Source organism: Malus sylvestris, chromosome 15, assembly GCF_916048215.2.
Source record: "Malus sylvestris chromosome 15, drMalSylv7.2, whole genome shotgun sequence".
NCBI lineage: Eukaryota > Viridiplantae > Streptophyta > Magnoliopsida > Rosales > Rosaceae > Malus > Malus sylvestris.
The window spans coordinates 16958354-17030442 of record NC_062274.1 but is presented as its reverse complement, the minus strand read 5'-3'; the positions used below and the strand labels follow the sequence as shown (position 1 = coordinate 17030442).

General features: G+C 38.6%; 5 protein-coding genes and 1 pseudogene across 9 annotated transcripts; 3 read left to right on the top strand and 3 right to left on the bottom strand.

The window, feature by feature from the left end:
• The first annotated feature begins 21168 nt into the window (after positions 1 to 21168).
• LOC126602162 (protein ELF4-LIKE 3-like) lies at positions 21169 to 25694 on the top strand. Of its 2 annotated transcripts, XM_050268991.1 has the most exons (3): positions 21169 to 21425; positions 23522 to 24039; positions 25022 to 25694. In XM_050268991.1, exon 3 carries the CDS (start codon positions 25092 to 25094, stop codon positions 25440 to 25442), a length of 351 nt encoding a protein of 116 aa, XP_050124948.1. In that variant the 5' UTR covers positions 21169 to 21425; positions 23522 to 24039; positions 25022 to 25091; the 3' UTR covers positions 25443 to 25694. The 2 variants fall into 2 exon arrangements, with proteins under 2 accessions (XP_050124948.1, XP_050124949.1); XM_050268992.1 differs by lacking the exon at positions 23522 to 24039.
• Positions 25695 to 31003: 5309 nt separating this feature from the next.
• On the top strand, positions 31004 to 33506 carry LOC126602158 (40S ribosomal protein S3-2-like). Its single transcript, XM_050268989.1, has 6 exons — positions 31004 to 31161; positions 31257 to 31404; positions 31512 to 31683; positions 32713 to 32767; positions 32863 to 32994; positions 33109 to 33506. Exons 1-6 carry the CDS (start codon positions 31126 to 31128, stop codon positions 33307 to 33309), a joined length of 744 nt encoding a protein of 247 aa, XP_050124946.1. The 5' UTR covers positions 31004 to 31125; the 3' UTR covers positions 33310 to 33506.
• Positions 33507 to 34520: 1014 nt separating this feature from the next.
• Positions 34521 to 37521, top strand: LOC126602155 (replication protein A 70 kDa DNA-binding subunit A-like). The gene is made up of 2 exons (XM_050268988.1): positions 34521 to 35057; positions 35712 to 37521. Exons 1-2 carry the CDS (start codon positions 34801 to 34803, stop codon positions 37393 to 37395), a joined length of 1941 nt encoding a protein of 646 aa, XP_050124945.1. The 5' UTR covers positions 34521 to 34800; the 3' UTR covers positions 37396 to 37521.
• Positions 37522 to 37718: 197 nt separating this feature from the next.
• LOC126602161 (uncharacterized) lies at positions 37719 to 38323 on the bottom strand. Its single transcript, XM_050268990.1, has one exon. The coding sequence runs from the start codon at positions 38218 to 38220 to the stop codon at positions 37843 to 37845; it is 378 nt and encodes a 125-aa protein (XP_050124947.1). The 5' UTR covers positions 38221 to 38323; the 3' UTR covers positions 37719 to 37842.
• A 1210-nt stretch (positions 38324 to 39533) lies between these two features.
• LOC126602154 (mechanosensitive ion channel protein 10-like) lies at positions 39534 to 54602 on the bottom strand. Of its 4 annotated transcripts, XM_050268987.1 has the most exons (6): positions 54198 to 54601; positions 53007 to 54113; positions 52785 to 52908; positions 52172 to 52465; positions 51889 to 52091; positions 50084 to 51739 (listed from the first exon to the last, which is right to left on the bottom strand). In XM_050268987.1, the coding sequence occupies exons 1-6, from the start codon at positions 54350 to 54352 to the stop codon at positions 51466 to 51468; spliced, it is 2157 nt and encodes a 718-aa protein (XP_050124944.1). In that variant the 5' UTR covers positions 54353 to 54601; the 3' UTR covers positions 50084 to 51465. The 4 variants fall into 4 exon arrangements, 2 of the variants coding, with proteins under 2 accessions (XP_050124944.1, XP_050124943.1); XR_007615999.1 differs by lacking the exon at positions 50084 to 51739 and adding an exon at positions 39534 to 39561 and having other exon boundaries at positions 51816 to 52091; positions 53007 to 54602; XM_050268986.1 differs by having other exon boundaries at positions 53007 to 54601.
• Positions 40207 to 42158, bottom strand: LOC126602734 (mechanosensitive ion channel protein 10-like; annotated as a pseudogene).
• Positions 54603 to 72089: the final 17487 nt, after the last annotated feature.

The window sequence follows — 72089 nt, the reverse complement described above, 5'->3', positions numbered from 1 at the left end:
GGAGGTGAAGGAATATTCCGTCAAGTATGACGGAATATTCTCACGCTGTCAGTTAAGATTGATGGTTACCGTTAGGATTTAACGGAATATTCCTGACGCCGTTGTAGGATCCGTCAGGATCCCCTGCGCGTGGTGGCACGTATTGCTGTGCTTTGGCGGGCGCGTACGGGGTGGGAAAATTATTTTGAAAATTTAGGGATGATCCTGAGGTTGTGTAGGTCACTATGGTATATTCATATACCCATTTTGAGCAATGTATGAGAAGTTATTAGCTAGTTTTGTCTATGTGCTTTAAAATAACATTTTTATAGTTAATTCGCATATAGGTGATACTTATCCCGAGGACGAGCGTATCCACGGGCGACTCGGGGGTTACGACCCGTCGACATACCAGTGAGTGGGCTTTTGTTTTCAATATATATTTATATACTTGGTATATTTCCCAGAAATGCATTTTTTTAAGGAAAGTATGCTTTGAAATAATATGCCAAATGCTTTTATATACTGATATGTATTTCATGGTTGCATATATATATATATATATAAATGTGGTGTTGTGGAGGCACAAGTAAGTTCAGGTATGTTATGTTTGGCTATGTAAATCATCGATGATGTGATATGTGATTGATTGATGTTGAGCTCATAAAACTGCACCTAGGGTGATTGTGATTTAGCCAGAGATATGAAGTACATGCCTGTTTATTTATGTTACCTCCCGCACTATATGCTCATATTGGATCCAAATTAAGTGCACAGTCTTGTCGTACAGACCGTAATTATGGTTCTGACTCATAGGTGACTAGCGATTTATCGCCCGGCTATTATGAGAGAGTAAAATTGAGCATAACTATATTACACCCAATCTTGTCGTACTGACCTTTTTAGTGGTTCCGACTTATGTGCAGTATATTGCCGTACAGGTCATTGTAATGACTTCGGCTAGATTGACTTTGAGCTATGAATTCAGCCGTACAGACTACCACAGAGGTTCCGGCTAACATATCATATTTCTATGAAATCATTCTTACCTGGATTGTTTACTTTGTTATATTTTGGCATGGCATACACATGAATATGATTATGTGAAGCATGAATTGAATTGTTATGATTTCGGATATATATATATATATGTATATATGTACTTATATCTTGATTCTGGGAAAATTATACGTGTTTTACAGAGAGGGGTTAGTATGTTGATAAAGAAAATGATTTTGTAAAACATTTGTTTTTGCCCACTCACGTTTTCTGTTTTCCGCCCCTCCAGGTTTTAAGTAAGCTTGCTATTGGAGGCTTGAGGACGTCGGCGGTTCTGACTTATCTAATTAATAGTCAGACATTCCTGGTATTGTATAACTAGTACTTGTTCTACTGGACTGCACCTAGACTTTTATGCTCTGGATAGGAGTCTTTACTGTTGTAACTAACTCTTGTCACTCTCAGTTTAGAAGTGCACTCTAGTAATTTGGTTTTTTTTTTTTTGTTATTTATTCATATAATTCTTATCCTTATTGTTTCCGCATTGTGCACATGGCTACGTCACTCTCACGTGACGGCTAGCATGCCTTGATCTCGGTCGGGGTGTGTCAGTTTGGTATCAGAGCCTAGGTTTAGCAGTCATGTATAATTCTTGAATGTTCTAATCCTTATGATGTCATATGTCAGAACTATGCCATCTCGTAGAGAGCCCCGTCAATCAGCTGAATCGAGTTTCCCTGATATTCCTCAATTAGGGGAAGCTATAGTTTCTACCATTCAGACAGCATTTCGTACTCCCTAGAGGACACCTCTTAAGACAGCTCATAATCTGAAGTTGACTCACTTCATTGGAAATGAAGGTCATGAGGCGGCAGAAAAATGGCTGAATCATGTTGAAAAGACCTTTCAGGTGATGCAAAGTCAAGGGAGTCTTTCTTCTGATAAGTAGGTCGAGACGACTACTTGGTTTTTGGGAGAACAACCTGCATCTTGGTGGAGACAGGAGTCTTACCAGTTGACCCCAGCAAAGATTGTGGACTGGAGGATGTTTAAGAAGCTGTTTCAGAAAAGGTTAATTCCTCCTGCGTATATCGATAGTAAGAAACATGAGTTTACTCATCTGAGGGAAGGAAAGATGTCCGCTAATGAGTATTATAGGATGTTTACTGATCTGTCGAGATATGATCCGAAGGTTGCTGCTAATCCGATAGAGATGTTTCGCCATTTCAGTTTGAGTACTAAGAAGAAATGGCGTTCCATAGTGACATCGACGCACTGTGCCTCTTACCAGGAGTTTTATGAGATCCTACTGAGGATTGAGGCCTCAGAGAACATGCCTAGTGAAAGTGAGGACGATGAAGGAAATAATGGAGGCCAGAGACAAGATGACAAAGGAAAAGGGCAATCATTTCAGGGACCCCGTAAAACCCAGAACTTTAAGAGGAGTAGTGGCAGTTCCAGCTCTTCTAGCAGAGAATTGAGTACTAATATGCAGAGGAGAGGTGGTAGATTCACTGGAGGCCCTAGGTTCCAAAGGTAGAGAGATTTTGGTCGTTCAGGTGAATCTGGTACTCTTTTATGACGCAGGTGTAATAATCGGCATTTTGGGGAGTGTAGGATAGGCAGCAATGGATGTTTTACTTACGGTCAGATAGGTCATAGGGTTGCCCAATGCTCTTATAGTCAGCAGAGACCCCAATAGCCTTGCTTTTCACCACCTGCACCTACCCAGCACGCTTCAGGATCCGGTGGCTACACTCAGACTGGACGAGGAAGTGCTTGCCACTATCAGGGCGACGCCGCTCCCTACACCTTAGGATAGCAGCAGTACTCTCAGGATCCTCAGTATCAGAGTGGGTACCCTTAGTATCAGGGAGGATCTATGTCTTATCAGCCACATTCAGCCGGAGGATCTCAGTGGTACCAAGGAGGACGACACCAGCAGGGAGAGATTGATGCTAGTAATGCAGGATCTTCAAGGCAGTCGGGTCAGCAGAGGCAGAGACGTGGTGTTCATGCCAACAGAAGTCGCGGTGGACGATAGCAGAACCAGGCACGTATCCACAACATGTCACTGCAAGATACCCAAAATAATCCAGATTTAATCGTGGGTACGTTAAATATTCTTGGTCATTTTGCTAGAGTATTGATTGATTGTGGTGCTACACATTCTGTTATTTCTCATACATTTGCTTAAATGACACAACTTCATCCTACACCTTTAAGATATAATTTAGAATTTTCTATGCCTAGAGGGGATAGATGTTTTGTGGATCGGGTATATCCAGGATGTCCAGTGATAGTAGAGGATATTATTATGCCGGCTAACCTTATGCCGTTGGATATTATGGATTTTGATGTGATTTTGGGCACTGATTGGTTGCACTATAATCGTGCCAAGATAGATTGTTATGGGAAGACAGTCACGTTTCATTGTCCTGGATTACCTGAAGTTACATTTATAGGAGAGCTTAGTGGAGTGAGGCATGGTATTATTTCAGCCATGAAAGCAAAGAGAATGTTGTCGAAAGGTTGTCAGGGATATTTGGCTCATGTGGTGTTGAATGATGATGCTCCTAGTAGTGTGGAGGATGTTCGTGTGGTCAGATATTTTTCGGATGTATTCCCTGAGGATTTGCCTGTATTTCCACCAGATAGAGAGGTGGAGTTTGTTATTGATCTGCTTCCAGGTACGAATCCCATATCCCTAACTCCTTATAGAATGGTCCTGCTGAACTAAAGGAATTGAAAGTGCAGTTACAAGAGTTAGTGGATAAAGGTTTTATTCAGCTGAGTACCTCACCTTGGGGAGCTCTGGTTTTATTTGTGAGGAAGAAAGATGGAACTTTGAGGCTGTGCATTGATTACAGGCAATTGAATCGGGTAACCATTAAAAACCGTTATCTATTGCCTCGTATAGATGATTTATTTGATCAACTCAGAAGTGCTTGCATATTTTCTAAGATTGACTTGAGGTCGGGATACTACCAGTTGAAGATTAAAAATGAAGATGTCCCTAAAACCGCATTCAAGACTCGATATGGTCATTATGAGTTTCTTGTGATGCCATTCGGGTTAACTAATGCACCAGCAGCTTTTATGGATTTGATTAATCGAGTATTCCAGCCATATTTGGACAGGTTTGTTATTGTCTTCATTGACGATATTCTAGTATACTCTAAGTCTAAGGCTGAGCATGCTAGACATCTGAAGTTGGTGTTGTACAGTTTGAGGGAACACCAACTATATGCTAAGTTTAGCAAATGTGAATTTTGGTTAAATCAAGTGGGATTTTTGGGACATGTCATTTTTGCTCAAGGCATTCAAGTGGATTCTCAAAAAGTGGCAGTTGTGGAGAATTGGGAGCAACCTCGAACCGTCACCGAGGTACGGAGTTTTCTTGGCTTAGCAGGCTATTATAGACGGTTCGTTAAGGATTTTTTAGTGATTGCTTTGCCATTGACAAGGTTGACTCGAAATGATGTTAAGTTTGAAAGGGATAATAAATGTGAGCAAAGTTTCCAGCAATTGAAGTATTATCTCACCCATGCTCATGTTCTAGCGCTTCCAGATGATAGTGGTAATTATGAGGTTTATAGTGATGCTTCTCTGAATGGTTTGGGTTGTGTATTAATGTAACATGGTAGGGTGATTGCTTATGCTTCGAGACAGTTAAAACCTCATGAGAAGAATTATCCTACACATGATTTGGAATTAACAGCTATCATCTTTGCTTTGAAGATTTGGAGACATTATATTTATGGTAAGAGTCTTCAGTATTTGTTTACTCAAAGAGATCTTAATCTTCATCAACGGAGATGGATTGAGTTACTTAGTGACTATGATTGCACAATTGAGTATCATCATGGTCGTGCAAATGCAGTGGCGAATGCATTTAGTAGAAAGATTCCAACCAGACTCAATGCCATCTATGATTGTCATGTTTCTTTTCTAGCAGATTTGAGGTCCACTGGAGTGGAGCTAGGAGTGGAAGATCGAGAAGAAGCCTTGCTTGCTAATTTTCAGGTTAGGCCAATTTTAGTTGACCGTGTACTTGAGGCTCAGATGATTGACAAAGAGACCCAGGAAATAATTCAAGCAAGAAATCAAGGCAGAAAGAAAGATTTCGGGATTCGAGAATCTGATGGTATGCTTATGCAGGAAAGCAGAATGTATGTGCCGAATAATGCAGAATTAAAGAAAAAAATTTTGGATGAAGCACATATTTCGGCATATGCGATGCATTCAGGAGGTACTAAGATGTATCATTCCATTAGGCCATTTTATTATTGGCCGGGTATGAAAAGGGAAATTGCCGAATATGTGAGTAGGTGTGCCATTTGCTAACAAGTTAAAGCTGAAAGAAAGAAGCCGTTTGGGTTGATGCAGCCACTTCCCGTTCCACAGTGGAAATGAGAAAATATTACCATGGATTTTGTGTACAAGCTCCCTCGTACATAGAATGGTTATGACGGCATTTGGGTCGTAGTTGATCGGCTTATGAAGTCAGCACATTTTATTCCAGTGAGGGAGAAGTATTCGTTAAGCCGATTAGCCAAGTTATTTATATCGCAGATTGTGAAGTATCATGGTGTGCCAGTTAATATTATCTCGAATTGGGATCCCAGATTTACTTCCAAGTTCTGGATAGCATTCCAGGAAGCTCTTGGTACGAGATTGCTTTATAGTACGGCATATTATCCTCGGACAGATGGACAATCTGAGATAACCATTCAGACATTAGAGGATATGTTGAGATTTTCCGTGCTGCAGTTTGGAGATAGTTGGCATGATTGTTTGGATTTGATGGAGTTTGCCTACAACAACAGTTATCATTCGAGTATTGGTATGGCACCATTTAAGGCACTTTATGGGAAATCTTGTTGTATGCCTCTATGTTGGTCAGAGGTTGGTGAAAGAGTTTTAGTGGGCCCTGAGATTGTGGATGTGACTACTCAAAATGTTCAGGTAATTAAGTCTAACCTGAAAGCGGCCCAAGATTGACAAAAGAGCTTAGCAGATAAGCATGCCACTGATCGGAAGTATGATGTAGGTGATTGGGTATTTCTGAAGCTATCACCTTGGAAAGGTGTTGTACGATTTGGAAAGAAAGGAAAGTTGAGTCCTAGGTTCATTGGACCATATATGATCACCAAGCGAGTCAGTGAGGTTGCTTACAGGCTTGAGTTGCCTCCAGAGTTGTCCAAGGTGCACGATGTATTTCATGTTTCAATGCTTCGACATTATGTTTCGGATCCTTCACATGTGATTCCTCCTCAACCCTTGGAAATCAATTCAGACTTGACTTATAATGAGAAACCAGTGACTCTTTTGGATTGAAAGGATAAAGAGCTGAGGAACAAGACAGTTCGTTTGGTAAAAGTGTTATGGAGAAATCATTCAGTGGAATACTTAGAAGACAGAGGATCGGATGAGAGAGATGTATCCACGCTTGTTTTATGATTATTAATGGATGTATTTGTTATGTAAAATTTCGAGGACGAAATTTTATAAAGTTGGGAGATTGTCACAGCCTGTCCCGAGAAATATTCATTGTTAATATGAAAAGACTAGTTTTCCCTTGGACGTTAAAATGTGTGGTGTGTGAATTGTTTTGAATTGGATTAATTAAGTTTTCCTAAGTTTTTGGAACCACGTAGGAACTAAGAAACTTTGGTTGTGTTTAGGTTATTGTCTAGTTTTGGACCACACACATTACTCATCCATTCTCTCTCTTATCTCCCGTACCCTTTCTCTCTCGGTTTCACTCACCCTCTCCTTGCTATACGTACAGACAAGGGCAAGAACACCCCAAACCTTGCAGATCGAGGGTGCAATTGTCACCATTGTATTCCTTGTGATACTACGAATTGTTTGACACCAATTTCAAGTAAGGAATCCTTCGAAAACTCGTGAACCCGTAACCCTATTTCATGCATTGTTCATACTTATGTAAAACCTTATGTTTTAGGGAAATCTAAGCTCATAGGAAGCTTAATAAGGTCTTCACGAGTCTCGGGGTAGTTCGTTTAAGGAATTTGGACGTCAGGATCACGAGAAACGTCGAGTTGCAGTTTTGGTCAGAATTTCGAAGCTTCCCCGTCATGATTTCGTGAGATTGGAAGCTTCAAATAGGTATAACACCATTCTTCTCACTCTAAGCTTTCATATGGTTCAAATTTCATGAAAAATGGTTGAAAAACGAGTGAGAATAGTGAGTTTAAAGTTTTGCCCAGTTTCCGGCGCCGGTGACGGTCGCCGAAGCTGGAGGTAGGAGGTGAAGAAATATTTCGTCAAGTATGACGGAATATTCTCACGCCGTCAGTTAAGATTGACGGTCACCGTTAAGATTTAACGGAAAATTCCTGACGTCGTTGTAGGATCCGTCAGGATCCCCTGGGCGTGGCCGTGGTATTGCCGTGCCTTAGCCGGCGCGTGGCGGCGCGTGCGGGGTCAGAAAATTATTTTGAAAATTTAGGGATGATCCTGAGGTTGTGTAGGTCACTATGGTATATTCATATACCCATTTTGAGCAATGTATGAGAAGTTATTAGCTAGTTTTGTCTATGTGTTTTAAAATAACGTTTTTATAGTTAATTCGCATATAGGTGAGACTTATCCCGAGGACGAGCATATCCACGGGCGACTCGGGGGTTACAACCCGTCGACATACCAGTGAGTGGGCTTTTGTTTTCAGTATATATTTATATACTTGGTATATTTCCCAGAAATGCATTTTTTTAAGGAAAGTATGCTTTGAAATAATATGCCAAATGCTTTTATATACTGATATGTATTTCATGGTTGCATATATATATATATATATATATATATATATATATATATATATATATGTGTTGATGCACAAAACCGGGGCGGTCTTGGAACAACGTAAATCCGACCGTGAATCTGCACAAACGCTCAAGAACACGAAGAACACAAAGAACACAAGGATTTTATCGTGGTTCACCCCAATGTTTGGGCTACGTCCACACTGTAGTTAATTCTGTTTCTCTGTAATTGTATAGATACAAGTGTTTGAGGGGAAGTCCCCCAGAGAGAGAAGAGAAGGGAGAGGACAGCCTCGGTGGTGTGATGACTCTCTCTCAAGGCTTCTAGCCTTTGTTTTCAGCTCTAGCCCTTAGAAATGAGGACTTAAGACCTGGTTTAGAATGAGGGGGAGTCCCCTTTTATAGAATAAGGGGCTCCTCCTCTTTTACATTTGTCGTGGGCTTAATGTGTGAGGCCCAAATATGAGGCCCAAGGCCCAAATACGAGGCCCAAAATATATGGTACCAACAGTGTAGTCCCCCAAGTCTTTAGTCAAGAGAGTCTTTTGGCTGGAGACTTCAAATCCAATCCATGTACGGGCCGAAGTGGCTAGATGTCTTGAACCAGTACTCAACCTAAGGCAATGCTCAACATAAAGCAATACTCGGCTAAAGGTATCACAAAATTACGAGACTACTCGGCTGGAGGCGATGCTCGTTGCGAGGCTGCTCGGCTAGAGGCTATGCTCGTGGCAAGGCATTTGCTCGGCTGGAGGCGATGCTCATTGCGAGGCGGCTCGGCTAGAGGCTATGCTCGCTGCGAGGCGGCTCGGCTCGTGGTATTCCTTATTGCAAGTATCTACTTTATGTCGACATGCACTTAGTATGAGTTGATTCTCGACATGACTAGGGTCTGTAAGTTGGGTTTGATTTTGTAAGTGCCCAACATGAATGGTGTTTCAGCCCGTGGGTGTCCAAGCAAGTGGATGTCTGGTCAGGCAAGAGATCAATGTTGATCAGTAGAGCTGGTTGCTCGATAATTCCTGACAATAAATGACAGCATAAGTATGACTGTATAATGAATAAATCACATTTGTCATAGTTTGTCAAGGCAAAATATTGTATGATGTGCCGACTACAAATAAATGATTTATTCAGTTGTGTGGTAAATCACCTGTTGTATAAATTAATAGCGTGGTATTAATCATGTGATATCAGAAATAATAATTATATTATTTAATCATGAGTCATCATGATATAAAAATAATATAATCATTATTTTATAATAATTATTTTATAATAATTATGCCATATAATAAAATAATAAAATATTTAAAGGAAAAGAATCTTATCCCTTTTATGCTTTCGGTGGAGGCATAGTGATGATAGCGAGACCATCCCACTAAATTTCTTTGTCTACAGAACCCCACCTCAATGACCATTTGCTATCGTGGTCAAAGCATGTTCAGATTCACGTGTTCTGTTACTGGGCACTTCAGGTTTAAACTCCATGGGAAAACTCAAGTACTGGGCAAATTTCAGGTTTCCATTGATAATGATTTCTTATCTGAACAAGATCCATTGCAGCTAAAACCCGAAAAGATATTGATCTTTCCATTTCTCTTTTTCTTCTTGCTCTGAGACGGGGTTCTCAGTGAAGTACTCGGAGTTCCTGCCTGCTCTTTGGTTGTTTGTGCTTCTGACCACCTCATTCTCTTTAACAGAAATAAACGCAGCAGCGCCAACCTTAGAGAACAAAACGTAATTTGCCGTCCTAGCCTGCCGTCGTTCCCACACTTGGCAGCGCCAAACCCTCGCCAACCCCAGCCTGATCTTCTTCCGAGTTCCTTCCGAGTTGACCCGTTCTGTATCAATCGGGCCGTTCGATTTCGCCGCCCTTTTCGTGTTGCTTTTCTTGCCGGAGCCCCGTATCAATCCAAGCAGTCGGACCTGGCGAGGTTCTCTGACCTGGTCGACCCGCCCGAGTCGTGCGCTGGGTGTCTGTACAAGTCACCAGGTCGGGATCCTGTCACTGCCGAGCTCCTATTGCAGAGGCCGACGTTGAGTTCCTCCATCATTCAACCAATCCAAGCCTTGAGCTCTATCACGTCATCGATCAAGGTAAAGAGACAAGACAGAAATAAGAGATTTGATTCCCTGAATCTGCCTTGCTAGATTTGCCAGAACCAGTGCCTTTCTTGCCGGAGATGGAGTCGTCGGAAGAGATCAGGCGGTGCTTGTAGATGCGGTTGGTGGGTTATGGGATCCGTACCCGGGAGAGATTGGGTCGGAGCAGGTCCATGAGGTCAAGCGACGCTCTTTGTGCAAAAAGAAAGGGTTTTGAGATTGGATAGGCAAGACGAGAGAGGTGAATTTTTCTGTATGCTTTTGCCTTTTGAATACAAAAGCAACAGGCAATTCGTTTTGAAATTTCTCTGGTCTTCTTCGTCTTGTCTCGACTCTACTGGAGTGATGAGAGAGAACGAGAGAGTGTGTCTTGGCATGCCCAATGGGCTGTTTCTAGAACTTGTTTTTTAATGTGGTTTTGGAAATGGATTTTTGGGCCATTTCTGGGTTTCTAGAGAGAGAGAGAGAGAGAAGGTTCCTGGCCACCACTGCAGCGGTCATATCATTCTTCATCACAGAATCCCCAACGGTAAGAGGACCAGTAGGGGATATGAAGGATGGGCGCCATATGTTGTCTGGAGAAGGCGTGGTTGTCTCTTCTCCAAGGTTCAAGTCAAAACGACGGTCGGAGGGTCCAGACATTTTCAAATGTGTTGAAGAGGGAAGAGGTCAGACAAATCAAGATCTTAGAAGTGCAAGAAATGAGCTTCTACTGGTAGAGATTCAAGTGTGCTGTGGAACTTAATGCCAGCCTCTATAAAAATCTGCACTCGACGGAGCTTCAGAAATCGAAGAGGCGTTTGCTTTCTCAAAAGCTGGGCTGCTCAGAGACCACGAGGGCCGATCTCAGAAATCGAAGAAGCACCTGCTTTTTCAGCCTCGTCAGCACCTGTCACATGCACACTCAGCTTTGCGGAAATTATGGGCAATCTGTCGAAGATTTCTGGTGAAGTAGAAAGCACGTGAATCTTACTGTTCAATCACCGCTCTCCATATGCACCATCAACTCCTCGGGTACCACATATAACTTTGTCAAAGATCTCTGACAAAGTTTAGGCACGAGAATTTCGAAGTTCCAGCTACCCTACTATTACCCATAAGGGTAAAGGAACAGCACCACTGCTTGACAACTGGAAAGTCCCTATGTGTGTCGACCTCCGTGTTTTGCGGCAAGACAGGTTGGCAAGAACGTCCAACCTTTACTCACATTCGAGAAAAGACTCCCAACATAATTACTTTCTCAAAAACTGGAGTAGCACCGCTTTCCGAATCTCGAGAGTCAGATCCTCGACGGGATTGCTTGTTTGAAAACCGAAGAGGCACAACTCTCAGAACTTCGAGAGCCAGATTTCCTTAGATAAAGCTTGTCTGTAATCTTCACACGTAACATCAGCTTTCCAGATACCACATACCACTTTTTCAAAGTGCTCTGACAAAATTAAAACACGTGAAGCTGGCAGCTCCCACTACATTGCTGTGACCAAGAAGGGTAAAGGAATAGCATTACTACTTGTTATTGGGAAATCCCTATATACATTGACCTCCCTCCTCAACGGACAGGCAAACCTGCAAAAATGCTCAACCCTTTCTCGCATTCAAGAAGGCACCCTCAACATAACCTCTCGAAATACTCAGCTTTATTTCCCCCCGATAATACCTCAGCAAATAAGCCACACCAAGAACAAGAGTATCTCATATCATCAGGGTCAAAAACAAGAGTATCCCATATCATGCTTTCTCCCTGTCTTTGTCTTTGTCCTTGTCCACACCTGCAGGACAAGGAGAAAGAGAGCAGTCAGTCGGAACCTGAAATCAAACCTCCAATTTGGAACTGACTGCCTGGAGCCTTTGCCTGGTTGCTTACTTAGCATTGCTCTCGAGTACTCATCCTCAACTGCTGTCAAGGTCACGAATTCCACCGGCAAATACCTCATGACAGTTGATCAGATATTGGCTCTTTACACTGAAGCTGCCAAGCGTGGATGAGTCACTATGAAGGAATGTTCTGAAGGACCATTTAAATGCAAAGGTTGCACACCACTTCTGCCATGCAAAAGATTGAAGCAGAAGGTTCAACGGTGAGCTGAAACAGATCACTACAGCACGACACCTTTCCATACCACATTCATTATTCCGTCAACAGCAAAAGTATCCCATATCATCAAGGTCGAACGTACTCTAGATTTGATGGACTTGTTTTGACCCTCAAATTCTTGAGTCGGCCTTATACTCTGAAGGGCACCAGAAAACCCTCCAGCACAGTTCAAGAATAAGCCTGTGGAAAGTTACTTCTTCAAAAGCAAAAGTATCTCATATCATCTCTTATCCATTTGCTTCTCCTTATCCTGGCAGTTGAATGAGAGACAAGGAGAATGAGAACAATCAACCGGAAGCCGAAGTCAAACCTCTGATCCTGGGTTGCTTACTTGGAAGTTTGACTGCTTACCTTGTCTGTCACCTCTTTCGGCAGATCTCCTAGCTCGGCGACTTGGGGGACTCCTACTATAGGGTTTGTATCGCACTTGACCAAGCCCGAAACTACAAGTAAGCTTCAAGTGAAATTGATACATTACCTTGTGCATCTTCATCGGTTAAAGATACCACCCCTGGATGGAGGAAGCGTACTTCCAGAGAAGATGCCACATCTACCTATGAGAAAGATAAGGCAAGTGAAGACGATACCACACCTCGGTACTTAGAAGTTTCGTGATTACTCAGCGGCTTGGATCTTGCAAGTCCCCAACCGAGGAGCTTCCCTCACTCGGGAACTTAGGGGAGCATTGTTTGTACCATACTTGACTAATCCCGAAACTACTGAGCACCGGTCAACGTTATACCGTCAAGGACCCAGAAGAGTTTCCCTTCAACCAGAAGGCCAATCACAATGCGACACGTGTCGACATCAGAAGCTAATCACAGCACGACACGTGTCAACATCAGAAGCCAATCACAACACGACATGTGTCAATATTAGAACAAAACTAGAAACTCTCTTCTATAAATAGGGATCATTCTCCCACAACAATCTCTAATGTCATTTTGTACTAAACTATTCACTAGAACTCACTAAACCAGAGCTTGAACCTATGTATTTGTGTAAACCTTCACAATTAATGAGAACTCCTCTACTCCGTGGACGTAGCCAATCTGGGTGAACCACGTACATCCTGTGTTTGCTTCTCTGTCTCTATTCATTTACGTACTTATCCTCACTAGTGACCGAAGCAACCAAGCGAAGGTCACAAAACCTGACACTTTCTGTTGTACCAAAGTCTTCGCTGATTTTGTGCATCAACAATATATATATATATATATATATATATATATATAAATGTGGTGTTGTGGAAGTTCAGGTAAGTTATGTTTGGCTATGTGAATCATCGATGATGTGATATGTGATTGATTAATGTTGAGCTCATAAAACTGCACCTAGGGTGATTGTGATTTAGCCAGAGATATGAAGTACATGCCTGTTTATTTATGTCACCTCCCGTACTATATGCTCATATTGGATCCAAATTAAATGCACAGTCTTGTCGTACAGACCGTAATTATGGTTTCGACTCGTAGGTGACTAGCGATTTATCACCCGGCTATTATGAGAAAGTAAAATTGAGCATAACTATATTACACTCAATCTTGTCATACAGACCTTTTTAGTGGTTCTGACTTATGTGCAATATATTGCCGTACAGGTCATTGTAGTGACTCCGGCTAGATTGACTTAGAGCTATGAATTCAGCCGTACAGACTACCATAGGGGTTCCGGCTAACATATCATATTTCTATGAAATCATTCTTACCTGGATTGTTTACTTTGTTATATTTTGGCATGGCATACACATGAATATGATTATGTGAAGCATGAATTGAATTGTTATGATTTCAGATATATATGTACTTATATCTTGATTCTGGGAAAATTATACGTGTTTTACAGAGAGGGGTTAGTATGTTGATAAAGAAAATGATTTTGTAAAATATTTGTTTTTGTCCACTCACGTTTTCTGTTTTGCGCCCCTCCATGTTTTAAATAAGCTTGCTGTTGGAGGCTTGAGGACGTCGGCGGTTCTGACTTATCTAATTAATAGTAGGACATTCCTGGTACTGTATAACTAGTACTTGTCCTATTGGACCGCACCTAGACTTTTATGCTCTGGATAAGAGTGTTTACTGTTGTAACTAACTCCTATCACTCTCGGTTTAGTAGTGCACTCTAGTAATTTATTTTTTTATTTTTTATTTATTTGTATAATTCTTATCCTTATTGCTTCCGCACTGTGCACATGGCTACGTCATTCTCACGTGACGGCCAGCATGCCTTGATCTCGGTCGGGCTGTGTCATTACCTAACTACAATTAATTTCCAATAATTTACCTACAACAATTATATCATGGGTGTAATGTAATATCTTTCTTTACAATGATACAAAATATTGTATGTACCAACAACAAAACGTGCCTAACATAAGTACTTGTACATGGAAAATAATTTACCTATAACAAAAGAAATGCAGTTTGATGTATAAAATCAACAATATTATGTTCCACTCATGTTTATACAACAACAAAACGTGTCTAACATATATAACAATACATAGAAAATAATTTACCTACAAGTTAGAGGAATGTTATTTGATTCAAAATATATAATATGGGTGTAGTATTTTTTTTTTAAATAATTGGAACAAACTAATTTACCTACCAATTAATATGGGTAAAATTGCTACAAATTATATCACAAAAAGAAAAAAAAACTACTTTTCTAGTTTGACATGGATACGGTTAATGCAAACACTTTTTACATTTTATTTCATTTTTTCTACTACTTTTAATTTGGCATAAATTTAGAAATTTGGAAAATGGACCAGAAAGTATGAGTGGCATGAGTGTAAATAAATTGTATTAATAGGTTAATAGTGTTCCCATATGTTTGCAAGTTTTAAATTTGGGCTTAAACTGGATCTTTAAAGATAGATGAGTTTTTATTCAGAAATAATGAGTTGTAAGGGCCAAAATCTAAAGCATCCATATATTTAAAAAAAGTTATATACACACAAGTACAGATAGGGATAAGATTTCATTGGTGACCAGATATTTTGCAAGTTTTAAAGGAGAAAAAGTCACATAAAAATATGATAATGTCATGTAGGCCTAGTAAGGTTATGAGTTTAGTGTGTATACAATAGAAAAGACCAAAGTATGTTTATTGGATTATGGAGAGCAAAGTCTAAAAAGTGATCAAATACCTAAAATGTATGGTAGGATTTTTATTTTATTTTTTATTAAACGATATTATCTACATTAAAAGGGAGGTGAGATAAGTTTAGCCTCACAATAGGTTATCAATAATGTGGTTAAAATTCATCCTTGACGAGTTGAACTTAAAACCTCTCACTTACAAGTAAAGATGAATATCATTAGATCATACTACTAAGTGGCAAAATATATGGTAGTATGTTAGATTTGAAAAAAGAAATAAATAAACAAAGGTGCGACAAAAACGACAAGGCTTGAGTTGGGTCAAGTGATGAAGTCACTCCTACAAACCCTCCATAGCGTTTGGGATTTGGCGTTGCAAATTTGCAAATTCCCCCTCCCATTCAATAATGTTTCGAAGCCATTTCGGCATTTCCCATGTGCCTGCATTTTTCATATGGGACTCATCGGCATCCTCCACATATTCCCCTTCCAAAACTCCCAAGTCCAAATCACCTTCCCATGACGGCTTGGTGGGTTGCTGGGTTGGAATTGGGCAACTAATGTACCGACGGGTGAGCATGGGTTAATACACATTATTATACAATCAGATATGGCCGAGTATGGTTGAGAAGAATTTCAAGAATGCATTTTTACCCACTACCGAGTCTACCGTAAATTATGATGTATGCTCATCATACATCTAATTAACTATCACATATCCTTTCAATTGGTTAAGTTAGATAAAAAGACATATGACAGATAATTAGATGAAAGGTGAACATACAATATAGCTATGATGGTGAGAGAAAATGCTCTTATATTATAATGCAAAGCATGTTTGTATTTATTGACGTTAAGATGAGAAGCACCACTGTTTATTCATCTTCAAACTCAAGAAACAGAAAGAAAATAATGGAGAGTTAGAGAAGAAAATTATTTTTATATAAGACAGTTTATCCACACCATTTTTTTTTATCTCTTGCACACCTATCTTTTTATTTGAAATTGAGCAGTTTTTCTCCCATAAGATTACAAGTGAGTGATTTAGGAAAATAATTAGATCTCGTATATAAGAGTTTAATAAACCTTCGTAACAGTATAATCTTACATAAAACTCGTTCCAGTAAGATCCGAAATTAAGAAGAGAACTCGAGAAAGAAAAAGCAATCTCAAGATTCCCCAGCACAAGACGCCAACACCATTCCCATTATAAAAAAGGAAAGTTGGCTTGTTTGGTGGAGACTGAAACGTTTGCCTTCAGATTGTCTCCTATTTAGAAAACCAACAGTAGAGATTACAAGAGATTTTTCAATGTAATCAGTATACGGAATAATACATTATGTGTTATTAAATAAATTGTGGAATATGTGTGCTAAAAAGTTAATAAAAATTAAAATTTCTCACCACTCTTATTAAAACACGTGATGTACCACTTGTATTCCCGTCATAACTAAAATTTTTTCAGAGATTACATATAATCATTGAAATCGTTGGAGTTTTAAATACTGATTAAGAATGACTCACTGAGCTTATGGTGCACGGATCAGTACTCAACTATTTTCTCTCTATTTATTTCCCAAAAAACCACAAAAAAAGTAATCTTAAAAAAGCCAAAGCCAAATGGGCTCGTTGTTTATTTGTTTATGATCAACTTGTGAAAACGACCATGCCCAATAATGTAGTGTACTTGTTAAAGTGCTCCTAGGTTAGTACTAATCATAGTTTAATTAACGTGGTCCGTATGGTTTTTTTTATGTGATTAATAATATGAGAATCTGGCTGGCAATTGGATTAAACTCTAATTATCCTATCATTATTCATGCTAAATTACAAAATGTATGCCGTCATGAACATGATTTGAAGTTTGGATGGGATCATATCTAGTTCCTACTTCCTAACTATCAAAGTGTTGTTTACATATAATAGACATTATTAGGTAATGAATTACTTGTATGTATAGAACAAATGCTACGTGCTAAGTTGCAACCAATAGATCGTGGGACTTGTTAATATGGAAAATGTATCCAAATCCAAGGATCATTGGATTTGTATGTACGTATATATATGTATATAGGAGGTCTTTAAGGGAAATGATTCTTTTTCTTTTTTATAAAAAATGGGATTAGTTGTGGAGTCCACACTACATCGAACTTTAACGGTCCGAATCGTTTATTTTTCAAGTTGCACCTCATATATCATCTTTAGAAAATATTAGCCAAATTATAAATATTTTGAGGCATCTAATTAAGTTCAAACAAATTGACGAACACTTTGTTTTAAGAAAAACATTGAAATTTCATCGTGATAATTAAATAGGCAAATGATTTCAGATTGAATTGAATTTTTACAAGGATGATCTATGAATCAAGACTTATAAAATAAACGGTTCGGATCGTTAAACTTCAAAATATATATATATATATATATATTGAGATAGGATCAAGGGACAGATTTTGACAAACATTTTTACACTCCTTTATAGTCTTTAGACCTTACAACATCCAACGGTCTTGACTAAGAGTGATGCAGATATTTTTAAACATTAAATGACTTGGATGATGATGTGGATTTTAAATAATACGAAAAACACTATAATTCATATTGTCAGCATGATAAAAATTTATAGATGTCTAATTTTATTCATATGCGTATTCTTTTATATTTGTTTTTTTTTTTTACAGGTGCAGAAGTAATGACTGAGTGCTTTATTTCAAGTGCAGAGTAATTTAATTGTATAATTCAAGTAAGATGGCCATCTCTAATGCTTTATTTCATTGGCATACCGATTATAACATATGTAAATGACTAAATGTTTAAAATGCAATACAATTTTACTTAAGATCACATACTTAGGAGCGCATAATGACAGCGATTAAGAAAAGACTTCGTGCATGTGCGTTAGCTCGTGCAGAAAGATTAATAGAAATAAATAAATGATTACAAAGAATTTACTCTTAAACACTACTAAAAAAAGAGAAAACTAATTAAAATGGTTTGAAAATTTTGAATTTTATGATAAAGACAAAGTAAGGGTACAGTAAATAGTACCGGAATTAACTTTTTAGTGTAAAAATATGATTTTTCGTTAAAGTGAACAGAGATAAATTAGTTGTACAAACACCTTTATTGTCGTCAAAACCATGTTTGATACAAATCCCTTATTCGATTTTTACATAGACAAAATAACATAATAATAGATTTTGAAAGTGGTGTGTAGGCTCCGTCACACATAGGAAAAAACAAGAGATTATACTTGACTGGCGTGTCCACAAGATACACATCTTTTGGATGGACCTGGTATCTCTGCCCTCCCGCTTCTTATACATTTCATCCCTTTTTATTTGTGCGATCACGGTTAAATCATGTTAACATTTTATATTACTATTGTTTTTTGTCTTATTATCTTTATAAAAAAAATCAATATAAAATGTTGACGTGGTTTAACCGTGACCGCACAAAATAGGAGAATATGAGAGTGTATGGAAAGTGGGAGGGCAGAGAAGCCGGGTCCCTTTTGGATTCCCTTTTTTTTTCTTATTCTTCAACCAAAAAAAAAATTATTATTTATAGAGATGTGTTATCCAACTCTTTTTACTTTTCACACATTCCTTCTTAATTTATGTCATTTGATATTATTTAATGCAGTCGATCCGATGATTGCAAATAAGAGAGTGTGTAGAAAGTAAAAATGAGTGTGTAAATAGCATACCCCTATTTATATTACAAGCGTCGAGAAAATTGAAGTAATGACTCCAGTTGAGTTAAGTTATTGCTACAATTTTTCTCATTTAGTTTTCCATTTTTGCTCCTTCATTTCAGCCTCACGTGCGTGCATGTGACTCATTTGAACGGAAGTCTTACGGAGTTGAGGAAAATAACTAAAGCTGCATGTTTTGATGAGTTAAGATAACAATAATCATGAATTTTTAATTAAGAGAGCATTACTACAATTAGTTAAAATTGATACACCATTGTTACAATTTCCTCTGCCGAAGCATGGTGTTAGAGCGTGGGTCCACCCCACTTTGATTGGTTGAGAGAATTGCAGCAGGAAGAGCAGCAGCAAATCAGCAGGCTGGGGAACCTGGTTAGGTTTGGAACCAAACTTGCCGATCTCCCGAGCCTCCCAGGATACGCGTCTTCACCTGATTGGCAGCGTTTTAGAAGTGACTTTATAGTCTAATACCATAGTTTTATCTTCATTTATTAATTTTCGAAGGGGACAATCGAAACAAAATTGAGAGTTGGGACATGGGTTTCCGTAATTACGATTGTAGGACTTTTATATCTTTTTAATAAGCATAAAATCCAAACTCATAATTTTCCTTAGATTCATAATTTTACAAAAAATAATTACGACATTTTCAAAAGAATATAAACTCGAGCGCATAAGAAGAACATACATAACCTAACTAATGTGGTTATACCTGATAAACTTTTTAGGTCTAATATTGTTCATCACTAACACGACAATTGTTGGCCCAGCTTAACCACTTATTATTAAGTGTTGGGTTTGATCACAACAACATCGATGACATAAAGAATTGAAATATATCAAATATTAATAGGAGTTTTAATGAAAAACCCACGGTACTGTTCACTTTAATTAAAAACCATATTTTTACACTAAAAAGTCAAACCTATTACTATTCACTTTACCCTTTATTTTGTCTTTATCGTTAAAACTCAAAGTTTTCAAGTCATTTTCATTAGTTTTCCTAATATTAATTGTATATTAGGTAATGCTATGGAGACTAAATTTTTAAACTAAATTAAGTAAAGTAAATAATATTGTTGTTGATGGTTGGATTATTACTTAAGTGTTAACAAGTTTATTTCTTATTGATGACATATGATTTTGTTTGCAAATTTAGTCTCTTTGGTATTATCTTTGTATCCAATTGGCACTTGTGTATTGTTTGAGATGATTAATGAAATACCAATTTGTTTGTTAAAAAAATAAATAAAATAAATAAATAGAGGCGTGAAGTGAAAAGATAACTTTGTTGACTTTCTTAGTCTTTTAAAGTAAGGTTGATGTGTACTTTTCTCTTTCAGTACCAAATGCATCACATTATGAATGAGATGGTAAATATTACATTACACTATGTGCAATATGTTAAATTGAAAGGAAATTGTGTTTTAAGATGAAAGAAAACATCCTAAAAATTATGGATCTAATTCATACACAAAACCAAAAGTCCTTTCAAGCGAAAACATATGTAAACCGACACCTAAGAGATTTTTCATGTACCTATCATATAGATCTCGTATGTAAATCCACACAAAACTAATATTGCCTTAGACTCTAGAAAAAGTTGATTCTTAAATTCTAAAAGTTTAATCATTATTACATAGACGAGTCGATAGACTGCATTAGAGATAAATTTTACACATGTCTTACATGTTAACGATTCATATCTTTTATTCACATGAAATTACCAAATAAGGGGTGGGTGGGGTGTTAAAAGGCGACTATTATTAATTAAACAAGATTCAATAACCGTGACTTTACAAGAAATTATGAAGTGGTTGCGTATCAAATGAGAAAAATGTGGTTATACACGTTGCAGAGAAATTAAAGAAAGATTACCTAGTGACAATCGCCTAAAAAGAGTAATGAGACTTTATCGAGCGAGAAACTTGCATGCAACATTTGGTTGTGTACAACAAAGTGATTCAAGTGATGCAGAGAGATGAGTGCCAACAACTCTATTACAGTCTATATAGATGTGGTCAATGAATTAAACAGTTATATTAGAGATGTGGTGAGTAAGTTAAACGATTTTATTATAGTTAATTAAACAACTATAACAGAGATGCGGTCAGCAATGTGCTCAAATCGCAAAAATACCTCAATTCCGGCAGCAATTGCAGATTAATTGCATCATCAATCACCACCAACATGACCAATAAACAAACCATAATTAGGATATGAGGAAACACACAAGCAAATCCCAAACTGAATCCAAAATAAAATAAATAAAAAATAAAATAAATAAAAAATAAAAAAAATTAGAAAATAACAGGTGGATATGGATTTTATACTATTATACGACAATTAACAATATATTAAGGGAGCTAAAATATTTGCACACTGAGAGGGGGTCCGAGCGTGACTGTCAAATCTACATATACTCTCTCTCTCTCTCTCTCTCTCTCTCTCTCTCTCTCTCAATTTTTCAGAATTCAGAGGTGTTGTGTTCTGTTCTCTTCTCCTCTCTTTCTGTTTCGGAGATTCGATTCAATCGCCGATCTTTTGCAACGTTTTCTCGGATTCCGTCGTCGTCTTCCTCCTCTTTCATTCAATCTCTGTCTTTTCGCAGACTAATGTTCCAGATTTCCAAGGTACGAATTTTATAATATTTTATTTTGAGTATTTGGAAAACCGGATTGAATAAAAAAAACAGAAAAGGATGTCTCTTTTCTTTTTTTAGCTGAATTATATGTGTTTTTTTTTTTGTATATTGAATTTATGGGTTTTGTTCAATTTTCTTCTGCAAACACATTGACCATATCGGGTTCTTGTTTTTCATCCAAAGTTCTAATCTTCGTTGTTGGATTTTTGGAGTTTTTGGTTCTTCCCAAAATTTGGATTGTGAAGATATTTGTATTGTTGGTGTTTGCAATTTTATAATTATTTATTAAAGGCATTATTCTTTTTCTTAGTTTATTTAGTATTGTTTTCCACTTCTGGAGTTTTTATTCTTCTTCAACTGCAAATTTTCATGCGCCTCTGATTTCCCAATTAGTCCATGTTTCTGCTTTTTTTTTTCTTTCAATTTCTTGTAAAAACCCAATTTGGAAATTTTATATTTTGGTTGATAACTTAACCCAATTGGGGCATTTAATTTATTTATTTGGGAATTAACGGATTTAATTTAGTTGTTGTATTTTTGTGGGTAAGGATCAAAGAATGCTGTTTGTGTGTGCAGTAGTAGTCCTCTCATGGCCTCATCTTCTCTGCATCATTGACTTGAGTTTTTTTATTTTTAATTTAATTTTTGGGTGTTTGAGATTCTTCTTTGGGAACTCTGAGCCTTAGGTGGGTTTTTTCTTAGTACATATTAAAAGGTTCCTTTTTATGGAAATGGGATCTGCCTTTTCCCATCTCATCATAAATAATGCAACAACAATAATAGTAAATAATAATAATAACAGCAAAACTCATGTCTGTTATTTGATTCTCCTGTGAAAAAGAACCCTTGGAGGTCAATATTTTTTCCACATAAATTGTCTCATGTACGCTTATGTCCGGCAAGTGGTTCTCGCACTCTTTTTTTGTCTCTGGACACTCGTTAAAGTATAACCAAGGAACAAAACCAAGGTAGATAAGGTAGATAACGCAGAAGATGAAAACGAGAATACAGAAATCACTATCCTACATTTTCTTAGCGTGTTTTGGTCATTAGTGCAAAGCATGTTCAGATAAGAGGTTATAATTAAGGGTGCGTTTGTTTGCTAGCTTTTAGTGGATTGGGCTGAAAAAGTTAAGTAAGTCTTAAACAAAACTAGTGAAAAGGGGAACTTTTCTCCTTTAGTGAGAGCCTTTCTCACCGACTGTATGAGTGACTCTGTATTTGATATTTTGCATCACCGTTGGCTCTTGCCATGGCAAGGTCGGTGTCAGTCCCTTGATTTTTCTTTGTCTTGTTCTTTTTCTTTCTCTGGCGGTTTTTTGTAATAACCTTAGCCCCGTTTCCTTCCTGGTACTTTGTTTGACTCTGTTTTCATCATCTCGAGCCTCAAATCAGGTTCACCCGTTTCATCCATCTCATTCGGTCATTTCCCCCGTACCAACATCAGCACTTGGCTCCATTTTCTTTCCATCAATCCTAATTTTGATTTCGCCAGTTTTCACCGCGATTTGTCGCTGTTCCATGGGAGGGTGTGTAGAGCTTTGGCTCGGGTGTTTGCACCATCACCTTTGTTGACCCTTGTTGGTTCTTCCCATTGTTCATCCTTGTTGGCGCTGTCGTTCGTGGGATCTCTCTTCCCGTGGGCTTCCTTTGTTCTATGGTGGCGATCGTTTTGGTAGTTTGTGGAGGATGGAGCGACTTTTTTCTTCCTCAACTCTGGGACTCGAGATGGTGTGATGGCAGGTCCTTGTGGCGGAGATAGCTTCGAATTGTTGGGAAGTGTTGGCGGCAGGAGGAGCAACTACAGTAGCTGTGATTTAGGGTTTCTTTTGTTGTGTGGTGTGTTTGTGCTGGATCCTAATGCTTTCTTTAGGCTTTGTTTGTGTGTTTTAGGGTCCATTTTTTCTTTTGTTCTTTGTGTGTATTTAAGCCCTTTTTATGTTTTGTTTATTTATAGATAATATATTTTTCTTTCTCCAAAAAGAAAAAAAAATTAAAAATTTTAATTTTTAACGATAAAAATAAAATAAAATAAAAATAAATAATACTAAGATTAATTTTTAATATAAAAATATGATTTTTCAGTAAACGAACGCTCTTGTGGTCATTCGTCGGACCAAATTTAACGGGATTAGGAGGGACTCACTAAGATCGAGACCCCCGGAAAGCAGAGGACTGCTAAGCCGCCCTCTAATCACGTCCTCTCCCTTCTCCTACGCACCCTCGCACATCAGCCGCAGCAGCTGCTCCCTCGTCGTCGTCTTCTCCTTCGCACCTTCGCCCTCTCCCTTCTCCTTCCTTGTCGCACCTCCGCGTAGACGTCCAACATGTAGACGATCGACGACGGACCTGCGTCGCTGCCGATGGTCTTCGTTTGCTGCTTTCTGCCGCGTCGTGAAATCGGAGTCCCAGCAAAGGAAAAGAAATACAAGGAGGGAGTCAGAGTGTGATCTGAAGACGAACGCTTCTGCGTTGGATTTGGGTGCCCTAGCTTTCTGAATTCTGAATTCGGTAACGTTTTCTGGTCTTTCACGCCGATCTGTTGAATGGAAGTTGGGTAGAGATGCTTGACGGACTCAGAATAGCTGAATAACTCGTCAGAGGTGACTCGACTCTGCCTCCTTTTTCTACATAATATTGATTTCTCTGAAATGTTTGATTTCTTAATGTCCATTTGCTGGGTTGGTGGATTGGACTGCCATCTTAGTTTGTGTAATTTAGGTTTTGCTTCATTTGGAATTTACAACTCTAATTGGGGTTGGGTTTTTGGGATGTCTTCCGTTTCCCTTTTTTTGTGTTCAATTTTGGTTAATTTCCTTCAAATTTCGGAAATTTCCATCTCGTCAATCGTTTCTTAGATTTGATAGGGTCATTTGTGCAGTGATATTTAGCCGATTTCCTGAAATCTTGGTGATTCGGGTTGAAAGTCCGGCTTCATATATTTTGATGCTGATATGAATCTTTGAACAGTTTTTTTTTTTTTTTTTTTTTTTCTGATGAGTTTATCATAAATTGTTAATTAATTGCTTAAAGTTAGGAGCTTTCAGTGGCATTCAATCAACATAAACATACTTATGCTAATGATTTTTACTAAAGCACCTACTCATGTTCCTCTTAGGATTCTCTCTGTAGATGATGGTATTGTTCTCAAATCCGTTAACTTTCTCCTTCATCGGAATAAGGTGGATTTCATCAAACAGTTCAACGAAAAGCTTGTAAAGGATGAAAATGAGAACCTTCACATTTTTTATGCGAGGACTTTCTTGATATTTTGCAGAAGTACTATAATTTATCCATTTGGATTTGTACGTCTGACTGATATCTGAATTCTTTCCTTGTGTCTGTGTTGAGCTTGAGAACTTAAAATAGAAAATAAATTAATGTAGAACAACAATTTTGTCCCTGGCGAGCAAGCACCAAACTGAGGGCTTTACTATTTTCTTTATCCTGCTTCTTAGTCCGATAGTGCACCAAATGTTTCACTAAGTCAGTTCATTTTATTAAAAAAAAAAAGCATATTTCTCCAATATTTCTTATTGGGGTTTCTTTGTTTGAATCATCATTCTTTTGTTCTTGATTATGCAGGACTGGTTCTGATCTGATCCTAATTTTTCCGAGTCCTCAGAAAATAAAAGAATTTAATTTAATTCAATCAATGGAGGGTGACACATTCTCAGGGCTTGGCAATGGCAGCACACAAATTGATGGAAAGGTTCTGCAGACATTTCAGAAGAGCTTTGTGCAAGTGCAGAATATCTTGGACCAAAACAGGGTGCTGATAAATGAGATTAATCACAACCATGAGTCCAAAATTCCTGACAATTTAAGCAGAAATGTGGGTCTGATCAGAGAGCTCAACAACAACATCAGGAGAGTAGTTGATCTTTATGGTGATCTCTCAAGCTCATTCACCAAATCCATGGATACTTCTTCTGAGGGAGGGGATTCCAGTGGGGCTTTGAAGTCTGATGGAAAAGCTGGGCACAAGAGAATTAGGCCTTCTTAGAGAGAGAGTGAGAGAGATTATAATTGGTCTTCCTAATTCTTTTGCATGTTGAGATGGTAGGAAAAAAAGGGAGAAAAATTGATTAGATTCTGTAAACTCTGCTGTATCTGTTAGGTAATAATTTCCCAGAATTGCTGTTTCACTGTAAGTCTTTGTAACTGTGGATCTAATTGAAGAGAAAAAAAAGTTAAGCTTGTTTGTGTAATTTCGTTTCTTCTTAATTGGTAATAAAAGTTTATTTTTGCCCTTTTACTCATCAGTTCTTTGCCTGTATCAACCTTTTATGTCTTGTGTTTTCCATCTTTTCTTAATCCGAGCGATATTCTAATTAATTAATCAATTATATATCACCAAAGTGGCTTTTTACTACAGTGGTGGAAAACATTTAAGCCTTTGCATGACAGCATGAGTTCGAACTAACTTAGGTTCAGAGGGAGAAGCACGGGTCAAATTATTTAGGGAATTAAAGAGTGCTGATATATTCCTTAAGAGCTGTAAAGCTTTTATTTAACTTTTGTTGTTTGTCAAAAGGACTGAAAATTTGGTAAGTGTCAATATATGAATCTCCTTTTTTGATGAAGGGATCAAGATTAACTTTTGATGCAAATTCTTCCACAAAAAGAAAAACCCTTTATTCCCCTTTTTTCTCAAAGTTTTCTTCTTGATTTTAACTAAGGGCTGAAGTGTGGAGAGAGAGAGAGAGAGTTGCCAAAGTTTTCTGCTTCCCATGAAGCCAAAACTGCTTTTCCCACACTTCTTTTTGCTATTTGTATGGATTTTGCTATTGTTTTCAGCTGTGGAATGCGGAGAAGTAGTGTTTGTGTACATAATTGTACAGGCATATGATATACATCTGTGTGAAGATGCTCTGAAATAATTGGAAGAAAAATCAGCTTTTAGACTAATCTTTTGGTTCCCAATCACACACCACCACAAGAACAGAATCTCCAGATAAGAGTTGATGAGCTTTTTTGACCATTTTTCTTTTATTTTTAAATTTTGTATCATATTTGTTGCAGTGACAGTTCTTTTCACAAGTTGTTTAAAACAAGAGTAGCATTTTCTCCTCTTCTAAATCTCCTCTCCTTCTATCTTACTTTTCTCTTCTTCTTTTCTTTTTTTTCTACAAAGAAGTTAACATAATGTATAACGTGACTTAATCATGACTGCTTTAATAAGAAAGAATTAAAGAGAAGAGAATCTTACTCTCTAAAACAAAGCATTATAGTTCCAAGAGAAGAACAGATATTTATAAACAGTGATTCCCAACAACATGACAAGGGCCCCAAAGCTTCCTCTCTCTTTCGGAGATGGAGCTCAACTTCTCCATGCTTATGTTTTATCCCCACTCTCATAGATAGTTTTATGAAATATGTCATGTTATTAATATTTCAAATCAATTACGTACTGTTATACGAAAAAAATAAAATATTTGAATAATAAAACAAAGACAAATAGAAATATGTGAATGACTTAAGATAATCCCAACATGACATTGAGATATACACACGCTATTCTTATTTCCCCTAATGAGGAAAATTTTGCATTGAAACCGAGTGTGTATTTTCAATAAATGGCGGATTCAAGATTCGAACTTTGGGAGGTCCCAATATTAAAGTACAAGCATTTTAGATCGAAACATAGCGTACATTATGAAAAAAAAAAAATCAGATTATTCTCTGAAGTATGTCACAAAAAACTTAGTGAGCTTGTTGTCGCCAATCAAATCATATTACACATATGTAAAAAAATATGACAAATATCTGCTGAAACAATCTGATGAGTTATAACGAGAGACGTCATTTAATGTTGTCGACCCAACCTGTCGTATTTCCAATGTACATCTGCCCGTGCTCCCAGTTGATCTACCTTCTATTATTTGACGCGTGTCATATGAGAGATACTGATATAGATATTATACATCCCCTTACCTTTGCATTATTTTATCGCCTTTAAGCAATAAATGTCCTTTTAAGACTATTTTGATGTTGATGATTCCTTGGCATCTGTTTCTCTTTCTCTCATTGAGTACATGTCTCTGTCGATGGACCCATTTATCCTGCAACCTAATTTCCTGATCTTTAGAGTGGGGGCCCACACCAGTGATTGCTGCAAATAGCTTGAATATTCAATAGAGAGATGAGATTAACTGAAAAATAAATTTAAGGTACGTATTTTGTATACGCTCACTTGATTGCGTTCGATATAGACCGTATCGGTATACGTTAAGTCTAATCGTACTTCATGTTGTATTCGTATATAGTATTATGTCGCGTGGCATTGAAATATTTTATACTTATGTAATTAGGGCATTTCCCAATAAAGATCGTATCTTTGTTCATATTACTGTATAATTCTCATGTATAAGAACGATAAACTTTCAATGATGGGAAAATGAGTCCCTCATTATAGACCTTGCCAAATAATTCTAAAGTGCTTCATCAATAGGGAGATATCGAGATTATGTTGTGTGCTCTAATTTTGCTATATTCAACTTGACACAGTTTCATGTTGCTTTACTATATGATATTCGTTTAATTGTCCAGAATTATTAGAAAAGATTCATCTAAATTTTTCCTAAGATCACACTAATCCTTGTAACCAAAACACGGTATGTCTCATGTCGAACTAAACTTCATAGAATAAACATCAACAATGAAAACAACAGCTAATCAAGTTATCAACAATATTAAACATAGAACGATCACATGTGCTAATTATAATTAGTCACAATAATCTTGATCGCACCGTCACGAGCCGGCCAACAATGCGAATAAAAAAGTACTTTTGCTTAGTAATCCACTTGATCAAGTTTAATATATAAACTAACGCAATTATCCTGCTAAACAATGACCGTACAATTAATTAACAAATATAGAAGGGTTTGTTAATTGTTGAAGGGGTGTGCTATTCACACACTCTTTTTTACTTCTCACATATCATTTGTTAATTTTCATCAATTATTTTTCTTTAATTTATCCGATTCGACGGTCGAAAATCAAAAAAATATGAGAGAAATAAAAAATAGATGTGGATATCATAGCTTTGTTAAAAATTAAGGTAATCATGAAGGGCCAGAAAAGTAGAATATGAGATAAGTGGTCCCCCAATAAGCCAGGCCAGACAAATAAAACATTGCTATTACACGTAACATGTGCAGTCCTGCAGTGGGAATCTACTTTTCTGCCCATTCCCTCTTTTGGGTTGGGTTCCTTGCATTTCCAGCGAACTGCAGGTTGGAAAGGAGCCCATAATGTCTCGTTTTGCCCTTATTGGCAAACCTTTACTATATTCTTTTAAATCGATTAACAAGTGGCAATGAGTCACAACTCACAATTTAATATCGAACTTACTATAAATATATGCCGTATGTTTTTGTATGTTGTTGAGTTGAACATGAGATCTTCTGTAATTATGTGGAGTTTATGTATCGTTAGACCAACAGGTTGTGTGATTTTAGCTTTTCCTTTAATCCTACCCCATTTAGTGTAAATTAGGTAATCAGAGTATAATAATCCACTCCCCGTACTTGAAAAGACCTACTTATGCCCTAATGATAATGCCGACAATGATGATGTTAGTCCACTTACTTAGTTCCTTTATCCCTAAGGAAATAGCTTTGGTGGTGGGTAGACATATTTATCGAGCCCCAAATAATTTGGAAATTAACAAAAATCATGTGAACAACTTTAATATTTTAATTATGGGATAAATACTTCGTTTTTTTTTTCCTTCAGAGAAATGTTAAGGGGATTTTCTCAAAGTATGACTCTTCATGTATTTTCTACCACATCACAGTTTAAGTCAAATTCCGTGCCAATATTCCAAAATATTATGCAAAAAACATGAAGCGTCAGAGAATCCCACTTTTGAGGGAGTGCTCTTAGCATTTCTCTTTTTTTTTTCATAGTGTTGTGTTCGTCACATAAAAGTGCATGAGACGTATTTTTTTACGAGTTTTCATGATTATTTATATTTATTAAGCATCGACGCATATATAACTGTTGAATTTAATCAAACGGTTCATACTGAGAATAAGGATTTAAAAAATATCAACATTTTACTTTTTGACAAACAATATTCCTTTTTTTTTAATGAAGGATTTGAATTTTGAGAACAAAGGGACTTGCACACGCTGAGAAAAATTTACATGCAACGTGTTCACCTTTATGTGACGTTTTGATTCAATAATACAATGTTATGTGAAAAAAAAATTATATTAAACCAAGACGCTATAGTGAATTAATGATAATGAACTCGTTCTATATAAGTTGGATCTGCTTACGAACTGTTCTACCCCACGTATAAACAATTAGTACCAAATGTTGCCTTCAAATTTCTCTATCTTTAGCTAAAAACATAATGAAAGGACTTCAGACGCATAGTTAACTTGTATATACAACCCAAGTCTTCTAGACTTGGACTGATGGAGTCCATTATAATTTTATCACAAGCTGATAACCCAAAAACCTATAATTTTGGGCTTAGATTCTGGGTATTTGGGCTTTAGGTCCATGGATAACATATTGAGTTTGTTTAGGTCATCTTTTCCGACACACAAGTCACAACTATGATGCATACGGCAGCATACATCTCACCAACTGTGCTGTAATGGCAATTTTCTTTATTTGTAATATTCTAGGCTCAATTTATTTGAATGACGAGTTTTATATCTTGTTATTGTGACGAGGTATTGAGTGGCTTAACACAAATTCACACTCCATGTCTAAATAAGATTTGCTACAAACAAGCTTTCGGTCTACTTGTCATTAAGTCTCAAGTTTGGATCTTCCATTTCCGTTAGTGAACAAAGAACATTTTTCTTGATTACTTCCGAGCAGCAAGAAAACAATGATGCAACATATCTTCCAACAAAGTTGCATGTGGTCTAGTATTTTAGTGGATATAGTGTTGAATTTTTATCAATACATCTCAGGTGAAATAGCCAAACTCTCTAAATTATGTATCAGTTTTGAATTCTCTCCCTTTCCTAGTTATAAATTAAAAAAAAAAAATGTTCCAACAAAATTACTGATTTCGTTACTAGCTAAAAGTCTTGACAATTATTTTCTCAACGTTGAAATAAGTGTAAAGCTGAATTCCCCTATCCTTGAATAAAAAATAACATTACCACAATTGTTAAGTCTAACATAATAATATATGTTCTTCAATCTTAATCAACGTTCTTTTATCAACGACTATCATCCATGAAATTCAAAGTTAGGACCTTATGAAGAGTTTTAGTGTGCATCCTAACTCATGTTTCTTCTTTCAACTTTTAAGGGATGATTTTTTTTCTTTAAGTACAAAAATAATGTTAGTGAGTTAAATTGTTGGTTGGTAAGGAGTAGGAGGAATCAGTGAAGATCGAACACACACCATAGTATGTAAACATGATTGTTTTATACCATTATGATAAAGCGTGATCTGCAACTCTTAAGTGATGTTGTTCGTGTTATTTTTATTTTTTAATTCCAAATGAAAAATGAAGTCTAGGACGAATCTCATCCATCCATAGAAATTGCTAGAAAACCCATCTAACCGTGTGATCCGTCTCCACCTATACATATAAACCCTCTCATATCCTTATCCCAAAACCCCGGTGCCAAACAAAATCTAGGGTTTTCAGAGCACCCGCCACCACATTTCAGATCCCATCTCTGCATCTTTTACATCCACAACCATGGCGACCGCGACCCAAATGAGCAAAAAGCGTAAGGTCAGTCCTTCTCCTCCCTTGTTTGTTTCCCGATAACACTGGAGAAAATCAATCTCATTTTCAACTAAAGCTCTCATCTTTGTTTTTGGTTGCAGTTCGTCGCCGATGGCGTTTTCTTCGCCGAGCTGAACGAGGTTCTTACCAGAGAGCTCGCCGAAGATGGCTACTCCGGCGTTGAAGTTAGGGTTACGCCGATGCGAACCGAGATCATCATCCGAGCCACTCGAACCCAAAACGTTCTGGGTATGTTTATCATTTTTAATTAGATAAAGAGTCGATTTTTTGTGATTTGATTAAGTGTTTATGTTAATTAATTGATTGTTATGTGTGCATTGTGTTGTGATTATTAGGAGAGAAGGGGAGGAGGATTAGAGAGCTAACTTCTGTTGTACAGAAGAGGTTTAAGTTTCCGGAAAACAGCGTTGAGCTTTACGCTGAGAAGGTTAACAACAGAGGGCTTTGTGCTATAGCTCAGGCTGAGTCTCTCCGGTACAAGCTTCTCGGTGGTCTTGCCGTCCGCAGGTATATGATTTGACCTCAAAGCTTTCTTTGTTACTGATCGAATGCCGAATCAGGATAATATGTTTTATGAATCTGGTGGTTGGTATAGAAGTATATTGTGATGTTGAGACAGATTGGGGATAAGCTTATTTTGTATTTTGTATGTTGAGAATGTGCTGCATTGTATTGGCCATTTGGTTTCCTTTAGATGTCATCTACAAAGCAGATTGGTGGTTTCATACGAACTCTGTGTCGGAAGTTGACGAAATTGATTGAAATCCTCCATGCCATCATCCATGAAGTCCATTTCTTTCATGCAGTAACCGCAAGGAGGGTACATTGTTAAATGTCTGCAACTATTTATATTCCAATTTGTGATATGTGGTCTTATGTCATCTACAAAGCATATTGGTGTTTTCGTACCAAATTTGTGTCGGAAGTTGACAAAATTGATTGACATCCTCTGTGAGATAATCTTCGTGAAATGTTGTGTTCATGCAGTAACCTTAGGGAGGGTACATGTTTATCATGGACCATTACTGTTGGGTTCACCTTGGGTTTCGGTGAAATTGTAATCTCTAGAAATCAGGCTCATTCTTTTGGGATCAGTGGCTCTGTGTCATGTCATCTACAAAGCATATTGGTGTTCTCATACCAAATTTGTGTCGGAAGTTGACAAAATTGATTGACATCCTCCATGAGATATTCCTCGTGAAACGTCCTTGTTTTCATGCAGTAACCTTGGGGAGGGAACATGTGTGTGAAATGCACTAATACTGTTAGGTAGGCCTGGAAATTCTAATACTCATTTTGAACTATAAACTCAGTCGAATTGTAATTTCTAGTAATCAGGCTTTTTTTTAATCAGTGGCTCTGAAATCTATGTATCTTTGAATTGACGAGGGTGAGCAATTTTCTAAGTTTATCTAAATAGTGGCATTGCCAATGCTCTCAAATTATGTTTATGAATGGACTCCACATGGGTTTGTATATTTTTTACATTTTAAATGCTTGTTTAGTAACTAATCTGCCTATGGATGTTCCTTTCAGGGCTTGCTATGGTGTTTTGAGATTTGTCATGGAAAGTGGAGCAAAGGGTTGTGAGGTCATTAGCAGTTCGGCTATGATTTTCCTGTTGCAATTTTAACTTGACGTTAGATGTTACTGGTACATTAACAGCTGGTATTGGTATGGTAACAGGTGATTATTAGTGGAAAGCTAAGGGCTGCGCGAGCCAAGTCCATGAAGTTCAAGGATGGATACATGATTTCTTCTGGTCAGCCAGTCAACGAATACATCGATGCTGCTGTGAGGCATGTCCTCCTCCGACAGGTTTGTCCCACTCACCTGTTTCTTCTTCTTCCCATTGTGCTCCAAGGGTCAGGTTTTTTCTTCTGTCCAAATCAGTCACTGTTATTAATCAACTGATCATATGTTTGCGTACAGGGTGTGCTTGGTATTAAGGTAAAGATTATGCTCGATTGGGATCCCAAGGGCAAGCAAGGCCCCAAGACCCCCTTACCCGACCTTGTTACAATTCACCAACCGAAGGAGGACGAATATATCAGGCCGGTAGTAGCAGCCCCTGTAGCAGAGGAATTTTTGGCCCCAACTGTGATCGAGTCCCCGGTCCCGATTGTGGCTTGAAGTTCTTCATCACATATGTTCCGAGATAGTCATCCATTTTTTCTTTTGTAACTTCAGTGTCGACTTTTTTAAATATTTGTTTCCTGTGTCAATTTTTGCGTACCAAAATATGGGCGGAGTCGTTTCTCAAATTTTATCTTACTACAGACGATTTTTATTTAAAATTTATCTAATTTCGTAGTTGTTACTGCCTCCAACTTCTCACTCATCCCTCCCTTGTGTTTTGTTTGAGACGCGATTATTCAATTTGCATTTCTGACTCCGTCGAAATTAAAATTTAAGAAAATATTAAGGGCTGCCACTTATACTACAATGTAGTTATTTTGACTTGTAAGTGAGGTTTTTTTATTTTTGAACAAACGATATTATTCACACTAAAAGGAGAGGGGTGAGTTTAGTTTCACAATGGGCTAACAATAATGCGGTTCAAATTCGTCATTAGTGATAATCGAAATGAATATAAGACCTTACACTTACTAGAGAAGAGGAATACTATTAGACCGTATTACTAAGTGACTTGTTAAGTGAGAGGTTTTACGTTTGAATTTTGGAATGACAATTTACAATCAATTTATTCTTCCACTCTTTGGTGTAAAATAAATCATGTATTAAAATAAAAAATTAAAGACTTGTTTGAGATTGCTATAAAAAATGACTGAAAGTGCATTTTACACCGTCGAAAGTGTTAACGAATTTTTTGGAAAATACCAGAAAAGCACTTGTTGAAGAAACATGTATTTTTAGCGATTACTTGGACGCTTAAGAATTTTTTTTACATGCTTACATAAAAGCCCTTTTAGATAAAGCACTTGCAAACAGCAATGATTCTAATTGCACATTTTACTTATTAGTAATGGGCGCAACGTAGAGAAGTCATTGCGACTCTTAATATTATCAAATGGGTAGTTCGTTTATCTTCGAACTAGATAAAATTTATAACTAATATAATTTCAAATAAGGAAACATGAATCACTTTAATCAATAAAGGTCGTACCCGTGCACAAGGCTTCCGCTTTACGCAGGATCTGGGAGAAGAATTACTTTAATCAATACATTTCAAATATGAACGACGTGAATAGTCACTTTAACTAAAACAAATGTGCTTTCATATGTGTCTATATATATATATATATATGAATTCAAATCATTTTCTCGCAGTTTAGATTTGGTTAAAGAAAGCACACAACATTCCAATTTCCAAATGCGACTTCCTGTGTAAGTTCTTCAATATCCCAAACGCAGGAAAGAAGAAGAAAAATTGGAAGGGCGGTGACAAAACTGTAATTTCACATACCCAAAGCACCTGTCTATATAAACCCCTAAATACCTGATTCGAAAAATCAAAATCCCTCTCTCTCACTCGGTCAACCCGCCAATTACACAACCGTCTCTCACTCCATCGTCAATCTCTCGTCAAATTTCCAATCTACCCTTCCCTCGCCGTCGTCCTCCTCCCCGAAAGACACACGCTTATCCCTAGGGTTTCTCAAAATGCCCGTGAACCTGACGCCGAACGCCATCGCGGTGGTGATAGGCGGCGACTTGAATTTGAAGCCGTTGGTGCAGGTGGTCGATATTAAGCTCATCGGCACGCAGGAGAGGTACCGATTCATGGTCTCCGACGGCGTTTCGTCTCAGCACGCCATGATCTCTTCGCAGCTCAACGACCGAATCAAGACCAACCGTGTCCAGATAGGTTCCGTCGTCCAGCTCACCGAGTACATTTGCACCGTTCTCCAGAACCGCCAGTCAGTCTCTCTCTCTCTCTCTCTCTCTCTCTCTCTATATATATATATATATATATCATTTTCAAATTTTGATTAATTAGCATTAATTTTGATTGTTAAATGAGATTTTGCTTGTGATTAGAATGTGTTTATGATAATGTTACGATGCTGATTCAAGTAGTTGAATTGAGATTTTGGAGTCAACTGAATGCTATAGAGTCTGCATCTGAGCTGATTATACAGTGGCTGATTGAGCAATGATCAGATGCGATTTTCGTTTCAAGAAATCTAGTTTTCAAATTTGATTATATCAATTTATGAGCTCACATAAATTGTATGTAATGAAATGTCCTGGTTTCGTTGGACTGGCAGTTTGTAGCTTGTATCTGATAATTGAGTAGTTTATTTTGTTTGTGCGGATTTGTGCAAGTTAGCTGTTATATGCAACTCCCTGCTTGATGTTCATCCAACTCGAGAAATGAGGTTCATTTGTATTGGATAAAAGAGAACTTAAAATTATGTAACTGAAGAGCTTAAAATTGATGTAAGTTGCAAAATGAATGTATAGAGTCGGCACATTTTGATACAAGAACTTCTATATCTCCGTTTGATTATTTTTCACGGTTTCCTGTTTTGAAGTTTGCAGCAAGTTTTGACATTGTACTCTTTGTACAGGGTTATTGTTGTGCTGAACATGGAAACTATCATACTGAACTGTGACATTATTGGGAATCCAAAACCATATGGTGCACCTAATTCAGATACTCCAAATGCATTGCCTAATGGCAGTTTTCAGCAGTCAGCCAGTAATCGTATGACTTCGCAAAATCCTATTCACAATGGGCAGAATATCAGACCTACTTTTCATTCTGAGAGGCCGAATGTCAGACCTCGTCTTCATCCTGAAAGCTCTGCACACAATGCGCCAAATATTCGAGCTACTGTTCAACCTCCTTACCAACCACCTCCACAGTACAAAAATCGTGGTCCAATCATGAAGAACGAGGCACCAGCACGGATCATTCCCATTAACGCTCTGAATCCTTATCAGGGAAGATGGGCTATCAAGGCAAGGGTCACAGCAAAAGGGGACCCCCGTCGGTATAACAATGCTAAAGGAGACGGTAAAGTTTTCTCTTTCGACCTGCTTGACTCAGAAGGCGGGGAAATAAGAATTACCTGCTTCAATGCTGTTCTTGACCGCTTCTATGATATTATTGAGGTTGGCAGAGTTTACTTGATTTCAAAGGGAAGCTTGAAACCTGCACAGAAGAATTTCAACCATCTGAAGAATGACTGGGAGATAACTTTGGATGCAAGTTCAACTGTGGACCTCTGCCCTGATGAAGATGGTTCCATACCAGCGCAAAACTTCGACTTCAGGCCAATTAGTGAAATTGAAAATGGTGAAAGTAATTCTATTGTTGATGTTATTGGTATTGTGATATCTGTCAATCCTTCTGTTCCTATCATGAGGAAGAATGGTATGGAAACTCAGAGAAGAATTCTGAATCTAAAGGATTGGTCGGGCAAGAGCGTTGAGCTAACCCTTTGGGGGGATGTCTGCAACAGGGAAGGTCAAAAGCTTGAAGAGATGTTGGCTTCTGGGTTTTCCCCAGTTTTAGCTGTTAAAGCTGGGAAGATTAATGATTTCAGTGGGAAGTCCGTTGGAACAATTCATTCTACACAACTATTCATAAACCCAGAAATTTCTGATGCTCTTACCTTGAGAGACTGGTTTGACCGAGGGGGAAAGGATACTGCTTCTGTCTCCATTTCTAAAGACTTTGTTCCGGGAGGAACTAAGAATGAGATACGCAAAACCGTTTCTCAGATTAAGGATGAAGGTCTTGGAAGATCAGATAAGCCAGACTGGGTCACTGTGAAGGCGACAATATCTTTCATTAAGACAGATTCTTTCTGTTACACAGCCTGTCCCTTGATGATTGGAGATAGGCAGTGCAACAAAAAGGTGTCGAGGTCAGGAAACAGAGGATGGCAGTGTGACAGGTGCAATCAAGAATTTGAGGAGTGTGATTATCGGTATCTTCTTCAGGCCCAAATTCAAGACCATACTGGATTGACTTGGGCGACGGCTTTTCAGGAAACTGGGGAAGAGATCTTGGGTTGCTCAGCAAAGGAGCTGTACTTGTTGAAGTACGAAGAGCAGGATGATTCAAGATTTGGAGACATAGTCCGGAGCAGTATCTTTAACCGGTTTCTGTTCAAGCTTAAAATCAAAGAGGAGATGTATGGCGATGAGCAGAGGGTGAAGATCACCATAGTGAAGGCGGATAAGGAGAACTGTTCTTCAGAGAGCAGATACATGCTTGATAGGATTTCAAAATATTCTAGGTAATGTACACGATCGAGTTAAATTTTATCGGATGTAGCTCAGTTGCAACTGATTGCAATGTTTGGAGTATTTACATTTCTATTCGGCAAGTTTGCACAGAAATTGAAATTGTTATCTATTGACTGTGAAGCAGTTTAGCATTTATATAGTAGGCACTGTAAAACGTAGGTGTATTCCCCGGGGACAATATAAATTTCTGCATTGAGGTCATGGTGTTTTCTTTCTCTGTTCGTTTTCCGTTGCCCTCTATGATTTTCTTCTTCTGTGATTGCATTGTGTTTCGAATTGTTGCACAAAAGTCGAAAGACGAAAGACGAAAGACGAAATATCAGAATTCACAGTTTTTTCTGCCAAATTACGAGTCGAATAAGAGTCACATATTACACATATGGAAAACAGACATAAACATTACATAACAGGTACAATAAGATAGAAAAATCATCAATATCCTCAGCCTCTCTTAACAGGGTCGAAATTGGACACACCAACTACAGCACCGATGATCACAACAGCTACAACGCCGCCGGCCGCAATACTGAGCAAGAAGTTCTTCAGGGAAGGAGAAACTCCTGAGGCCGCTTCGGCCACCTCCGGGATCACCATTGAGGCGGTGAGCGCGGCCGCCGTGATTCCAGTCACCGCCTTCTCCTTCAATGAAGCCCTGACTAGGAGCCTCCCGCTCGATTTTGACGCCGCGGGTGCCAGTGCCTTTGAAGGCCTCAGTGGCAGTGGCAGTGGCTTGAAGAAGCACCCAGCGGACGACTGGATCCTCTTTTGGGTTGCATTGGTCAATGGCATGGCCATTGTAACTGCTGTGGTTGATGCCATTTTCTCTCTCTAGCTTGGTTTTCTCTCTCTAAAAGCTGGTGTTTTTTTCTGTGTGAAATTTTTGTGTCAGATGTGAGGTGCTTCTTGGTAGATAGAGTGATAGAGGTAAGAGGAAGGGGCAGATTAATGAGAGGTGGGAAGATTGTCAATTATCTTTGTCCGACGTGGCAGGTTCCCACTTGGGATTGGTGGATAAGGTTATCTTATCCTATTGGGGTTGATTCTGAAATTTGAACCATGCTTGTTATTCGAATAGTCTAATGGTATCAAACCTACCACTATATTAGTGACATACTTAATCGTGATTTATATACAACTTATTCTCTGTTTAGTTGTTTTTAATCCTTTAAATATTGTTAAAATGCTCAAGTCCGTCTTATGTCACGATGAAGCTGTGAATTGTACTGTCTCGTTGTTCTCATTTTGAAAAAGTATCGTGAACTCAAATCGAACGCCAAGAATTCAGAAAACAATATTCTTCGCAACTAGCCTAATTTTGCTGTTTGAATCATCTCGTCCAGCCCCTCGTCAGTATCCCTCTAAATAGGTAATTAAAAAACACTAAACTATTAATCGGACAAAGGGGCACTAAATTCTTGGTGTCCTTTTGCACTGTCTAAGATCTTATTGAAACTCAGTCCTCAATGTACATAATACTTGTAATCAAAGGAATTGAAAGGGGTAGAGACTAGAGAGGAAGAAAAACTGAGTTTATGCATTTAAATTAATCAATTTACAATCAACATAAATACATTCAAAATTTGTATAAACGTTTCTAAAAGCACAGCATCGTGTTTCCACCAGCTCTCACAAATCTCAGTATCTCAGAGTTGAGATTTTTCTCCTTCCACTGAGCATTCTTCATCAAACTCATCCATACCAAGTGCTATTCAATCGAACAATCGAAAACTTCCCCGAGATGAATTCTAACACATCCTACATTTTTATTTTTGTTTTGATGAGATTTGTGGCGACTTCATTCGCACCTCCCGCTACCAAATGCGACGAAAATTTCAAGTTAATGTCATGAGTCCTAAGATGCCTACTTGCAGCATACACAGAAACAATCACCGCCACGTGGGAGGAAGTTCTGCAGTGGATGATCTGACATAGCGGAGATGAACTTCTTGAGGCAGCAGGTGATATTTTATACCAAGATCTTCGAGTATTTTCTTCAGCTATAAGACCAAATCGGATCTCCGATTGGTCTTGTCGCCATAGTTCTGAAAGTTTATGGTATGTGTAACATAAAGAGCCATTTTCATTCTGTTAACGTCCTCAATATCCTTAACCACCACGCTATGGCCAGGGAGCCAGTGCTGAGTCTTGCTGTCCAAGTACCTGAAATATTCAGTTCTCTTCAGCAACTCATTTCTATCGATCAGAGGTGCGCTTATGCCAGTGGATGTTCATGTAACAGCAATGCAAAATCACAGGTAAACAGATCCCGTACCAAAAGAGAAGCAAAACGAAAAAAAGAAGCTATATAACCACCAAAAGATGCAAAACAGATGAATAAAAAGTTATACTGGGATACCAGAATCACCCAAACAGAACAATTTTATTGATGAATCCAATTGAGAATCCTAGCTAGCAGCTTTTAAACTCTATCTGTTCCAAGGACCCTAAACTCTAATGTTGCAGGTCATGACAATGCGAGCAATAGCGCCACCTGGTTCAAATAATTTGCTAAATTCCACAGACAACGCAACATGCCTTTATAAGTTGGTTTTGTTAGCAGAGAGAGCCTCTATATATAGATGCAATTTGAATCCAATAAATAATTGAGAAGTAGAACAAGTTGAAGCCAACATACTCATTTATTCTGGCTTTCAGAGCCACAATAGTCTCAACCGTAGTAGAAGTTGCTGATGGGTTTACTAGCCAGTACTGAATTTGGATAGAAAACTTTCTCGTTGTCAGATCTTAAGAAAACCGTTGTCAATATTTCATCTCTTCAACAATAAGCTGTCAGGTTTCAATATGTCAAGTAAAGTTGTTTTAGAAGAAGTAAAAAGTTAACTGAAGAAAGAGGATTTCGAAGTTTCCCGTTCTCCCTCAACAACACAACGGTCCCCTACATCAAAAGGGTGCATCACAAAGACGAATATGATCGCTTCAAACACGGTTTTAGCAGTATTACCAAATACAAACACCACTAGTAAAATCTGAGATATATAAAATCCAGTATGTTTGTCGTAAAAAATCCCATTAGAAGTAGCCACACGGTAATGATCACCAGAAGCAAAACTCCTGAGGCAAGCCTATTCAGCTTCTCTATTGCTGTTTTAGTGTCATTTAAGGAACGTGCCAGCGATTTTCGTTCAAGGTAGACACTCACCTGAAAGCAACAATAATGTTAAGAGCCCTTCATTTTAAATCGAATGTTGCTGAAAAAAACTTGAAAATTGAAATCCAACGGTTACAACATGTAGAATTAAGATCCTATCAACGGTAGTTTTGAAGACTTATTTGTGTGACAGCGGCATATGGTAGCTTATACATTGTAGCCTTTTCAGTGCAGAAGTGTCAGGTAAATTCGAAATGCAACTTTTGCGCAGATGTGCATAGAATGAAAGAATAAAAAATTTCAGATAAAACAAAACAATTAGAATTTACCAGCAAGTTCTTCAAAGCTTTTCTCTTGATCTTGCCAGTTTCTGCTACCCCGTCAAAGAGAGGTAAAACAATGCCGACCTCCTCCTTTTTCATGAAGCGCAAGAGGTCATCTTCCTCAATGTACCTAGTCCATTACCATTAAAAAATAGTGAGAAATTAAAGATAAATAAGTCATCAAAAAGTTCGGCTGAACTTTTCGAAAAATAAAAAATGAAATTCTTACTTGTTGCTACGCTTGGTGACATTCAGGAAAATATCATAAGCCACAGCCTTTGCTTCCCACTCACTAGTAATCTCCTTACCTTTCTGCTCAGTCTCCTCATCATCAAGACTATCTAGTGTGTTGGAGATGGTAGATGACCCCGATCTCCTTACTACATTAACCAACACTTTCAGGGTCCAGGCAGAAATTTTCTTCCGGTTCATCTTTTTGGGCTTTTCTACATCAATCACCTCCACTTTGGCCCCTTCCTTCCCCTCCTTTTTCCCCCCTTCAAACGTTTGAAACTCAACTGACCGCTACTTGGGATCCTCCAACTCTTTCTGCCATTTCCATCAGTGGAGGCCCCGAAAGGGTGCGGAGAACATACTGATGAAATATCGATTCTTGAATGCGATCAAAGAATCTATTGCATTGGAACGAAGAAGCTACTACTTTGACAGACAAATTCTTCACCAGCCATATGGCCGCAACAATTAGGCACGAAGCCAGACCTTGTGCAACATAACCTAGGATCCTACAGGTTTTTCTAGACCTCTTCACTCCGCGGTCAAACAACAAACTCCAAGCCAGAAGAACCAAACCCAACCAAATAAAAATCTGTACACTTCTCTTCAACCCGTAAACAAAATACAAAACATTCTTCTTAAGCAAAAAGTTGAACTCAATCACGAAAATCAGAACATTGATAAACCATTCTGTGACCAATCTACCACACAAAACAACCAACACCAAGACACCCCATTTCCACAATTCCAACCCCCAATACATCTTTTTTTTCAACTTAGGAGCAGTTAAGCAAGCAATCAAAAACACAACAATGCAAACAAATGCAATCAACTCAATTAATGCCAACTTTTTCATCTTCTTACCGGACTTCTCACGCACCTTAAGCTTTGCAGTCTTATAAACCTCCTCATCATCTTCCTCCTCGCCGCCGTCGATCTGTTAGACCAAGTCAGCGTGAGACTCTTGTTGTGCTAGGATAACACCAAGCCTTATGGAACCAACTCAAGCTAACCCACAACAAATATATCAAATGGAATGCAAGAACAAAAATATAAAAGAATACCAAGATTTTAACGAGGTTTGTCAACAGTTAGTGTAACTGGAGTACGTCCTCGGAGCAGTAAGAGCTCACCCAATAATCCACTATCAACCAAATGGGAGTTTACAAAGTGTTGACAATCTCACAACCCAAATAACCTAATACACCCAACAATTCTCACACAACACATAAACAAATAGAGAAAGAAATATAATGTATAATTTTTTCTCTATACATATAGCTCAAAGCTATTACAACAACTATGATGGATAATTGCTAACCAAAAAAGAAGAGCACTTTCTTCTTCTCTTCAACGAAGGGTTGCTGCACCCTTTCTATTTTTTCTGATGCTCTGCAGCTTGCTCTGGTTTTCTCAACAGCTCTCTTCTCTCTCTACTCCAAAACGAAATGAGCTTTTTTTCTCACACTTAGTGCCCCAACCGAAACCCCCTTATTCTTTTCTTTAAAAAAAGCCAAAGAGACATCATCATTTTCTTTTCCCCAAAACAAGGAAGAAACATAATCATGTTGTCCTTTTTTTTCTTTTGATTTGTTTAATAGCCAAAAGCTTTTTTGTTTTGTTCTCCACTTGGCCACTTGGCCACTTATTCAATAATCTCCACCTTGGCCAAGTTCCGAAAAACGCCATGATAAGCCAACCAACACAATTAACACACAACATCACTCCCAAACATTAGCAAGAGAACAACTTATGCCGAGCCAAATGCTCCAAAACTCCTACTGCTCAACGCCTTCTTTATATAGGCAAAATGTGAGCCAAGTTCAAGCAATGAACAAACTTGGCTACACCAACAACCTTAGTCAACATATTAGCGGGGTTGTCTTTAGTTGGAATCTTCTGGAGAATGATTTCCCCTTCACCAACAATTTCACGAACAAAGTGATAACGCACATCTATGTGCTTGGTCCTCGCATGATGAACATGATACTTAGCCAAATAAATGGCACTCTGACTATCACAATGTACCTCCACCTGCTTCTGATCAACCCCCAAATCTCTAATCAGCCCATGTATCCAAATGGCCTCCTTTATAGCTTCAGCAACTGCCATATATTCAGCCTCTGTAGTAGACAAGGCAACAGACGACTGCAAAATGGACCTCCAACAAACTGGCCCTTTAGCCATAGTAAACACATAGCCTGTAGTAGACTTCCTTCCATCCAGATCACATGCATAATCTGAATCAACATAACCAACTGCAAAATGACCAATACCAGAGTCCTCTCTCTCAAAACATAAACCAACATCTCGAGTACCATGGAGATACCTCAATATCCACTTAGCTGCTTGCCAATGCTCTTTACCTGGATTATGCATATATCAACTCACCATGCCAACTGCATGAGCAATATCCGGTCTAGAGCATACCATTGCATACATCAAGCTACCAACCAAATTTGCATATGGTATATTTTTCATTTTCAGTTTCTCTTTATCAGTTTTAGGACATTGTAGAGAACTCAATTTAAAATGAGGAGCCAAAGAGGTACTAACCGGTTTTGTTGAATCATGAACTCCAAACTTCCGAATCAACTTCTCAAGGTATTGTCTTTGATTCAAACTGACCAAACCCTTCTCTCTATCTCTAGTGATCTCCATGCCAAGGATCTTCTTCGCTTCACCAAGATCCTTCATCTCAAACTCATTCTTCATTTGCTTCTTCAATTTTTCAATCTCTTCAACATTCTTTGAGGCAATCAACATATCATCAACATATATCAACAAATAAATGAAAGACCCATCTTGCAACTTCTTGAAGTACACACAATGATCATATTGACTTCTAAAATAATTTTGGCCTCTCATAAATTTATCAAACCTTAAATACCATTGCCTTGGAGATTGCTTCAAGCCATAAAGTGATTTCTTCAATTTGCAAAACAAATTCTCCTTCCCTTTCACTATATACCCATCCAGTTGACACATATAAATCTCTTCATTCAAATCACCATGTAGGAAAACCGTCTTCACATCAAGTTGCACAAGCTCAAGATCATACTGTGCAATAAGAGCTAACATAATGCGAATTGAGGAGTGCTTCACAACCGGAGAAAAGATTTCATTGTGGTCAATACCTCCTTTTGTGCATACCCTTTAGCAACTAATCTTGCTTTGAATCTCACATTGCTTTTCTCATTAGCATCTTCCTTCTTGGCATACACTCATTTGCAACCGATAGCTTTCTTGCCCTTAGGCAATTTAGCTAACTCCCAAGTCTTATTCTTCAAGAGAGAATTCATCTCATCACCCATGACATTGCACCACCTCTCATTCTCCTCACTTTCAATGGCTTCCTCGAAATTGGATGGAATATCATCAATGATAATAGGAAGAGCAAAAGCAACATAGTCACTATACCGTGCTGGCTTGGTAATTTGTCTCTTTCCTCTGTTCTTGGCAATAGACTCTTGAGGTGAAACTTGCTCTTCAACTTGAATAGAATCTTCAAGTTCAATTTCTTCAACATCCTCATAGTCTCCAACTTCTTCACTTGTAGTGGCTTCAACATCAGCGAAAATAGGATTTGAAGTACCAGAGGCAACTTTCTCAAGCTCCACCTGTTGGACATCTTTCACATTCTTCTCAGAGACTTTGTACATACTTTCTTCATCAAGTGTCACATCTCTGCTGATTACAAGTTTTTTCATCTCTGAGCACCACAACCTGTAACCTTTGACACCACTACTAAAACCAAGAAAGATAACCTTTTTGGCTCTAGGATCAAGTTTATTTTCAGTCACATGAAAATAAGCAGGTGAACCAAAAATACAGATATAGTCATAATCAGAAAAAGGTTTTCCAGTCCATACCTCCATTGGTGTCTTACCCTGAATAGCAGCTGAGGGTAACCGGTTGATGATGTGACATGCATAATTAACTGCCTCTGCCCAAAATGACTTGCTTAAACCCGACTGAGACAACATACATCTAACCTTCTCAAGCAAGGTTCGATTCAATCTTTCTGCAACTCCATTTTGTTGTGGAGTTCCCTTGACACTGAAATGTCTTACAATCCCTTCTTCTTTGCAAACTTTCAAGAAAGGGTCAGATGTGTATTCACCACCATTATCCGATCTCAAAATCTTAATCTTTCTCCCAGTCTGGTTCTCAACCATTTTCTTCCAACCCAAGAAAATGCTTAATACCTCACTCTTGTGCTTCATAGTGTAGACCCAAGATCTTCTTGAATAATCATCAACAAAGGTCACGAACCAATGTCTACCACTCAAAGAGGGAGTCTTGGTAGGACCCCAAACATCCGAATGCACATAATCAAGAATGCCCTTCGTCTGATGTACAGCAGTACCAAACTTCACTCTAGTTTACTTCCCCAAGACACAATGCTCGCAGAAATCAAGCTTACAAGTCGTGGCACCTTTTAGAAGACCTTGTTTCACAAGCCCTTGTAGAGCTTTCTCACCGGCATGACCTAATCTCATATGCCACAGTCTAGTAGTATCTGAATCAGATGTGCCCATATTTTCTAAGACTACAGACGCTTCACCTGTCACGGTGCTTCCTTGCAATAGATATAAATGACCACATCGAGGAGCTTTCATCACAACAAGTGCACCATAGGTAACTTTCAATGTCTGCCCATCTGAATGAAACCTGAAGCCCTTGGATTCTAAAGTTCCCAAAGAAATAAGATTTTTCTTCAAATTCGGTACATACCGAACACCTGTCAACTCTTTAATCATGCCATCATGCAACTTCAAACGAACTGTACCAATCCTTTTTGTTGTGCAAGGATTGTCATCTCCCATGAACACAACACCACCATTAAACTCTTTTAAGCTTGAAAACCAATCCTTGTGAGGAGTCATATGATGAGTATAACCCGTATCCAACACCCACTTAGTAGCACAATCAAATGATGAGAAAGTGGTTAAAGCAAAATCAGAAAAATCTGTTTCAACCTCAGCAACATTAGCTTCAGAACTTTCTTTGTCTTTGGTCTTCAATCTAGGACAATCTTTCTTCCAATGGCCCTTATTACGACAAAAGGCACATTCATCCATTTCCAAAGGTTTTCTACCTTTAGAGTTTCCTCTAGGTCGAGACTGTGATTTTTTCCTACTAGAAGATGATCTTCTCTCCGATGATCTACCTCTAACAAATAAAGCTTCAGAGGTACTATCATGGTTTTTATCTCTATGCCTCATTTCATAATTCATAAAGGCATTTGACACATCTTCAAATTTCACAGTTTCTTTACCATGCGTAATAGTGGTAACAAAATACTCATAAGAGTCCGGCAAGGAATTCAACAATATTAAGGCCTTATCTTCATCCTTAACATCCTTATCTAAATTTAACAAGTCGGCAATCAACTTATTAAAAGCATCAAGGTGTCTAATCATTTTTGCACCTTCTTTGTATTGGAAGCGGTAGAGCTTTTTCTTCAAGTGTAGTTGATTCTCTGCACTCTTTGTCATATACTTGTCTTCCAATTTTTGCCACAACACACTTGCTAATGTCTTCCGCATCACAAAATACTTTTGAGTTTTTGCAAGGCACAACCGAATTGAAGAGCAAGCCCATAAATTTAATTTCTACCATTCCGGCTTCGACATAGCTTCCGACTTCTCTTCCAAAGCGGCAAGTAGATCTTGTTGAGCCAACACATCTTTGACCTCACATTGCCACATCCCGAAGTTGTTTGTGCCATCAAACTTTTCCACTTCGAACTTTGCATTTTGCACCGTAGTTCTTGCAAACCCGGAGCTGCTTCCAAAAGGATTCTCATCTTGCCTGTCTGACATCTTTAGCAACTAGACAGTACCCAAGAGCAACCAGTGCTCTGATACCAATTGTTGTGCTAGGATAACACCAAACCTTATGGAACCAACTCAAGCTAACCCACAGGAAATATATCAAATGGAATGCAAGGACAAAAATATAAAAGAACACCAAGATTTTAATGAGGTTCCTCAACAGTCAATGTAACTAGAGTACGTCCTCGGAGCAGTATGAGCTCACCCAATAATCCACTATCAACCAAATGGGAGTTTACAAAGTGTTGGCAATCTCACAACCCAAATAACCCAATACACCCAATAGCTCTCACACAGCACATAAACAAATAGAGAAAGAAATATAATGTATAATTTCTTCTCTATACATATAGCTCAAAGCTATTACAACAACAACTATGATGGATGATTGCTAACAAAAAAAGAAGAGCACTTTCTTCTTCTCTTCAACGAAGGGTTGCTGCACCCTTTCTATTTTTTCTGATGCTCTGCAGCTTGCTCTGCTTTTCTCAGCAGCTCTCTTATCTCTCTACTCCAAAACGAAATGAGCTTTTTTTCTCACACTTAGTGCCCCAACAGAAACCCCCTTATTCTTTTCTTTAAAAAAAAGCCAAAGAGACATCATCATTTTCTTTTCCCCAAAACAAGGAAGAAACATAATCATGTTGTCTTTTTTTTTTTCTTTTGATTTGTTTAATAGCCAAAAGCTTTTTTGTTTTGTTCTCCACTTGGCCAGCCACTTATTCAACAACTCTTGCTTTTGAGACTTCAGGCAGTTGTGATCACTCTAAACTCTTATCCATGCAGAGTTAGCTTAGGTTACAACTCTTTCAAATGTTTGTTGTTTCTGGGATATATATCCTTTGTATAGTTTGTTGTAATCTTTGAAGTTTTGAATAGCCTTGTAAATAGGGATTGCTTTCCCTGATGTAATCTGAAATGGAATATAAATACATGCGGCCTCTCTTTGAAAAGGTATGCAATTGAAGTGAACTCTAAAGCGTTCTTAAGTTTTACACGATCAACGGTGTTCGTGGGGTTATCGGGGCGGACCTCAGAGCGTCTCTCGGTGTTGTGCATGCGATTTTGGAGCTTGGCGATGCCACGTTGGGGGAATGTAGCAGTTGACTTCAAGTGGGGAATTTCGTTAGTCACCTTCTGTTCACCAGGAACAACTGGCTTGGGCTTCGAGAACGCCGACCGCGAAAGCGGAGCTCGCAGGGAAGCGGGCTCGGTTGGGATTTTGGGTGGCTTCCCCTGCCGCGGCGTATGACTCATCCTTGGGATTTCTGGCGCAGCAGAGTCGGAGACTCTGAGGCTCTGAAGCTCCGTCAGCTCAAGATTCAAGTCTCTGATTTCGTTGTTGTAACTTGTGTTCTCTTCGCCGACCGAATCCGAAAAACGACATCCTTTGCTCCTTTCTTCTCCCCCACGCCTTTTCCGCCTTCCATTGTCACTATTCTCCGCCACTGTAGGAGAAGATTCAAGCTTTAGATACTCGTTTGGACAGTGAGCAAAACATGGAAATACCCTTTGAATTTTCCGGGAAAGTTTTGAACATTCTTGAGAATCTTTGCAATGTTGCCCCCAGAGAGAGAGAGCTTGAAACAATTTTGCAGCACGGTGCTGTGCAATGTAAGTTTTAGAGAGAGGAAGAGAGATTTAGTAGGATTTTATGGAAAAGAGTGAGAAAAATAGAAAGGTAAATCCAGAAGACAAATCCTGACTTTATGAATGTGTAGAGTTGTTTTGGCGCTGGAAAATATTGACCGACTCCGACTGACAGAGGGGGAGAGAACTCTCGGAGAAGAAGAGACTTCCATCGTGTTTGTTCTCACCCGCCAAATATTAAGGTCTTTCAAAAAAAAAAAAACACAAAAACACATTTGTCAGAAATTAATACGTCTCTTGTGCATGTGGAAGACAGTGGGCATGCTGAATTGAGACAGCCCCAAGTGGTCGGCCTCCTGATTGAGACCACGGAAAGTGGGCCGTCTGATGCTGCCAGCCCTCGTGGGCTTCTCCCTCCTCCTGCCGCCTGTCCAAATGGGCTCAAATGACAATCCCCCTCACACTCCTTCAGCACCTGTCAATGATTTAACGGATATTTTAAGGTAAGTGCTCACCCAGAAATTAGTAAATCACTTTATGTGTTACCTTTTAGAATTGAGGAAAATTGTCAGACAGGTACTCTCCAAAAGAGCTCTATTGTAAAATATGTCTCCACTCATCGATTCTCGCTGAAATACTGTGCAATTGTTCAACATATGGACATTGGAAAAAGTTTAAAATGAAAGATCTAGGGGGACTTAAAAGTATTTTTTAGGTAGTCAAGTTGCTAGGTCTTGAGAAGAGATATACTTGTCACAACGAAAATAGGGGTTGGATTTGCTATCTGAAACTGGTATGTTGGTTGGCATGTAAATCGGTGGACACTCCAATTGTATAGAATCATCATCCTGCAATCTATCAAGATCAAGTCCCGATAAATAAGGAGAGGTATCAAAGGTTAGTGGGAAAATTGATTTATTTGTCACTCACTAGGCCAAACATTGCTTATGTGGTAAGTGTGGTGAGTCAATTTATGCATGCACCAAGTGAGGATCAAATGTCAGTGGTAATGCGGATCTTGAGTTATTTAAAGGGAGCTCTGGGAAAAGGTCTTATGTACAACAAGCATGGACATATGGAGGTGGTATGATATACTGATGCAGATTGGGCTGAGTATATTACTGATAGACGGCCTACATCATGATATTTTATGTTCACAGCTAGTAATCTGATTACCTGGAGAAGTAAGAAACAGAATGTGATGGCAAGGTCATCAGTAGAAGCAGAATACAGGGGAATGGCTCTAAATTATTGACCGGAAAGTATAAGCTGTATTATTTTTGAGGTTGTTCATTTTTCATTTGCTACTAGCCTATTAAGGGTGGAGTGTGCTCTACAAAATCCGCGAGCTTAGGCATGCTTTTAATCTGACACCAATAAAAAGGTGATATAAATCACTCACGCTCTCAACTTATTCATCAACACTAAACCACTTTAGCTCTTGTTTCAACTTGGTCAATACTTTAACATTATGCTTAGTTATAAGCTAAACGCAACAACTAATCACTTTAACCTTATGTTTTAATATTGAAACTCAGTCCTCAATGTACATATTGCTTCTCATCAAAGGAATTGAAAAGGGTAGAGAGGAAGAAAACTCTGAGTTCATGCATTGAAATTAATCAATTTTACAATTAACATAAATACATTCAAAATTTGTATAAACATTTCTAAAAGTACAACATCGTGTCTCTACCAACTATTGTAATGTTAGGAATGTCGGTACTACAAGATAGAGAATGCACAAGGTAAAGTAGAAAATGAACACCAAGAATTTATGCCTATGTCCACGAAACAAGGATCAATCTTCACTGTATGAAAAAGATGAGTACAACAAGAGTAGTCTTACCAAGCCAAAGACAAGGCTTGATGGATACAAGAAAGTATGACACACGCTTTCTATTACTCTAAACTTCACTCACAATGTGTAGTGGAACACTCTCACTCTCACTCTCACTCTTGGAGTGGAACTCTAGCTTTGGACTTGATCTTTTACTACTCACACTTGGTTCTTAATTGGTTACTTCACTACAACATCACACCATATTTATAGGTGAGGGTTTGGCATTCTACTAGTTTCTAGTGTGTTCTTCAAACCTCTAGCATAGATAATTCTAGACTAGTCACAAAATTGTAGCTTCTAGATCTTTCCATTTGCAACCAAGGAAGCTAGTACTCTCTAGCTTCTTCCATCAACTTAATAACATGCTAGAATTGTCTAGCATGCTCCAGCCACATCTTTTGCTTACTAGAATAATCTAGAACACTGATCATGGGCTGGACCATATACCAACACGTAAATCTCAGTATCTCAGCGTTTCCTACATTTTTATTTTTGTTCTGATGAGATTTGTGGCAACTTCATTCACGCCTCCCCATAGCAAATGCGACGAAAATTTCAAGTTAATGACATGAGTCAGAAGATGCGTATTTGCAACAGACGCTAGGCACTACTTGGGCGGTAGGTTAGGGCCTAGCAGCTAGGTAGATAGGCGGGGTCTAGTCATGTGCCTAGGCGGATTTAATTAAATCTATTATATTTCGTGTAAATAAGTGTCTGTTTATATTAAAAATATATATGATTTCATCATGAACTACAAAATAGAATGACATATATATGAGCTATTGGAACATAATAAAAACACAGGGAACAAATATTTAATGTGTGTTCCTTTAAGTATCAAGAAGTCTTTTCCAATTTATTGAAAAAATAAAATGCAAAATGAAAGTTATCTATTTTCTGTCTAAGTGAGTCACAACCTAGGCGGGTGTCTAGATGGGTTTGGACGAGCTAGGCAGGTGCTTAGGCGATTTAGGCGGGCGCCTCAGCAGGTTTAGGCGGGCGCCTCAGTAAGTCTAAGAACCCTTTCTTTATTTCCAAACGTCTAGGCATTAATTAGGACGGTGGTCAACCGCCTAGCCGGCGCTAGGCGGGGATTTTTAGAACAGTGAGCATACACAGAAACAATCACCGCCATGTGGGTGGAAGTTCTGCAGCCGATGATCCGACATAGCGGAGATGAACTTCTTGATGCGGGAGGTGATATTTTATACCAAGATCTTCAAATATTTTCTTCAGCTCAAAGACCAAATCTGATCTCCGACTGGTCTTGTCGCCATAGTTCTGAAAGTTAATGGTATGTGTAACATAAAGAGCCATTTTCATTTTGTTAACGTCCTCAATATCCTTAACCACCACGCTATGCGCAGGACGCCAGTGCTGAGTCTTGCTGTCCAAGTACCTGAAAATATTCAATTTTCTTCAACAAAAGATGCAAGACAGATGAATAAAAAGTTATACTAGGATAGCAGAATTACCCAAACAGAAGAATTTTATACGAATCCAATCGAGGATCCTAGCTAGCAGTATTACAAGTTGAAGTCAACATACTCTTTTATTCTGGCTTTTAGAGCCACAATGGTCTCAATCTTTGTAGAAACGTCAATAGAAAAATCAACAGAATCACCCATCTCCGGGCTCCTATAGAAGTTGCTGATGGGTTTACTAGCCAGTACTGAATTTGGATAGTAAACTTTCTCGTTGTCAGATCTTAAGAAGACTGTTGTCAATATGTTCATCTCTTCAACAATAAGCTGTCAAGTTTCAATACGTCAAGTAAAGTTCTTTTAGTAGAAGTAAAAAGTTATTTGAAGAACGAGGGTTTTGAAGTTACCTGTACTCCTTCAATGACACAACGGTCCCCTACATCAAAAGGGTGCATCACAAAGACGAATATGATCGCTTCAAACACAGTTTTTGCAGTATTACCAAATACAAACGCCAGCATTAAAAGCTGAGATGCTATAAGGACTAGCATGTTTGTCGTAAACAATCCCATCAGAAGTAGCCACACGATAATGATCACCAGAAGCAAAAACCCTGAGGCAAGCCTATTCAGCTCCTCAATTGCTGTTTTAGTGTCATTTAAGGAATGCGCCAGTGATTTGCGCTCAAGGTAAACATTCACCTGAAAACAATAATAATGTTAAGAGCCCTTCATTTTAAATCGAATGTTGCTGGCTGAAAAAGACTTGAAAATTGAAATCCAACGGTTACAACATGCAGAATTAAGATCCTATCAACGGTAGTTTTGAAGACTTATAACTACGTGTGACAGCGGGATATCACGAGAAGTATGCAAAGTGTAGTTTGAGGTAGCATTATACATTGTAGATTTCTCAGTGCATAAGTGTCATGTAAACTCAACCTGCAACTTTTGCGCAGATGGGTGCATAGCATCCAAGAATAAAAAGTTTCAGATAAAAAAAGAACCAATTAGAATTTACCAGCCAGTTCTTCAAAGCTTTTCTCTTGATCTTGCCAGTTTCCGCTGCCCCTTCAAACAGAGGTAAAACAATGTCGACCTCCTCCTTTTTCATGAAGCGCAAGAGGTCATCTTCCTCAATGTACCTAGTCCATTACCATTAAAAATAGTGAGAAATTAAAGATAAAGAAGTCATCAAAAGGTTTGGATGAACGTTTTGAAAAATAAAAAATGAAATTCTTACTTGTTGCTACGCTTGGTGACATTCAGGAAAATATCATAAGCCGCAGCCTTTGCTTCCCACTCACTAGTAATCTCCTTACCTTTCTGCTCACTCTCCTCATCGTCAAGACTCTCAAGTGTGTTGGAGATGGTAGATAACCCCGAACTCCTTACTACATTAATCAACCCTTTCAAGGTCCAAGCAGAAATTTTCTCTTGGTTCATCTTTTTGAGCTTTTCTACATCAATCACCTCCTCTTTGGCCCCTTCATTCCCCTCCTTTTTCCCTCCCTTCAAATTTTTGAAACTCAACCGACCGCTACTTGGGGCCCTCCCGACACTTTCTGCCATTTCCATCAGTGGAGGCCCGGAAAGGGTGCGGAGAACATACTGATGAAAGATTGATTCTTGAATCCGATCAAAGAATCTATTGCATTGGAATGAAGAAGCTACTACTTTGACAAACAAATTCTTCACCAGCCATATGGCCGCTCCAATTAGGCACGAAGCCAGACCCCGTGTAACATAACCTAGGATCCTAGAGGTTTTCCTTGACCTCTTCACTCCGTTGTCGAACAACAAACCCCATGCCAGAAGAACCAAACCCAACCAAATAAAAATCTGTACACTTCTCTTCAACCCGTAAACAAAATACAAAACATTCTTCTTAAGCAAAAAGTTCAACTCAATCACGAAAACCAGAACATTGATAAACCATTCTGTGACCAATCTACCACACAAAACAACCAACACCAAGACACACCATTTCCACAATTCCAACCCCAAATACATCTTATTTTCCAACGTAGGTACAGTTAAGCCAGCAATAAAAAACACAACAATGCAAACAAATGCAACCAACTCAATCAATGACAACTTTTTTATCTTCTTACCGGACTTCGCACACACCTTTAGCTTTGCAGTCTTATAAACCTCCTCATCATCGTCCTCCTCGCCGCCGTCGACCAACGGTGTTCTTGGGGTTATCGGGGCGGACCTCAGATCTCTCGGTGTTGTGCCTGCGATTTTGGAGCTTGGCGATGCCACATTGGAAGAATTAGCAGTTGACTTCAACTGAGGAAACGGCTCAACGAACCTCGACTTGGGTTTCGAGAACACCGACCGCGAAAACGGAGGTCGCAGGGGTTCGGTTGGGATTTTCGGCGGCTTCCACGGCGGCAGCGTACGACTCGGCCTTGGGATTTCTGGCGAAGAAGAGCCGGAGACTCTGAGGCACTGAAGCTCCGTCAGCTGAAGATTCAAGTCTCTGGTTTCTTTGTTGTAACTTGTGCGCTCTTCGCCGACCGAAATCTGCAAAACTACATCGTTTGTTCCTTTCTTCTCCCCCACGCCTTTTCCACCTTCCATTGTCACTTTTCTCCGCCACTGATTCAAGCTTTGATACTTATTTGGACAGTGAGCAAAATATGAAAATACCCTTTGAATTTTCTGGGAAAGTTTTGAACTTTCTCGAGAATCTTTGCAATGTTGTCCGGAGACAGACACAGCTCAAAGCAATCTTGGAGCACAGTGCTGTGCAATGTGAGTTTTATAGAGAGAGAGATTTAGTAGGATTCTATGGAAAAGGATTGTGTGAGAAAATTAGAAACAGAGAAGACAAATTTTAACGTTTCTTTATCAATATATAAAGTTGTTTTGGCGCTGGAAATTATTGACCGACTGACGGAGAGAGAGGAGGAGGCTTCCATTTTGTGTTTGTTCTTAATTTCCCGGGTGATATCATTTAAGCTGGGAAATATTAACGAATTTAAACAAATCCAACCGCGTCCAAATAAATAAAAAAAAACATAAAAAAATATAGTGAGTTTTACCGAACTAATTGGAAGGAATAATGCTAGCGACACAAAATTTGTAGACTAAAGATGTGTTGACAGTAAAAATGAACACGTTTATCAACAGTTAAGTAATAATCAATCATCAATTTCCGTGTCATTTAGTTTTTTTTAAATTTTATCTACAAATTTAGTCTTCCTAGAATTATCTAATTGGACATCATTATTTATAGTAGACAAAAAACAAAGTAGAAATATTTAATTTATTCAACTCGAAAACTAAACAAACATATTCAGAGTGTGAAAATTATTTTTTGTAACAAAACTTTTATAAACACAATCGAGCATACATCATTATTCTCAATTATACAATTAATCGCATTTATAGAGAAATTAATGTAACAACTGATGATTTGTTACTTTAGCAAATACTAGTATGTTTTTTGTTAGTTTTCCTTTTATAGTAATTGTTAGGTTATTATATGATGAATAATACTCACGTTCACCGCATTGGGAAATGCACATATTTTACTTTTGATGAATAATGTACTTTTATCGTATAAACGTCATAATCAAATCGTTCATTTTTTTAATCTTCATTTAAAAGTCATTTCTATTAAAAAATTATTCAAATAGAAAAATCGTTTAATCATCCAAATGTATTAAGTAAATAGACGGTTTATCATGAATATGTTATTTGATACTCACACTATTAATATGTTCATACATTTGAATTACTTAATGATCTAAAGATTAAGAATTGAACAGTTCAAATCATGAAATTTATCTGATGAATATATAGTATTCGAAAAAGAAAAACAGAATTATGTACAATTCTATGAAGAACGCGAGTATACATGTATGAAAATGAAAGTATAAGTCCATAAGTATATACCGGAACACTCAAATATTTGAAAAATTATCGAAACTTTTTTACATGTGAGTTTACTATTCATCTTTTGCGTTGCATGGGGTGGGCGGGAATGTGGACGGTGCAACCAGTCAAGGAAAAGGTCTTCAAATCAAATTATCCAACATGATATTACAATATGTAACATGTTTTTGGTGCTACCCAGTTATCTCACGTTTGGAGAAGGAGAACGACGAGATTATTAACTTAAATTAAAAGCACGTTGGGGTTTAGGTTTAGGGGTCAACAAATCTCATTTTCCTTCTGGATCAACTCTCTCCATTCAAATTTTTGTTGTCTTTTTTGTTTTGTCCAAGTCAAAGCTTTACGTATTGTTTGATCAGATTATGTGGTGAATATTGAATTGAACGGAAGTTGACGATGGCTCCTCATCTTTCCCAAAAGACTACGGGGTGGTTTGTAAGTAAGGTGCTTAAAAAAAAAAGCACCTATGAAAAAAAGTTGTGAGGGTTTTAGGCATTTGGTAAACTAAAAAAAAAAGGGCTTATTTTGGAAACTGTTGTGAGAATAAGCTGAAATCCAAGGAAAAGCTGAAGCATCTAATTGCAGCTTTGGAAAACTGATTTTTTTTCAAAGCACACAGAGCTACAGTGCTCCTTTAATGAAAAGACCCACTATCAGACTGTTTTTTTTCTTCCAAAAACACTTTTACAAAAAAGTTTACCAAACACTCTGCTGATTTATTTCACAGCCGCTTATTCTCACAGCAATTTTTTTTTGAAAGCACATCAATACCAAACCAGCCATTGTGTGTGGGCTGTATGGGTTGCAAGCTGGCTCTTTAATGCAGAGGAAGGCTATGTTGGAATTATATCTAATAATAATTATTATATTATAATAATTTTAAAATTTGAATGAAAAATGTTATATCCGTTTACATCAAACTAGCCTTCATACACGCACTCACGCGCATAAGGTATTTTTTGAAACATGGCGTGCTACCCGTGACTTACACGTTTTAAATGTATTTATATGCCTAAATTGACAAAATGAAAGTCAAATATTTGAAGTAAATGAATAATCTTAGATCATGCTAGAAGAAACTCCTCATAAGCTAATTAAAGCAGCTGAATTCACATAATAAAATCGGTCTCTTTAGAATCCATGTTATTGTTTTCTTTCATGAAGTATTGTAGAATAACGTTAAAAGTAAACAGTTATGACTATCATGGAATATTGCATAATGAAAAAAATAATAAAGATAGTACATGACTGATAAAGAAAAGTACAAATGATAGGTAGGTCGAATACCCAAATTATGGATTGGGTTTACATTTAAATCGAGCGTGGGAGCGTTGGAGACTTTAGATTAAAGATTGGGTTCTAGGAGTGAGTCATCTGCCTTACGTTGGATATTGTTTCCTTGATTGCCTCATAATACACGTGGAACTTAGAGAAGTTCATGCTAATGATATATAGTTGGGAATTTAGGGTTGTGATTACATTTGGCTTTATAACTAGGGGACAAGAGTCAAGACACTCAAGGAAAAGGATCTTCGCCGGATCTTTTTTTTGGGGATTCCGGAAATCTCTTGATCATAACTGTTCATCTTACATCCTGGGGTTATAAGTTATTTAAAATTTAAAATTAAATATAAATAGTACTTAAAAACTGATTGTACGATATACAATAAACGATTACAATCACAGAATTCTGAGAAAAATGATCCATCGAGGATCCTTTTCCGACACTCAAAACCTCAAACGTAAGTACACTGTACTTGGTACTTTTTACTAGGAATTTAGGTTTAGGGTATTGACCAGTCTGGTTTGTGATTGCATTTGGCCTACCTAGTGGACAGGTGGCACGATTTTGGTCCTATTATTTTCGTACCATATCCAAATCTGATTACATGAAACTTATTTTATCAGCCATTTAGGAGTTCTTGAGTTGACCAGCCTGACCCTCAACACTTTTTCACCATAATTGGGTCCTTTGTGTCTTCTGCCTCCACGATCAACAGCATGGGACATGAATATCTACCTTATGCATCGTTCTTTAGACATAAACTAATTAAAATATTTGATTTTCTTTTTGTTAATTTATGTATATAAATACATTTAAAACATTTAAGTCGTGCGTAGCACGCCGTGTCTTCTGCCTCCACGATCAACAGCATGGGACATGAATATTTGCCTTATGCACCGTTCTTTAGACGTAAACTAATTAAAATATTTGCCTTTTTTTTTTATCAATTTACGCATATAAATACATTTAAAACGTGTAAGTCATGTGTAGCACGTTGTGATTCAAAAAATACATTTTACATTAGTATCCGCATGCGAAATACAAATCAATACAAGTGATGAAGTAAAATAAACTTTGGGCATCATGTAATATTTAATCTCCTTTGATATGATTTTAAAGATAAATGTTGACAATTTTGCCTCCGTTAATGCAAAGGAAGGCTACGTTGGAATTATATCTAAATGTTATATCCGTTTACATCAAACTAGCCTTCATGCACACGTTCACGCGTGTGCAGAAGGCATTTTTTGAATATTTACACGTTTTAAACGTATTTATATGCGTAAATTGACAAAAGAAAAGTCAAATATTTGAAGTAAATGAATAATCTTAGATTATGCTGGAAGAAACCCCTCATAAACTAATTAAAGCAACTGAATTCACATAACAAAATTGGTCTCTATAGAATTTACATTAAGAATAGAGAAAATAATATTTAATAAGCAATTGATTGAATCACATTACTGCTAGCGCATTGTGAGAGTAAGCCCACCCCTTCCTCCTTAGTGTAGATAATATTGTTTGTTAAAAAAAAATCGTTTGACAACTAATTTAATCACATTATTTTTTTAATAGTTAATTTTTTGGTACAATTTTTTATTTTTTATTTTTATAATTAGTATCTCACAAAAGGCTAGCAATAATGTGATTCAATTTCTCTATTTTTACACATGTTCAAAACATCTTAAGAGACATGTAATGCCAGTTATAAAAAAAGATCTTTTGCACGTGGATAATAATGTGATTAAATAAGTTGTCAAATGATTGTTTCTTTTTTAACAAACAATATTATTTACACTAAGGGGGAGGGGGTGGGCTTAGTCACACAATGGGCTAGCAATAATGTGATTCAATCAGTTGTTTATTAAATATTATTTTCTCTATTTTTAAATACATTCAAAACATCTTAAGAGGCGTGTAATGTTGGTTATAAAAAAGGTATTTCGCACGCGGATAATAATGTGATTCAAAAAATACCTTCCACATCATTTATCTATATATAAAGCCAATGGAAAATGTGAACAGTGATTTTGGTGTCACCAAGCTTGAACAAAAAAATTTGGACAAAAAACTTCAAAGGCATCCCAAAAAAATGCATCAAATAAGGCAAGGGCATTTTTGTCATTTTAATAGTGTTTTTTTAATAATTAATTTTTTGGTACAATTTTTTTTTTAATTTGACACACCCCGACCTAAATCAAGGCGTGATGGCCGTCACGTAAGGGTAACGTAGTCATGTGCGCAGTGCGGAAGTGACAGTGATATGAAAATGTGAGTAATTAAAAACCAATTAGTTAATTCACACTAGACAAGTAAATAAGTGCGAGTGGAGATGTTTAGAGTAAAGCTACACATAATCAGAGCATAGGTAACCTAAATGCAGTCCAGCATGCTAAGTATTAATTATACAGGACATGAAAGAAAGAAAGTTCCTACATTATTTGAAGTTTGTCAGAACCACCGTAGAATCTTTGTAAGCCACCAACACGAACTTCTACCTAAAGCAAAACAAAAAACATGAGTGGGCAAAAACAAAGCTTTTCAAAACCATTTCTCTTTCCAAAAGTAATAACCCATCACCGTAAAACCCATATAATTTCCCAGAAACCAGTAATACATATGTATTTATGGAAATCAAGCTCGAGAGTAATGAACCAAGTGTATGCCATGTCAAGTATCTCAACAATGAAATAAGTAAGCCATATGGAATAAATCAATGTAAAATGATATGTCAGCCGGAGTCACCTAACGTGACCTGTACGGATGAACCTATAGCTTATCTGCCAAATCATGCACACGAGTCGAAACCATCTAATATGGTATGTACGACAGGTTGGGTGTAAATAGGTACGCTCAAGTGCTACGATCATGTGAAGGCTGTGCGAAGTATCGCAAGTCATCTACGAGTCGGAACCGCCTAATGTGGTCTGTACGATAGGCTGACACCTGCCTTGGATCCAAGGTGAACGTGTGGTGCGGGAGGTGAACGATCATTGAAGGCTAAGCACTGATCTCGAGCGGAGCACTAACACCGGGGTGCAGGATAATGAGCACTAAATGTATCTCAACATAACCATACACACTGCAATCACTACTATCAATATGCACTCACCTAAAACTTACATGGGCGTCCACATCGTCATACAATAATATGCATATCTATACTAATTATATACTAAAATGTAATGCAATTGACATGGCATTTAAAAACGTAAATCCATTTAAAACCATTTATGGGAAAATGGAAAACATATATACGTATATATAGAAAACCAAAAGCTCACTCACTAGTATGTAGCAGGGTCGTAACCCCCGAGTCTCGCCTGGCTACGCTCGTCCTCCGGAAACATCTCACTTATATGTGAAACAACTATTTTAACGTTAATTTTAAGTACATAACCAAAATCGTGTAATAACTTCTCATACGTTGCTCAATTGGGATGTTTGAATATACTATCGTGACCTACTCAACACCATGACCATCCACATATTTTTAGAATAATTTTTCGACATCCCACACGCCGGCCAAGGCACGGCCACATGCGCAGGCACGTGCCTGACTCACTGACGGAATCCCTAACGGCGTTAGGGAATATTCCGTCTAAAAACTAACAGTGTTACCTGACGCCATTAGTATATTACGTCAAAGTTGACAGAATATTCCTTGTCTTCTCCGGTGGCTTTGCCAGAATCCGCCGCCGTCTATATCGCCGGTTTCTGGAAAAACTTCAAACTTCAATATCTCACTCATTTGTCAACCAAAATTCACGAATTTTATATGGATTTGAAGCTCTCAGAGAGTAGAACACAACCTTACCTATTTGAAGTCCAAAATCTAACAGAAACTGGTCAGAAAAATCCTTGGACAAACTGGTAAAACCTGGAAACCCACAGTCGAGCTTATTCCAACGTCCAACCTTAACCAAAGCTAGTCTAAAACACTAAGGGAGTTGCATGGATACCTTTTTAAGCCTCAAAACCAAGTGAAACTTCGGTGATCACGTCAGGGAAACAGGGTACCCTGCCAGAGCTCCTAAGTTCTCGAGTTCCCGTGAACCGTTCTTCGTTCCAAAGGTATCACTAGGATCGTGAGACCACGAGGAACACAATGATGTGAAGTTCGTGTTTGATTAGTGAAGTTTGAGGATGGTTGGGTGTGGTGAGCTACGGGTTGTACGAACAGAGTGTTCGAGAAAGAATGAGAGTGTGAGGGAGGTTTGGCACGTGTATGTGTGTGTAATTGGTCACAGGTTGGCCAATTTAAAATGGCCTCAAGCCCTAATTGGGATGCATTGTTTAGGGCTCAAAAAATTAAGTCCAACTAAGAAAACCAACCCAAATTCCCTTATTCCTTCATAGCATTTCCACTACAAACCTGATTCGGCCCTAACTCGAGTAGACGCTCTCGTGATGTCGAGTACAATTTGATCACATTAGCAGGGAAAAATGTAAAATTATCTACGTACATCCACGTTACTAGCCCTCCAGGGCATAATCGTCATTTTCACGCATTCGAGGATAAAATATATATTAATTCGGGACGGGTCGTCACATTATTAGTCAAGGTTCTAAAAAACGCTAGGCGCTAGTTGGGAAGTGGGCTGGTGCCTAGCGCCTAGACGGGGTCTAGGCGGATTTAGGTAAATTTCTTGTGTATTTTGTAAATAAGTGTACATTGACACTTACAAAAAATTATACTTGTATGAAATCCATGGATAAGATGTGTTTGTACCATACTTGACCAATCCCGAAACTACTGAGCACCGGTCAACGTTATACAGTCATAGACCTAGAAGAGTTTCCCTCAAACCAGGAGGCCAATCACGGCGCGACACGTATCAACATCAGAAGCTAATCATAACGCGACACGTGTCAACATCAGAAGCCAATCACAACATGACACATGTCAATGTCAGAATGAAACTAGAAACTCTCTTCTATAAATAGAGATCATTATCTCACAATATTGCCTAATGTCATTTGTACTAAATCATTCACTAGTACTCACTAAAGGAGAGCTTGAACCTATGTACTTGTGTAAACCCTTCACAATTAATGAGAACTCATCTACTCTGTGGACGTAGCCAATCTGGGTGAACCACGTACATCTTGTGTTTGCTTCCCTGTCTTTATCCATTTGCATACTTATCCACACTAATGACCGGAGCAATCTAGCGAAGGTCACAAACTTAACACTTTCTGTTGTACCAAAGTCCTTACTAATTTTGTGCATCAACATTTGGCGCCGTCTGTGGGAACGACACTTATTCCCACTCTCTTCAGCTTTGTTAAGCTGGTTTCCACCATTCCTACACTCTTTTTTGACCAGGCATCCCTTTCCAACATGAAGAGCGAAAGAAGCCACATCAGACAGAATGACACCCCTTTTACACCTGGTGCGAAGCAACGAAGGAAAGAACAAAAGAAGTTTGCTTTTCAGGCTAAAGTCGATGAGCTGGAAGCTCAGAACAACAAGATAACGATGAAGAATGAGATCTTCCAAGAGCAGTATGAGAAGGTCTTTGAGATGGTCCACGAGACTAGATATACTAATACACACGAGCTCATCACTCATGTGGAAGTCAACCATCAACTGGGTGCCCCCCAACACCGAGGGTCATTTGCACTCGACATGGGTATTCTTGTTGAGGAGCGAGCTACTAATCGAAATGGCGACCAACATGAGACTTCTCTCAACCTAGCTGCTTCGACCTGAAGCATGAGGAGTGGAGAAAGACACTTCCTTACAAAAGGAGTGGAAGGATCGAAAGTCGTCTTTCATGACTGTTGAGACTTTCTAAAGCAACGTCGAGACAATCCCATCCATGTAAGCTTGAAGATCAATGACCTAAGGGTCTCTGAAAGACTCGGTCCCCTCTCATGTCCCAGGCCAGCTACCAATTTGGAGAAAGGGAAACAAGTCCTAGAGGAACACGAAGGTATATGGGACTCAGAGATGTTCTGACAGACATACCTTGGAAGTTAGTACGACGAGTCCAAGGAAAAATCACATGCTCTTGATTATTAAACCTTCCTACTTCCAAGAGGAGATGGAGATTTACGAAAGAAAGCTCCAGTGGTACATGACTCTACTCAGGACCCTCTTGTCCTATAGCTCGTTAAGGAAGTAAACGAGTTGAAGGCTGAACGACAAGCTAAGATACCTGATTGGAACCAACCTAGGCCTGGCCCTCTTACAAGGAGGATCCTCGACACCTCCATCTAAGCAAAGACAAAGCAGAAGCTTGACTTGCAACTCTATACTGGAAATGAGGACCCGATTGAACACTTTAACCTCTTTGAGTCCACCATGGCATATCGGATTCACACCGACGAAGAGCGATGTCTTCTCTTCCCTTCCACCCTCTCTGGCGAAGCTCTAAATTGGTATTGCCGTCTTCCACCTGAGACGGTAGACTCATTTGAGGAATTGAGGAAACTGTTTGTTTCTCAACACATTTTTTAGACCGATCGTTTGCATTATGTGGATGACTTGTACACTATTCGCCAGAAGCCAGACGAGTCATTACGTATTTATGCTGGCCGCTTCAGCTATGAGTATTCCCGTTGTGTCGAGGCAGACAACAAGACTGCCCTCAAAGCTTTCACAGCATGCCTACGTGATTGTTTCTTCAAGTACATGATCAATGCCAACACTTGGAAGACTTACTCTGAGGTGATGGCACAGGTTTACAACCATGCCTCCGCCGAGGCAAGGACATATCTAGGGAAACCCCCCACATCCACCCCTTATTAACAAGTAGGGAGTGGAAGCCAGATCCAACCAAATAAGAAGACCTCAACCTTCCAAACAACAGCGGTGCCTCCCCCCGCCTTACTTAATACTTCGCCAAGTCAACAGACATATCAACCTCAGGGCAAAAGGAAATATTTCCATCCTCACCAGTCTCATTGTAGTAAAAGGAGTAAGGGACATTATCACGATAACCAAGGGTATCGCCACGATAATGCTCGCCCCCAGACAGTCAACATAGTGGGCCAAGCACGTGTCAGGATAGGCCCTACCCTAAGATATGAGACATACACACCTTTGAATGCCACATGCGTGGCCATTTACCCCAGCATAGCACACCTGATACCAAAGCCAATGCCGAGGTAGTCGGGTTACAAGCCTACAAAGAACACGGGCAAGTTTTACTGCTACCACGAGCATAACGGCCATGACGGCGAGAAGTGTATCACCCTTCGTGATCATATTGAAGCTTTGGCACGTGAAGGAAAAATTGATCGATTCCTTCTTCACCCTTCAAGGGATAACTGTAACCAACGCCAAGTGAATGTGATATATTCCATAAGCGGCGGCACACCCATATTTGAATCTTCCAATAGGGCCATGAAAAACAGTGAACGAGCTTTAAGGCCTGGCCACCAAGTGTTTCACGTGGAAGACATCATGGGAGGCAAGTATTAAAAGCCTAACTAGGATCTAATATGTTTCTACCCTGAGGAAGAAAGAGGTATCATCTACCTTCACAACGACCTACTGATCGTGGAGGCTCACATAGCCAACTTTGAAGTACGACGAATCTTGGTAGACACGGGGGCTTCGGTCAATATTATGTTTGCTGAAGCTTTCAGGGCATTTAATGTAGCTGAACACTTGCTCGATCGCTCGATTTCTCCTCTGATAAGCTTCTCCGGTGATATCGTGCAACCTTTAGGGAGCATACACTTACCTTTCACCATTGGTACAGGCCCTTGCACAGCTACCATTACCACTAACTTCCTGGTGGTTGATTGCCCAACGACATACAATGTCATCTTTGGACGCACATGCATCAATAATCTCAAGGCCATGGTATCCACACATATGTTGTTGATGAAATTTCCAACCCCCTATGGCAATGGTTATATCAGAGGAGATCAACTTAGTGCACAAGTATGTTATAACACTTCAGTCAAGCAACAACACCTGCATGTGCCCAAGGAAACCTTTTCTATACATGACCAAGTCATAAAGACCAGCTCGAACGAAGCCAACTTGGATCTTCAAGGTGGCAACAGTCAACCCGACGATCCTCGAGATGACTTTTTCACCCAGCAAACACAACTTGCTGAAGACCTGGAGAAGGTTTCTTTATCAAAAGATTATCCAGATCGCATGGTGAAGATTGACACCACCCTGTCACCACATATTCGGTTGGCTTTGATCTTTTTTTTGCAAGAGAACACTGAGGTCTTCACCTGGTCATACGAGGACATGTCAGGCATCTCTTCCGATATCATATGTCATCGCTTGAGTATTGACCCCAAGACTAAGCCGGTGAGACAGAAGTAAAGATCTTATGACGCTGAACGATACGAAGCAATGAAGGCAGAAGTTGAAAAACTCAAAGGCATAGGCTTCGTCCGCGAAGTCAATTACCCAACATGAGTAGCAAATGTTGTCCTTGTGGAGAATGTGTGTCGACTACACTGACCTAAACAAAGGATGCCCAAATGATAGCTTTCCTCTTCCTCTCATTGACAGACTTATAGACTCTACGACAAGGTGTGAACTTCTGAGCTTCATGGATGCTTACTCAAGATACAATCAAATCCCCATGAACCCTCCGGACCAGGAACACACAACCTTCACTATTGACAGGGGACTATATTGCTATAAAGTCATGCCCTTCGGCCTAAAGAATGTAGGAGCGACTTATCAGAGACTAGTCAATTTAATGTTCGCCAAACAGATTGGGAAGAGCATGGAAGTTTACGTTGATGATATGCTAGTCAAGAGCAAACATGTTGACCAACACATCGCTAACCTATTTGAAACTTTCACCATTCTGAAGAGGTATCAAATGAGGTTGAATCCCAATAAATGTGCCTTCGGTGTAGGCTCTGGCAAATTCTTAGGCTTCATGATAAGCCAACGAGGCATTGAGGCTAATCCCGAGAAGATCAAAGCAATCATCGACATGAAGGAACTGGTAACTTCAAAAGACATCCAGAGCCTTACTAGCAAGGTGGCAGCCTTAACTAGGTTCATCTCTAAGGCCACAGACAGATGTGCTCATTTCTTCAAAGCACTTAAGGGAAGTAAAAAGTACATTACATGGATTGATGAATATACAGAGGCATTCAAGAACCTTAAAGACTACATGAGTAAAGCCCCTATGCTCTCCAAAACTGAGGTTGGTAACACTTTCTTTATCTATCTGTTGGTATCGGTTTCAGCAACAAGTTCTGTTCTCATTCGAAATGATGGTAATGTCGAACGGCATGTCTACTACGCTAGCAATGCCTTACAAGATACAGAGACACGATACTCCAACATTGAGAAATTAACTCTAGCATTGGTTATGTCTGCTCGAAAACTTCGCCTTTACTTCCAAGCACACTCTATCATCGTGCTTACCAATCATCCTCTTCGACAGATACTCTAAAGTCCTAACACTTCGGGGCGAATGATAAAATAGGCAATTGCATTGGGTGAGTTTGACATCTCATGCCAACTAAAGCCAGCTGAGAAGGGCCAAGCAGTGGCAGACTTCACCACCGACTTCACATATCCTATTGACATTGTTTCTACGCCTAAAGAAGTGGTTTCATTATCTTCGGAAGCTCATAAAATAGAACCAACAGCCCGAGCATGGAGTCTATATGTTGATGGCTCGTCTAACCAACAGGGTTGTGGAGTAGGATTAGTCCTTACGACCCTTGACAAAGTGGCGATGAAGTATGCTCTTCGTTTCAATTTCAAGGCGTCGAACAATAAGTTCGAATATGAAGCCCTCCTAGCAAGCTTACGTTTGGCCAAATACCTTGGGGTTAAACGAATTGATATCTTCAGTGACTCCCAATTGGTGGTTAACCAGGTCACCAACAACTTTGACGCTAAGGATAGCTCCATGGCAGCATATCTGGCGCAAACACAATTGTTGCTCAAGCACTTCCATTACCAGATCACCCAAATTCCTCGACCGGTAAACAGTCATGCAAATGCTTTGGCTCGCCTCACCTCAGCGATGGAAGACAAGATTGGGAGAAAAATTCAGGTCAAATTGTTAACAGCACCAAGCACCATGTCTGCGGAAGTGTGCAACTTACAACATGGGGATAGTTGGATTACCCCGATTTATAGATTCCTTGCCCATGACACCCTTCCAAATGACAAATTCCAAGCTAAGTAGATTCGATACAAGGCTACCCGTTACTTGATCATTAATGACCAACTCTACAAGCGGGGTTTTAACTTACCATACTTCCGATGCCTTACACTCGTAGAGGCGGAAATTGTCATTCGGGAAATACATGAAGGAGTCTGCGGAGATCATGCTGGATCTCGATCCCTAGCACACAAGGCTTTTCACCAAGAATATTACTGGCCAACACTCCACCAAGATGCCATCAGAATATCTCGCTTATATGATAAGTGTCAACGCTACACAACTATTCCTCACTCATCTCCCGAGCCGCTCACTCCTATGATCAGCCTTTGGCCCTTCGCCCAATGAGGACTTGATTTAATCGGCCCAATACCTGCAGGGAAGGGTAAGGTTCGCTATGCAATCGTTGCAGTTGACTACTTCACAAAATGGGCTGAAGTAGAACCATTGGCAACCATTACTGAGGCAAAAATAGAAGACTTCGTATAGAAGAACATCCTTTGTAGATTCGGCATTCCCAATGCGATAGTCACTGACAACGGGCCACAGTTCGACAACAATAAGTTCAGGATGTTCTGCTCGAAGTTCAGCATCAACTTATGTTTTGCCTCCTCAGCTCATCCACAGTCTAATGGACAAGTCGAAGCCATCAACAAAATAATCAAGCGAACTTTGAAAACCAGCTTGGACAAGGCTAAAGGTTGTTGGCCAGAATTTGTACCCCAAGTTCTTTGGTCATACTGCACTTCATATCAGACACCAACAGGAGAAACCCCATTCTCACTTGTCTTTGGTACATAGGCAGTTGTCCTTGTTGAGCTTAAGTAAGCAACGTTCCGAGTCCAGAACTACGTGCAAAGCGAAAATGACAAACAACTTATCCTCAACTTAGATCTAGTTGAGGAATAGAGAAACCAGGCTCACTTAAGGAATATTGCCTACAAGCAGCGCATCTCCAACTACTATGACTTAAGGGTCAAACTTTGTTCTTTCAAAGTGGGGGACTGGGTATTGAAGAAAAGATTACTCTGCGACAGAGTCCTAAGTGAAGGAACAATTAGTCCAAACTGGGATGGACCGTTTAAAGTTGTTGGCATCAGTCGCCCTGGCTCCTACAAGCTTAAAAGCTCCGATGGCAAGACCCTTGGCCATCCATGGAATGCTGATCACTTGAAGAACTATTGCAAGTAAACTCTTTTTTTTTTTCACATTGTACATGTGTTAAGCTTCAACCGTTCAGCATTCTATGTAACGAAAACTATTTGGCATGAATTCAATAAAGAGGTGATTTAGACAAATCGGTCCTAATCCTCTTACATTCTTAGCAATGAAACACTCGGGTTCAAAGCTTTAACATGAATGCTTCCAACATGAAACAAAGTCTAAGTATATGTCAATAAGACTATACAAATAAACGAATAGCTTCACAATATATTCTTTCAATCATACATTCCAACACATTCATACATAAGCCAACTGTGCTTCGAAAGGGTTCAACATACTTTGTGTCATTCGACACTTGCTACAATGTGCCTCGACACCTTGCCCTTATTCTCACCGACCAGGTGATGAAATGTGAAGAAGGAACTCATCTTCATGCCACCAACCAGGTGATGAAATGTACAACCTGTACTCTCCTTCATGCCACCAACCAGGTGATGAAATGTACAACCCGTACTCTCATTCATGCCATCAACCAGGTGATGAAATGTACAACCCGTACTATAATATCATTTGGCAACTTGCCACTCATGCCACCAACCAGGTAAAGAAGGAACTCATCTTCATGCCACCAATCAGGTGATGAAATGTACAACCCGTACTCTAATATCATTTGGTAACTTGCCATTCATGCCACAAACCAAGTAATGAAATGTACAACCCGTACTCTCCTTCATGCCACAAACCAGATGATGAAATGTACAACCCATACTCTAATATCATTTGGCAACTTGCCATTCATGCCACCAACCATGTGAAAAAGGAACTCATCTTCATGCCACCAACCAGGTGATGAATTGTACAACCCGTACTCTCCTTCATGCCACCAACCAGGTGATGAAATATACAACTCGTATTCTAATATCATTTGGCAACTTGCCATTCATGCCACCAACCAGGTGAAGAAGGAACTCATCCTCGTGCCACCAACCAGGTGATGAAATGTGATGAAGAAACTCATCTTCGTACCACCAACCAAGTGATGAAAACAACTTACCATTCATTCTATCTACCAGAAGGCGAGTGGTACAACTTGTACATGTGAACTCCTAGCATTCACAAATAATCAAAAACCCTCAAGCTTAACAACTCAACTAGGGGAGCAGTTATGCCCAACAAGAGTTATAGTCACCAACAAAGTCTTATTGTAAGCCAACAACAAATTCAGTGCATGGTATACGAAGATCAAGCTATTAAGCCCTATTGCATCTGCTTCAGACATTTCCCCTTTGTAACAATGCAAACTCTACAACTCATAGAAAGCTTCACACACTTTTGATCAAGACAGTGTGAAACAAAACCAATTTATGATGCCAACAAGAGCTTCATCAAAGGAGTTCAACCACAATTCTTAAAAGCTTCACACACTCTTGATCAAGACATTGTGAAGCAAAACCAATTTATGGTGCCAACAAGAGCTTCATCAATGGAGGGCAGCCACAATTTTCAAAAGCTTCACACACTCTTAATCAAGACTGTGTGAAGCAAAACCAATTTATGGTGCCAACAAGAGCTTCATCAAAGGAGTTTAATCACAATTCTCAAAAGCTTCACACACTTTTGATCAAGACAGTGTAAAGCAAAACCAATTTATGGTGCCAACAAGAGCTTCATCAATGGAGGGCAACCACAATCCTCAAAAGCTTCACACACTCTTGATCAAGACAGTGTGAAACAAAACCAATTTATGGTGTCAACAAGAGCTTCATCAAAGGAGTTCAACCACAATTCTCCAAAGCTTCACACACTCTTGATTAAGACAGTGTGAAGCAAAACCAATTTATGGTGCCAACAAGAGCTTCATCAATGGAGGGCAACCACAATTCTCAAAAGCTTTACACACTCTTGATCAAGATAGTGTGAAGCAAAACCAATTTATGGTGCTAACAAGAGCTTCAAGAGCTTTATCAAAGAAGTTCAACCACAATTCTCAAAAGCTTCATACACTCTTGATCAAGACAGTGTGAAGCAAAACCAATTTATGGTGCCAACAAGAGCTTCATCAATGGAGGGCAATCACAATTCTCAAAAGCTTCACACACTCTTGATCAAGACAGTGTGAAGCAAAACCAATTTATGGTGCCAACAATAGCTTCATCAATGGAGGGCAACCACAATTCTTAAAAGCTTCACACACTCTTGATCAAGACAGTGTAAACCAATTTATGGTGCCAACAAGAGCTTCATCAAAGGAGGGCAACCAAAATTCTCGAAAGCTTCACATATTCTTGATCAAGACAGTGTAAACCAATTTATGGTGCCAACAAGAGCTTCATCAAAGGAGGGCAACCAAAATTCTCGAAAGCTTCACATATTCTTGATCAAGACAGTGTGAAGCAAAATCAATTTATGGTGCCAACAAAAGCTTCATCAATGAAGGGCAACTACAACTTGTAGAAAGCTTCACACACTCTTGATCAAGACTGTTCGAAGCAAATTCAATTTATATGGTTCGTCCAAACCTTCGACTACCACAAGGTGTGGCTTGCATCACAATCTCTTGCTCAACAGTGTCGAAGCAAAATTTATATATGTTGTCTCTCCCACATTTTCAAATTTCTAGTTTTCCAAAAAAAAAAAAGAAAAAAAAAATTGGGAAATTCAACAAAGCTTCATCAATGGAGGATAACTACAAATTCTCAAAAGCTTCACACTATCTTGATCAAGATAGTGTGAAGTAAAATCAATTCATGGTACCCAACAAAGCTTCACTACAAAAGCTTCACCAATAAAAGCTTCATCAATGGAAGACAACTACAAATTTTCAAAAGCTTCACACTATCTTGATCAAGATAGTGTGAAGCAAAATCAATTCATGGTTACCCAACAAAAGCTTCAACTCCAAAGCTTCACCTACAAAGCTTCAACTCCAAAACTTCACCTACAAAATTTTCAACACAAAAGCTTCACCTACAAAGCTTCAACTCCAAAGCTTCACCTACAAAGCTTCAACACAAAAGCTTCACCCACAAAAGTTTCACCCACAATAGCTTCACCTATAAAAGCTTCACCAACAAAAGCTTCACCCATAAAAGCTTCACCAACAAAAGCTTCACCCACAAAAGCTTCACCCACAAAAACTTCACCCACGACAAAAGCTTCACCCACCACAAAAGCTTCACACTATCTTGATCAAGATAGTGTGAAGCAAAATAAATTCATGGTACCCAACAAAACTTCACCTACAAAGCTTATATATATATATATATATTCGAAAATTCGAAAATTCAAAAATTCGGAAATTTGAAAATAAAAAAATAAAAAAATAAAAAAATTCGAAAAAGAAATTTAAAAAAAAAATTGTCTAGGCCTCATTTTCTTTGGGCCTAACAACTTTCATAACAAATATATATGAATGAGGAGTTTTGGGCTACCACTTAGAAAGGAAATGCCTCATTCGTCAACTCCATCGACCGGAGACTTGGGGGACTCCTACCATATGCTACTGCACCTTGATACTCGGAAGTCTCACGACCACTCAGTGACTTGGATTTTTCAAGTCTCCAACCGAGAAGTTTTCCTCACTCGGGAAATTAAGGGAGCACTATCTCAACATACATGCTTCACTCATAAAGCTTCAACATACAAGCTTCAACAAAACAAAAAATTAAAAGAACTTAGTGAAGAAGGCCTTGGTGTATTTAACACAATACGTTGAAATGAAGCAAAACTTGTTTATTGATATCTCCGATAAGTTACAAATACGTACATATACATAAATCAAAATAAACAAACAAGAGGGAGCCTTCACAAAGGTTGTCCAGGAGAAGTCTCAGCAGTCGGCAGAGCCCCG

Excerpts from the sequence above, each read along its gene's own strand:
- LOC126602158 (XM_050268989.1), top strand. The coding sequence starts at position 31,126 with ATGGCGACCGCGACCCAAATGAGCAAAAAGCGTAAG. Across the intron at positions 31,684-32,712 it reads GGTGGTCTTGCCGTCCGCAG|GGCTTGCTATGGTGTTTTGA; the intron begins GTATATGATTTG and ends TGTTCCTTTCAG. Across the intron at positions 32,768-32,862 it reads GTGGAGCAAAGGGTTGTGAG|GTGATTATTAGTGGAAAGCT; the intron begins GTCATTAGCAGT and ends GTATGGTAACAG.
- LOC126602162 (XM_050268992.1), top strand. The coding sequence starts at position 25,092 with ATGGAGGGTGACACATTCTCAGGGCTTGGCAATGGCAGCACACAAATT.
- LOC126602154 (XM_050268986.1), bottom strand. The coding sequence starts at position 54,352 with ATGGAAGGTGGAAAAGGCGTGGGGGAGAAGAAAGGAACAAACGATGTA. Across the intron at positions 52,909-53,006 it reads GTCACCAAGCGTAGCAACAA|GTACATTGAGGAAGATGACC; the intron begins GTAAGAATTTCA and ends GTAATGGACTAG. Across the intron at positions 51,740-51,888 it reads CTAAAAGCCAGAATAAAAGA|GTACTTGGACAGCAAGACTC; the intron begins GTATGTTGACTT and ends GAATATTTTCAG.
- LOC126602161 (XM_050268990.1), bottom strand. The coding sequence starts at position 38,220 with ATGGCATCAACCACAGCAGTTACAATGGCCATGCCATTGACCAATGCA.
- LOC126602155 (XM_050268988.1), top strand. The coding sequence starts at position 34,801 with ATGCCCGTGAACCTGACGCCGAACGCCATCGCGGTGGTGATAGGCGGC. Across the intron at positions 35,058-35,711 it reads ACCGTTCTCCAGAACCGCCA|GGTTATTGTTGTGCTGAACA; the intron begins GTCAGTCTCTCT and ends CTCTTTGTACAG.